Source organism: Amblyomma americanum, chromosome 6 (assembly GCF_052857255.1).
Source record: "Amblyomma americanum isolate KBUSLIRL-KWMA chromosome 6, ASM5285725v1, whole genome shotgun sequence".
NCBI lineage: Eukaryota > Metazoa > Arthropoda > Arachnida > Ixodida > Ixodidae > Amblyomma > Amblyomma americanum.
Genome location: NC_135502.1, coordinates 66,039,340 through 66,110,426, shown reverse-complemented (window position 1 = coordinate 66,110,426; position 71,087 = coordinate 66,039,340). Strand labels below are relative to the sequence as shown.

The window sequence follows — 71,087 nt, the reverse complement described above, 5'->3', positions numbered from 1 at the left end:
GCGAGACTGGCCCGGGCTCCCCTTCGGGACACGCCATGGTGTCGGCCGCCATATGGTACATCATCCTGGACTTCGCCCTGCGCCGCACGGGATTCGCCCAGCAGTTGGGCAAGGCGTGGACCTCCTCTTTCCACTGGTGCACCTACGCGACACTCCTGTGCGTCGTCAGCCTGTCCCGCGTCTACATCGCGGCGCACTTTCCGCACCAGTGCCTCATGGGAATGGTCATCGGTAAGTGCGCGCCACCTATCTACTTATATCCCGATTAATCCTAGACTTTTTTTTTTTACCATTGCTCTGGTCAGGGAGGGTTACGTAAACTGTGAAAACGCTGAGTCAACTTCTCTCGCTGCTGGCATGCTTCATGAGGCGCGTTAAGGACAGCACAGAAGGCAGTTTGGAGTAGTTTATTCTGGGGCTCTATTGTGTTACGATTTCTTTCCATATTAATTATTTTGTGCCTCAGCCATTTGTCAGTAGGACCTTCAATAGCGGAGCGGTCAGTGACATCGCACGGTAGTTATGTACCACAGTGTCGCGGATCTCAGGTGCCAAAGATAAAGGGGCAAAGAACCGGTCGCAGATTGGATCGTTACAAAATGCGGCCTCCCTGCTTTGTAATTTGCCTTGGTTACCACTGACAACGGCAACTGGCGAAATGCACCTTGCTATTAAGCGGTGTCAAAACATCCCGATAGCCTTTTGTTGAGAACGGCAATAACATCTGTTCTTTGAAATCTAGCACGCAGCTTTTGAAAGAGGAAAGTGCGAGTATGGCTGTCTGCTATATTACACCTTGAGCACACGTTTGTCCTTTCTGTGAGAATAACCGCAGATGGAATTCGGTAGAGTGCACCCTTGAAGCAAACGTTATGTTTGCAGAATGTACTGGCCCACCTTTTTTTTTAATTTGTTTAGCTTTAAAGACGCTTTAAATTTATTTCGTGATTGTTTCTCTGCTGTGTCCAGTAAAACTACGTTTTGTCATTGCTGTTTAGTGTTGCGAGTCCGCAAGAGATTTTTTTTTTTTGAAAGCAAAATTTATTGCCCCAGGGCATCAATGATGGGTGAAGGTGTGATGAATGATCTAAATGACTCGAAAAAGGTTAGCTGATTTGATGAAGTCCAGTAGAGAACGATGGTACGGTCCCTGCGTCCAGGCAATGTATGAAGAAGGATTGCTTGGTGAAAGACCTGCTAACATCAGGTGCCGGATCCTTGTAAGCTTGAGAGCTGGACAGTCCCACAGTAAGTGACGAATGTCGGCCTCAATGTTCTCGTGTTTACATACCGGACACCCTGGCCGAGGAAACAATTCTCGGTGCTGAGGCCACTTCAGAGATTTTCATTACTGTATGTAGGCTTTCGTTTAACAACATTGATAATTGCACCGAGAAACAAGCTTTTGAAAAAAATTACAACTGGGAACGCCGCAATGTAACCAAGTGAAGAACAAAAAAAAAGGAAATGTTATTTATTCATTCGTTTTCAATGTCGACTTTTGTTTATGCAATGCCACGAATGACAGGTGTAAGACGTAATTCGTGCACCGTTGAAGCATGCCTTAATGATCTTCGTTCTTCTCGCTTTCCAGGCTGTCTCCTGGCCAAGTTTATGTGCAAGATCGACACTGACCACGTGACCCGCCGCCAGTACGTGCTCATCAGCGTGGGCCTGTGTGCCAGCGCCCTCGCCACCTACGGCGTCCTCCGTCTCATGGGAGTCGACCCCCTGTGGTCCGTCGACCGGGCTGTCAAATGGTGCGTCAAACAGGAGTACATCCACGTCGACACCACGCCCTTCTTCAGCATGATGCGTTACTGCGCCTTCCCCCTGGGAATGGGCCTCGCCATGACGTCAGGCTTCTACCAGCGCGTCAAGACAACCGAGTTCACCTGGTCCATGCGTGTCGCGGCCGCCATCTTGGCCGTTTTCCTCGGCAAGGCTTCCGAGTGGGTCTCCCTACCCAAGACCAACGTGCCAGTCTTCTACGCCTCGGCGTTCATCTTCAATGCACTCCTGGCCGCGGCCATGTTTGGCTTCGTGCCCTACATCGTGGCGTCTTTAGCTGGAAGCCGTAGCCGTCCCTCGGGAAAGGCCAAGTCGTCGTAGTGCACGGGATCTGAGGATAGCGGCGGTCTTCGGCCTCCCGTTCCCACAGATCCACTCCCTATTTCCCTTAGGCATTTTTAACAAATTTTTACCAAAGCGTCCCTTCCTGGAGCTAAAAACTTAGTTCTAGGACTGGGACGGAGCGACGTCTGTGTGCAGAGCAAGTCACGATTGTCTGGAATAGCATCCCCCGTCGTGAAAGGAGGCTTTATTGATGTTTCAAAACACTGAATTTGTTTCTAGCACTCACAACCACCGCAACTGCTGCATGTTGCCGTTTATTTCATCGCTAATCAAAGAGAGTAGTTCCAACAAACGTGATCGACCCTGCATTCACGTCGCTTAAAGTTCCTCGTGCTTTCAGTGACACTGTACCAAAAGTTCATCGGACATAGTGTCGTAACGCGTAGACTTCATACCCATCATTATTCATTTTGTGGCATTGGTCTTGTTAAATGGAACAAAATGAATTGTTAGACACTGGTTCTGAGGTCATCAAAACTCGCATCAGCACTGAGCATCAATAGGCAGTGAAAATAGCTTTATTCATATTCGATGCACCTATTTCTGCTTTCGTAATGCGAAGGTTGAAGGAGCTTAAACAAAATTGTGCCTTTTTGTACCTAGGAAAAACGTTAGTGCCACTCTTCGTTTTCACTGTGACAATCATAACGCACCTTTTCTCGTTCGTTGCACAAGTCAGCCGGTAACAGGAATAGCCTGAATACCTGTATTTCTTTCTCTTGTTCCTGTCTTTCGCATGTCTCACACGTCATGCCACTGTAATATATTCACTTTGTAAATATTTGTACAGATCTGAAACGCTGTGTTTGTTGTGTTGGTGACGTACACGCGCCCTAAAAATAAATATTTTGGGGCACCTGCACGTTTCGAGGTTGTGCCGTACGTCTTTGTTGAGTCATCTGGTCGGAAGTCAACTGTAAATAGCAATGTGTTCACGAATACTTGTATCATGCCGTTTTGAACGACGGAATGCTTCCAGCACGTTGAATAAAGCATGTTTGCTTTACTATTTGGCATTATACGTCCTTGAGTCACATAATTTTGAAAAAAAATTTTAACGCTCGAGGAAGAGTATTCTCGAGTAACGCACTTTTTTGCAGAAATTGCATAGACGCAGATGGCGTCTGAAGCGCGGTTCACACGCAACCGTTCAAATAAGCGCTGGGGCGAATAGCTTGAGCGAGGTTGTGCGAACCAACATGTGCTATTCTCGGAGCCTCTCACCGTTTAGTTTTACACCGGGCTTACTCTTTTTTACCGGTGTGTCTGCAACACGACCTTATTCCACCTAGGCTGCAGTCTCAAATTTAAGTTTTAACTTTATAGGTACTCAACCTCTCGGCTACGATGAAACTTTTTGGAATGTCTAAATGGGTCAAGCGAGGTGGGAAACACGGGATATTTGGAACAACGCAAAATGCTTTTAAGTTGTAAGTTCTCCCCACAAGGCACGAGTAGGTGAACAAAACTCAGTGCACGCCTGTTCAAGAATTTCGAACACACCACCGTGCTTTCTCGTTTTCTGCTAGCCACATGCCTAAGGGAGTTCAATGGTGCTGATATCTGTACAAATATTTACCTATGCAAGCAGCTTTTCCATCATGCAGATATTAATGTACGTTAAAGCAATCAAAAGTAAAGCAAATAGAGTTTTTGACAATGATAAGTATTGTGATTTGCCACGACGCAGCTAATTAAAATAAAGGACATATTTAGAAACATCACGAACCACTAATGCTTTTCGTGCGTTGCATCGGGCAAGCTCAGGTCACTACGATAAGCCGTACAGCTCCCAATTAAAATTATATCCTGCAAGTTACTCGTCGCGAATGACGGACTCCAAATCTGTACGATCAGGCGTCAGCGGGCAACGTCCAGAATTTCTCGGTACGCATTGCAGAGCGAATAGCTCCGCATCCGCGTCTGTTTTACGTGTCTTGCGGACAGGATTCATCATGTCACGTTAGCAGAAGGTACGTGCTTAACAATGGGCAAAACGTCTCCAGCGAAAGCTCGAGACACCAGGAGAAGAAGAACGCAGGACAACGCTGGCCAGGAGAAGAACACAGGACAACGCTGGTCCAGGAGAAGAACACAGGACAACGCTGGTCCAGGAGAAGAACACAGGACAACACTGGTCCAGGAGAAGAACACAGGACAACGCTGGTCCAGGAGAAGAAGAACACAGGACAACGCTGGTCCAGGAGAAGAAGAACACAGGACAACGCTGGTCCAGGAGAAGAAGAACATAGGACAACGCTGGTCCAGGAGAAGAAGAACATAGGACAACGCTGGTCCAGGAGAAGAAGAACACAGGACAACGCTGGTCCAGGAGAAGAACACAGGACAACGCTGGTCCAGGAGAAGAACACAGGACAACGCTGGTCCAGGAGAAGAACACAGGACAACGCTGGTCCAGGAGAAGAACACAGGACAACACTGGTCCAGGAGAAGAACACAGGACAACGCTGGTCCAGGAGAAGAAGAACACAGGACAACGCTGGTCCAGGAGAAGAAGAACACAGGACAACGCTGGTCCAGGAGAAGAAGAACATAGGACAACGCTGGTCCACGAGAACACAGGACAACGCTGGTCCAGGAGAAGAACACAGGACAACGCTGGGCGTTGACCCTTGTGGCTCTTGTAGTTAGTTTTGTATTGTTTACAAGGAAGGTTACAATGAGCAGCCTACGCTATGTGTTCAGACTCGCATAAGATGAATCACTGCTGAAATTTCAGTTACCATGCTTAGTCAGCTGCGTGTGGGAATTTTCACGCTTGCGACCTGTCTGCCGGCAGCGAAAGAAACCGCTGTACAAAAATATAAAACAACAGATGCACGAGAAAGCAAGAGAAGGCACGAATGAAATTACTTCGGCATCCCCTGTGGTCTTTACACAAGCTTGTTTAAATTGAATTTGCAGCCGGCATTTCATCAAACTGAAAGGAAGTGCTTGTTAACTTGTAAAATGGTTTGAATAAAGGTGAGTTAACAGTGGTTTAAATACTTAAAAATAAACTCAAGTTGACAGTGCACGCCGTATTCAGATACTGGCACGGCCTATATTTGCTTTTGGTAAGAATGAAGATAGGGCTTCTCTCTTCCTCTTCAACTGCAGTTGAAAAAAGTATCGTAGACAGCTACGTCACATTGCCGTCTTTGGTGATAAAACATGCCTTGAAAGGTCATGTGTCAGAGGTACTGAACTGAAGTTTACTATAACAGAAATCTGTCATTACAGTCACCCACACTCTCACTCTTCCCAATGCACTGATCGGAGCACCCCCTCGTGAACGTGGGGCTGAAATCCCGCTGTCAGGAACGAAATTTAGTAACAATTAGGGAAGGGGCGCCAAAGAATGACAGTCCTCGAAGAATTAGACAGCGCGGCCACTGTCGCACTGTCCAGGATATTGCGATGCTCGCGAACATGGCCACCATGACGAACATCACACTGTGTCGCGGGTCACACGGCTCGTGTTGTTCACTGCGGTACCGGATCTTGACGTTGACGGTGGACGTCTACTTAACGGTCGCCGTCCCCTCATCGCCATCGCGGGTGTCCTGCGTGGGCCGCCCGGTAGGCGGCGCCACGGTTGCGGGCGGGTGGCGGTTGCGGCGGGGCGCGCACGCGGTCGCAGGCGGGGCTTGCTGCTGCTGTTGTAGCGGAGTACGTCCTCGATCCAGGACAGGTACGGCTGGACGTTCGTGTAGACGCCCGGCGAGTTGGGCACGGCGCAACTGCGACCCCACGACACGATGCCGATCTGCACGGCCGTGTCGTTGATGATCTGGAAAAGCGGGCCACCGGAGTCGCCCTGCGTCATCGAGCGAGAAGGATTAGTGGCGTGGGGACGAAGTCAACGAGAGGTTCACCGAGTGAGAATTGTGGGCGATACTGTTTATCAGAAACCTGTTTAAAATGAGAATATACATTTGTTTCCGGTTTCTTGCTTCCTGCGCTGATGCAACTGCTATCAGTCTCGCCGCTTCCAGCATCGGACTGTGTAGTGTTCGCACGTCGAATAATTACATTGAGAAAATTTTCGCTCTTTTCTTAAACAAATGGCTAAGGGATAGTTACTCTAAGTAAGAAGTACTTGCAACTGGGTTTGTTGGTGCATATTTGTGGAAGACATAAGAGCGCAAACTGGCAACACGGACGAGGAAGGGAACAGGACGAGCGCTACACTTTCAAGAGGGTTTATTCAGGGAAGAGCGTATATATAGCCTCTGACCTTATCCATGCTCTTAATCTCAATTTGACAAACATATACCTTTCAGTGGTGTACGAGTTCCCGCTTACATGCGGGAAGGTGTACGTTGGACAGACCGGCCGGTGTCTTAATGAGCGCCTGCTAGAACACAAGAATTCATTGAATAAGAAAGTAGCCCATCTTCCAGACCACTGCCAAGCATGCTCGAAAGAGAAACGTATAGTCTGCAAGCCCCGACTGCCTGAATGTAAAGTGCTACTGAAAAGCCGAGATAAGACCGAACGTGAGCTCGTGGAAGCCTTTTATATCAAGAAACGAGGTGACAATTGCATCAGTGATACCTCGGTTATTATCCGGCACAGTGAAATGATGTTTCTTGAGGCATATCTGTGAAAGGTAGATGTTTGTCAAATTGAGATTAAGAGCATGGATAAGGTCAGAGGCTATCTATACGCTCTTCCCTGAATAAGCCCTGTTGAAAGTGCAGCGCTCGTCCTGTTCCCTTCCTCCTCCGTGTTGCCAGCTTGCGCTCTTATGTCTATTACTCTAAGTAGCAAGTTTTTTGGCTCGATATGGCTATGCCTACTCTCTGGCAACTAGTTCCGTGCCCGGTTAGAAAGAAGGCGTATATATCAATTGTGCTCACGTTTGAATATCAAACAGCCCGTCAAAGCCATATGTTGGTTCTTGACATGAACAAAGCAATTCATTATAAACATACACAGTCATTATACAGAAGGCGAACTTCGCTTGTACTTAACCAAAAAAGAAATGGCCTTGCTCTATTAACGCGTATGCAAGAATCCACAGTATACACTTTCGTTTATAATCATTGCCATGCGCGGGAGATTCAGTTAATGATGTTTATTTTAAGACAAGCAAGAAAACAACACCAACAAAGCCAAATGGAAGCAAGAAACAAGTGAAACAGTGCTAACAATAAATGATCCCTAGATTTATATCTCGTGACTGGGGCGACGAATGGATAACATGCAACAAAGACTCGCTTCAGACGCTATACAGAAACTAAGCCACTCAAGTGGCTGTCACAAATGTTCCCTAGGTAAAACTTGTGCATGCTACACCACCCTTGTACATATATCACTCTATTTCTAGGGCGCCTAGGTGCTCTAGTCAAACAGGTGATAGCTGTCCTCGTGTCATAACACCCGACTTGGCGTTTCATTAAAGAGGCAGTATCGCTTTCTGCTACGTTCTGCACTAGGGTTTCATACTACACTTATAGATGGAGAAAGAATCCGTGCCACGTCCAGTTCTGCATAAACATTAACTCTCCTCGTCCCAACACCAACCGCTGATTCTAAAAATAAAAAAGACGCGTTCAAAAGAGCTTTAATATTTTTGAAACATTGCGTAGTTTTAAGGGAATAGTGGATGCTTATGCATATATGAGATGCATATAGAAGGGATATTTACAATGATCCACACTGACATCGATGTATGTAAATGGGATCTTAGTGGTTCTATTTCGTTCTGCAGCCGGTATCGCATGTAGGAGTGTGACGTACCGTGCAAGCGTCCTTTCCGCCTTCCAAGTATCCGGCGCAAAGATTGTTTTCTTGCACAAGGAATCTGTTGAGCTGCTTGCACAGAGTGAGGTTGATAAGCGGAAGCTCGACCACCTGGAGCACGTCAGATGTGGGCCCGTCTGCGAACGCAAGGCGCGAAGGTCACGGAACCACAGATTGCACAGACGGAAACAGAGGCACACTGTAGACGTCGAACAAGTTCAAGGGATTAACTGGATGCGCGTCGAAACACGACGCTCCATTTTCATGCTGATTTTGCAAGATATCACAATCGTGGTCACGTCGCCGCTCTAGAAGCCAGCTATAATAATATTTAGGTACTAACGTGACATGTTCATACGTTTGCTGTACTTCAAACAAACAAACAAACAAACAAACAAACAAACAAACAAACATAAATAAATAAATAAATAAATAAATAAATAAGTGAAGTGCCTGAAGTGACCGGCAGGTGGTTTGAATAGCAATCATCAATACAAACAAATTGTGTGCGGTGAGAAAGGTATGAGGAAATCCAACGAATTATGAAATTAGGAAGACCAATAAGTTCAAGTTTGTAAATTAGTTTGGCATGAGAAATAACATCAAAGGCTTTGCTGAAGTCTAAAAAAATAACATCCATTTGACCAGCGCTATTTAGTACACTTGCAAAAGTATGAATGACAGAAGTTAGCTGAGTGACAGTGGAAAAGCCTTTACGAAACCCGTGCTGATGGGGGGTAAGTACCTTGTTATCGTTTAGAAATGTAGTTATGTAGTTAGCTATGATATGCTCAGCAAGTTTGCAACATGTGGAAGTTATTGATATGGGACGATAATTAGCAATCAAGGCAGGATCACCCTTTTTCAGCACGGGCACAATCCGCGCTTTCCTCCAGTCAGAAGGAATGTTTCCTGTTTCAAATGATTTGCGGAAAATAACAACCAGGAACTCTGTGATGGCTTCTGCATAACGGCGCAAAAAAATATTTGGTATCCCGTCAGGTCCAGCGGACGCTTTAGTTTTGAGGTTGAGTAGCATGGAGAATACGCCAGATGAAGAAACAATGTCGGGGGTCGTGTTGGGAGACATGGTACTGGGTTGAACAAATAAACCATGATGGGAAAACACACTCTGAAAATACTTATTGAATGCCTCAGAGATTTGCGATTTATCAGCAAGCTGGACACCTTGACATGAAATGCGCGTAATTGTTTTTTTCTTTTTCGATAAAAATTTCCAGAACTTATGTGGTGAGTCACGAAGAAAATTTGGCAGGCTATACCGAAAGTAATTTTGTTTAGCCTGGCGCAAAGCGCTTGTGAAGTTAGCCTGACTGTATTTTAACTATTTTTCGACAGGCACCCCCACGCTTCAGACGTTTGATTTTTCTTTTCAAATGTATTATTTATCGCGTGATCCAAGGAGTTTTTTTACATGTTTTCTTTGTTCTATTAGGAATGTAGTTATCAATGCAGCACGTACAGATTTCTTTAAATTTATTCCAGAGTTCATTAACATTAGTTCCTCGAAACATGTCAAGGTGTAAGCTGAAGTAGTCTAACACACTTTCATCATTAGCTCTGGAGAAGTTTTTCACGGAAATAATTTTTGCAGGTTCACTGTCGACATTTTGTTGAATGGGACAAGTAAAAACCACCATGCAATGATGCCCGTACATGCTATGGTGCGGTTACGATAGAACGTACGAAGGAAAACAGCTCTTCCACGTGTTAGCCCCCTGACAGGAAAACTCTCAGCCCATGCACTGAAAAACTGTTCTGAAATCATTTTTTTTATATTCAAGGAATGGTGAAATTGGACCAAGGCATCGGCGCTTTTTTTTCAGCCTCCGTTCTACGCAAGAAACAGCTTCCCAAGGGACGCTTGCTGTTCATGCGAGACAAAAACCTTAGTTTCGCAACAGTGTATGTAAACACATATTCATCATCATGGCTGAGTGAATTTTCAGTCTCCCTAATGTTTCAGGATGTTTCAGGAACACGTGCTGCGAAAACCTGCAGTTACTTTCTTGAACAGACAGGTTATTCTTGTAACCAGGAATTAGCCCTGTGCAAGGAAGTTAAGTTGTTAAGCTATAAACAGCAGGTTCTCTGCTATCATACGAACGAAATGTTTCTGCTTTTGAGTTTATGTCAGAATACATGAGGTGTACGGCTGACAGCAACTCCGTTTAATTGTGCTATTCGTCCGTACAGAATTGCAGCATTCTTATTATCCGTAAAGGTTTAAGTGCAGTACTTAGGGTAAAAGTGATAGGAGCATGACAAAATATTCTTCCCTTCTTTTGTTGGGAAAAAGAGTTTGGTTCCTAGAAAGGCAACGACCGTGGGAGTATCTTCGTTTAAAGGGAACCCATCATTTCCACCAAATTATAGCCTTTACCCATGTTTTAATGTGATTAGGGCCGAGGAAAGCAACAATATTAACAACCGGAATCCTTGTTGAATAAAATCTTGCCTGAAAGTAAACGGCAGAAAAAAAAACAATCAGCGTTTGATGACTGCTTTGAATGAGGTAAAGTTATTGTTTTGTTGAAGTCAAGCACTGAAATTTGAATAAATAGATTATATAGCACCTGGTTAAGATCGCGAGAGCTGCCGATTACGTTGAGATAAGCTTCCGACTCTCGAAGGTTAGAGGCTGTGTTGTTCTGGTGAGAACTTTATGGTGCGGTTTCTCAGTGCATGAAAAAAAATGAAGATTTAGTTTTCAAATCCTAACACGCGTTATTTATTTAGTGCACTGTTGGCAACACTATACACAAAAATTTAGATCAACACTATCAACGCTCGCGAGGGAAAAGATTTTGAAGGTTTCCTCGCAAGTCACTGCCTCACTTGCCAAGATTGTTCACCTGCACTTGATGACACCTCCGTAATCAGAAAGAGCAAAGTACGCATCACTAGAGAAATCGCAGAATCTGAACAGATATGTAGTCTGGGAGAGGGCTGTGTCGGCACCGCCTCTATCGCCTTCACCCCCCCCCCCCCCCCCCAAAAAAAAAGAGCTTACTTATCTGCGCATGCGTGAACGTTAGCCACGGCTGTACACAATTTTATAAGAGTGAATTCTTCCACAATAAAATCTGTAAGTTCAGCGCCCGTCCTCGTCGTCTCGTCTGTGTGCACGTCTTTTTAGCGCTGCTTTTTCTGGAAAATATGCACCAACACGCCCAACTCGCCGCATTAGCTATCAGTACAACGAACGCCCAGAAAAACGCACCTAGGCACTCAGCTAGAGCTGGCACAACAAAAGACCAGATAAAGAAAAGACACACCGAGAAAAAAATTTCGATCCCGTACGACAGCCTTGCATTGTAGAAGATGCAAGTAAATCTTATTCTTTTTTTCATTTCTGAGCTTTTGGTTTATGCGGGTTTAACGCCCCAAAGCGACTCAGGCTATGAGGGACGCCGTAGTGAAGGGCTCCGGAAATTTCGACCACATGGGATTCTTTTACGTGCACTGACATCGCACAGCACACAGGCCTCTAGAATTTCGCCTCCATCGAAATTCGACTGCCGCGGCCGGGGTTGCACCCGCGTCTTTCGGACCGGCAGCCGAGCGCCATAACCACTCAGCCACCGCGGCGGCATCTTCCTGAGCTTTTGTTCTATCTTACTATGCATAACCAGCCTCCCTCACGATCTCCAAAAAAGAGCAAAACATTCAAGTCGGAAGCAAACTGCAATTCTTTTAAAGATATACAACGAATGCATGCAAACACGACCTCTTTTTTTTTTTTCGGGTATGAAAGTCCAGGCGTGGTTACAGGCCAGCTTTCTGCTGCCAAAGAGCAGCTCAACCGGTAACTTGGAAGGTAAAAATGTATAAACTGAAACAAGCTGTTGTTGCTTAGTACGCAGGCATAAGATTCGAGCACAAACAAGCGCGCTCGGAAAGCAAGCAGACTGCAGGAGATCTCAGCACTGGCCGTAACTGCAAAGCAGAACCCCCCTCATTTGAAATTGTGCCTTCAGTAGCGCATGCAGCACAGGTGCACACGCGCGCTGTTTGTCTTTGACCTATTTATTTCTTTGCAGGTGTACGCTCCGGCTAAACACGCCGGGCGCGATCCGAAGTTAAGTGCTCTGACGTATATGCGTGGCTGTGTGCGCTAAATCGTTTTATCTTTTATAGTTGGCGGGAAGCATGGAAAAACTTGCCCAACCCATCCCCAGCACCATCATGGCTTCATCCGGTTGAGGGCTGAATGCAATGCCACCGAACACAGGAAGCAGACGAGAAATTGTTCCGCACTTTTTTTCCTTCTTTTCTCCCTTTCTTCGCGGTCGAAATGCACTGGGTTTAATTTCTCGCGAAAGCAAAAACAAAATAACCATAAAAAATAAACAATATACAGAACAATAAAACAAAAACAATAAAACATAAAATGGGCCCGCATAAGGGCACAAATGCAGCTGTCTTATTGCGTTCGGCGGCTGCTTGACGTGGTTGACGTCATAAGTTACGTAAGTGTTTTTGTGCAGAGAGGAAGCATACGGATAAGGTTGCAATGCTCCGTTCAGCACCGAACAAAATACCTGTAGATCATTGCCGCGACAGAAAAAAAAAAACAGCAGTAATTGGCTGAAGAGGTTTTGACAGATTTTTTTCAGGGCATATCGATTCATTGGGAAGAAATAGTGATGCGTAAAATAGAGGCACGTGCTATCAGAACGTTGTGTTTAACAGCGCTACTATTGTGTTTTTTTTTTTTTTGCGAACACTGATGGTGAACAAATGTACATGCGGAGATCCTCTGCGCGGCGAACGCAACAGGAGCGCAAAATACCTGCAGCATGAGCAGTCATGAGCCGCTATCGTCCCTGCTTGCCAGAGGGAAAAAATACTTTACTGACGGCGAGGGCAAGAGCCAGGCAAGAGGCAGTTGGCTTTTGCCTGGCAGACTTTTCCTTTTGTGCTGAGTCACTTTTGCTTGGAGGCTGTCGCCGCTGAATGCCTTCTTTTATACTTAATTTCGCTTTAGAGCTTGCAGCATTATGAGTACCTATACTCCGTTTCAAACATCATGTGCAACGCTGTCAAAGTTATCGCTCTTGTTTGCGCTGCCTGCATCCGCGGCCAAAAAGTAGTGCGTTATTTGTGGTGAGCGAAACATTGTAAATGCTTTGCCCGCCGGTTTACTACATAATACATTTGTCATGAGCTTGATTAAATGCACTCTTATTGCTGACGACACGCTGTCGTTTTCTAGTGCCCTAGAGCATTCGGCCACAGAGCAAGCGCGGAGTAACACGCCTCCCTTTATTTTCTCATGGGGACTACTTTCGTACCTTTCACAGCGTTGCACCTGATGTATGAAACCGAGTATAGGTATTCCGAAGCGCAGTTTTTTTTATATTTACAAATTCTGGACAGAACTGAATACAAAATTATATTTAGGGGTTAGTGCAGGCAGCCCATGGAAATATCGTATGTTACCGCGGATGAAAATAGAAAACAAAGCATTCTTAGTGCCATACTATTCGTAAAATAATAAGCTGTGTTTTGACAAGGTCTTCTACAGAGCGCCGTGTCAAAATGTGCAATAGATTTTTGCGTGTAACAGTTAAAATGTAATTTTTTCTTTTGCCATGAAGACCACATTTCTAAGTTTTTGTACTGCCTCGTTAAATAAGAAAGAGCATAAGCAAGCCCACGAAAGGGTAGAGAGCATCATTAAGTAAAAGTTATGAGAATCAGGGAAAGGAAAATGGAGAGAAAGACAACAAGGCGGAACGCAAAAGGCGCCCGTGTATTGTGCGATGTTAGTGCACGTTAAATATCCCCGAGTGGTCGAAATTATTCCGGAGCTCTCCTCTACGGCACCTCTTTCTCTGTTCCTTCTTTCACTCCCGCCTTCCTCTCTTCTCTTACGGCAGGGTTCCCGGCGTCCTTACTTAATATACTTTCTGCACGTGAAACTGGTGCATAAAGTATATTTGTCCCTCACCTGATGCCTGTCAATCACGCAACTGGTCCTGAAGCCGACAGCAATCGGAAAATACTGAAAGCTGTCGTCGAAAAATATCTCATGTGATCTTCGATAACAGCGCAGTTCGTACGATGCTTGCTGAAAAACGCTTTCATCTCCCCCGAGAAACCATGGTGTTATGAAGAAGGGCAATACAGATGGGCTGCACGTGACGTCATGGGCGCCATGATGGAGCCCGCGGCAGAGCTTTCACAGCGCAGGTAAGAGGAGGTGGCGATTAGCGGATTAGAAAAACGCTCAGTTTTCCGCTGGACTTGTGGTCTCAAGCATGGTGGCCGCTAAGACGTCGGTGCAACCCATCTATGCTCAGCATACAGCGCTATTCTCCTCTCATTTAGCTGTACGCTAGGGAGAGCCGCCACGTACTTTCGGACGTGTAGCCCCATCCGCTGACCAGGGCGGAGCCCTGCGGCTCGAATCCCCTCGGTGGCAGGCAGATGGTGTTCACGTATCCGCCCAGCCTCCAGAGCGGCACGCGGTCCTGGAGCCGCAGCAGCGCGATGTCATTGGCCAGCGTGGCGTCGTCGAACTGCGGGTGGATGAAGAAGGCGCACGGCCGCGAGCGCCACTGGAAGAACGACGGGAACGACAGCCGGTGCAGCCCCAGCCACACGGTCACGTTGCGGATGGACTCTCTGCAAGGGGAACGCGCACGCGGAAGTTCTTCAGAAACGGAAATAAAATGAAAAAAAAAAACAGTGAGAACGATAGCTGGGCGAGAAACTACGGGGAAAACTGAAAAAAATGAGGGCATCGGCGTATCATGTTGCAAAAAAAAAAAATGGCTGTGGTTTAGCTCCGGTTAAACCTGGAGTGACGCGATAGCTACAGCTGGCCGAGTGGAACTCGCTCAGTCGAATTGTAAGGTCAGCTTTTCGCCGCTCCGTTTCGCATGGGCATTCTTTCTTCATCTTCATCCCTGGACGTGGATTCACTCTTTCCCCCTCTCCTCCTCACCACTCCTCCCCCCCCCCCCACCCCCGCTCGGTTTCGCCTGCGCGCTGCGCCGCCGGCAGCTGCTCCGCACCACGTGACCAGCCACGGCGCCGCCACACCGAAGGCTCTAAATGTCAGCGTAATGTAGCTATCGCTACAAAACCTTATACCCTGGCTAAAGAGCCAGTGTTCGATCGGGTCTGAGCCACAAGCGAGTCTGAGCCATAATAACAAGGAAACAGATTTCTAAAATTTTCATGTGGGCTGGGGGGCTAGGGAATGCGCCATGTCTATTCAAGTGATTGAGGGGCAGATTTTGAGAGAGGGGAACGAAGGCGTGGGGCCAGCGTACGGTACAGTCTTTGGAGGCACTTTTCCATCCCTCAACATGGCGATAAGTTCGAAAGTCCTTAGCCGAACATACCTGTATACATACCAACATCGTGGAGAAAGTGAAGTCGAAACTGATACGAATTTCAGTCTGAAAGGTGAATATACACACACACAAAAAAAATCCACAATGATCCTAGTTGGTTTCGAACAAACGACGGCGCGAGCCAAGTAGTTTGTTCGATTGAAGCCTTGGACTCTCGAGCGTCACATTTTTTTTTTCTTCAGACATAGAATGTATTATAATGGAATGTCATATGCGAAATAACTATCTCCAAAAGATACCAGAAAACTTGAGGAGACACTTAAGCTCCGTGTTAAGGTCAAGGCGCGATAGCGTTAATGGATCCATTTCTATGGCCTGTGGTCCTCAATGGCTATCACATGGCAGACATGAATGATGTTCTTTATTTCACCATCCCATAACGCTCAGCCTACAATGCCATAGCATTAGAGATCCCTCCAACGCAAGTACTCCCTCTCTGCCGCACAGGTTCTGCCTACATTCCTATATATACGGAATTCGTCATTCTCTAATTTGCATTCATATATCTCGGGGTGTTGTCATACCCTTCCTTGCGCACCACTGCCCTGTGAGGTGGCTGTTTCGAACACAGCCACCGGTGGGGCTTGTGTGTCTCAGCTTGCCCGAGCAACTTATCGGGACCAATCATTAGGTTAACTGCCACCTGCCACGATGGGCAGTTTGCTCACAATCCGGTATGTAGGTTTCCCCCTGCCATGGTGCTGGCAAGTTGTGATGACGTCACAAGGTCTCGTGGCCTAAGTGGCAGGTGGACCACCTGCTTTTTCGCTCACGACGACACCTTGGACAACCTGATTTTTCGACGACGGCACCGTCGACGAGAGTGGATTTTCTGCAGCTTTAACGCTGTCGTGTTATACGGGGGATACCTGTCCGGTTTCCAGTGAGTTTGGTCACACGCGCCTCTGAGTTAAGCAGTAACTTGGCAAGAGTGTTATTTAGACGAAACAAACTCACAATGGCAATCCATCGTCCAGCTTTTCCAAACGCTGTGGAGTCCATGAAGAAAGAAAATGCCTAGGGGTGCATCAGTAGAGTTTAATGGAAGTAAAATAACGCACCGTATGGTAAATTCAAATCAACGAGCATCTGCAGCCATTTTGCAGAGTATATTTCAGAAAAGTGTAGCGTATTTAGGACGAGAAATCAGCGTTCAGCTGAAAACATTGTTTCTAACAAATATTTCTATGCATAAACTGCACTTTCACCTTAAATTGTCTCGTATTTACCTATTTACCTGTTACTCAAATGTTGATTTTTCCAGCGCTGACCTTGTGCCAACTCAGCTGGCTGAAAATGTAAGCGCCTACCAGTATATCATGAGCGTTCAGCTTGCCGGACATCACATGCGTCGTATACCCTCCTCAAAAACACAGTAATTTATGTTCTCATTCCCAACATATTGACAACAGTCGCCAAGCATCCGCACTTTTGTACAATTGGCGTCAAATGAAATGGGAACAGTAGAGCGCGTGGCCAAAGGTTCATTTAACTTCGTCTGGCGGTCGTAATCAGAGATAGGAGTGCTCATCCAGGTTTGCGACAGTTCGTTACCTCAGTTTGGCACTGGAGCGCTACGTTCACTCTTTCCACCAATATCAGCGCGGTTTCTCTGGGGGCACCGGCCGTGGCCCGCGTGGGTCCAGCGAGCGTTTTTAGCTCCCTGGCCTGCAGCGCATTGATTTAGCTTCCGTCATCGTCGTCTTATCAGCGTCTGGCCGCGATTCGAGCCGCGAAAAAGGCTGATCGGATTGCGGTCTGTGGCGAACGCGACAGTTCGTGAATCGCTTGTTTCTGGCAGTGAGCACGACTTTATCGCCACCAGAAAAGCTCAAATACCCTAGAATCGAACATGCACGCGTCAGCGTGTGGCTCGAAAAGAGAGCGCGAGTCGTTTCTCTTCACCGCCACGGTCTGCAGCAACGCACCATAGCAAAGAAACAGGTCCACTGCTTACAATTACCAGAAGTTTCCAGGCATTCTGTGATGTAGGGTGGCTTGGAAACGTGCCCCGTGGGAACAGATAGCGGGTTACCGGCAAGGATGAAGGCCTAGTTATTGTGGCCGCTGCAGCAGGCATAGCCAACATTGCAGTTCGGCAGTTAGAAAATTTTGAATTGTGTGTCAGCGCGGCAGCCATTAGACGTCGTCTGCACGAAGCTGTTTTACGAAGCCATGTGGCGTCACAGAAGCCAGCGGTATCAGAAGCAAACAGAAAAGCAAGGCTCGTGTTTGCACAAGACCATGCATTACGGACTACAGAGGATTGGCGCTGCGTGATGTTCTCTAACGAGTCAACCTTTTTCAACTCCTTGGGACCAGAGACAGCGAATTTGGAGAGCCGACAACACGAGGCGTGCCTTTCCTGCCAAATGTGCATGCTGACCTGCCATATATGAGGTAAGATAGCTCTAATGCAATGACCACCATATTGAGTATCGCGAAACGAAAAGAGCCTTTCGTTTTTTTTCTTAATTGACGCAACCGGTCGACCTTTCCTTGTTCATAGCGCAACCAGATGCTGATAACGCGCAGATGATGGAAGCAAAGTGAAAGCGCTGCAGGCCAGGGAGCTAAGAGTGCTCGATTCACCTACGCAGTCCACAGCCGCGGCCGCCAGCGATGCCACGTTGCGCAAGTCGAGATCGGTGGAAAGTACGAATGTGGCGCTCCAGTGGCAAAGCGAGAAAATCAACATCAAAGAAAATATAAGCGGAACTATCGCAAACCGGATGAGCACGCCCATCTCTGATGGCGACAGGCAGATGGGGTAAAACGGCCGCACGCTCCGCTGTTCGCATTTTATTTGATGCTGATATAGTACATATAGTTACGTTACAGGAAGCGCCGCCGTTCTCCAGGACTTGCTCGAAATTGCATTTTATGGCCTGTGTGTTGCTTCGGAACGTAACAAAAGTTAAAAACGGCTACTAAGAGTAACTTCGAGAAACGCGGGCTTAGGTGTTGGTGGGACTATTTGCCTTTTTAGTATTCCGCCCAGAATCGCACGTGCGCTACAGTGCCGTAGTATTTCAAGTAATGGGGAACCTGCGCTGCCAAGGTGGCACTGCAATTGTTGCATTCGGTGACTCAAAACTGCTTTTGTCAGCCGCTTGGGCCTCTGCAAACGCGAGAACACATTCTGCGCGATTAGATACCCGCGTTTGGCTGAGAGCATTCATTGTCTACCTTCTCTCGCCGTAGCCCAGGTAGCTGACGCACGGCACGCGCGCCTTCGACAGAGCGCGGAGGCTCACGCCAATAAGCGCCTGAAGGCGGCGCGGGAAAGTACTAACAGTACTACCCAAAACTGCTTGCTCTTCTCGCTAAGCAGTGTGTTATGGCGCTGCAATCGGCACCGCAAACTTCAGCGCAAGTTCCCCATTGCCTATAGCTGGTGACAAACGCAGTCAACGCTGCTGACAGCCCTCGGATGAAGTTTCGTTCCAGCGTTCCAAGCCGTCGCTCTTGCTCGGCTTGTGTTTCTGGGATTTGGAGCGTGCGGAGAAGCCTCATTTCCGTGTTGACAGGTTGACGGCGCGAAGCCGCAGCGTCGCTGAGAGGCGCTTACCTTGACAGGCAGTGGCCGCAGGTGAGCACAAACTTGTCCGTGATGAGGCTTCCGCCACCGAAGAACACGTTTCTCCCGTTCATTCTCCGAATTAGGGCCGCCTGCGTGCAAGGAGAGTGACGGCCGTGGTTAGCAGCGGCGGGACGTTTGAAGTCGAAACAGCGAGCGGTAACAACTCGGCTGTATGTTAAGAGCCTTTAGGATCCGTAGCCGTGACTGCGTGCCTTGCGCAGCACAAGCGGAAAATTGTGCATGTGAGGTTGTCAGCAGTCTTCAGAGCTTTTCGCCCTTCGAATGAGCAAGGTCTGCCTCCATGATGAAGCTAGGAGTCGGAAATAAAGAAACCGAAATAAAAAGCAAGCAAAGTAGCGAGGCCAATGAAGAAAGACAATAGAATACGCGCGGTAAAGATAGGTTCAGCACGTGTATTAGTGTCTTCTATAAATAACGGCCTCAGAGCGTCCGTTCTTGTGAGCAGTCGAAAGAGCCGGGACTACGTCCGATTTTTGCTGCGGTCAAGAATTACTCCAGTGATGAGAGCACAAGGACAAGAAGGAGTATTCTGTTGAGTTAGCATACCATCGTTTGCAACACTGTAGGTTTCTTTTTTCCAGCTTCTGTTTGTGAGTGAGGTCTTTGAGCTGCCATTATGGAGCCCTGTAATATTCGTCCCGCTTTGAACCTGCAGCTCCGGTTAACTGCGCGTATGTAGTGAAATTTGTTGGGCTCCTACAATCGCTTTTGCGCGTGTTCGGTGTGTTGTACCGATACACCGGGAGTCCGTAATCGAACTGGTAGCAATTGTTTGCTGCCCATTTTCTCAAAGCAAGTGCACTGCGATGCAATGGATTGACAATGCACAAATTCAGTTTAGTCCCTTCTAGAGTCTGCACGTTGCTTTCTTCATATGTTTTATACCTAAGCGTTTACCGGTCAAGGTGATGATTGATGTGACGGTTTTGCTGCATACTTCCAGTCTAACGTTCTCACTTCTCCTGCATCGGCCTTGTAGGCCTGCAAGGTCCCGAGACAAATAAATTCTCATGCAAATTTTAGCTCCGGCCGAGGCTTCCTTTTATTCAGTTTTGACGGACACCATAACGAGTGTGGCGCTCTTGTGTAGATTACGTAACACGTATAGCACAAAAGCACGTGCAAGACGTGAGGGCGAGAGCCGTCCAATCAGTCGAAGGGTGTGTCCCTTTGTCGCCAAGGTTACCCTCAGCTATGAAGGCAAGTGAAGGTACTTTAGCCCAATGCTGTTGTCGTTTTCCAGGTTTTCTTTTTTTCTTTTTTTTGCTATTTTTCGTACTCATTTTGTATCTTTAAGGTTCATCTCTGATGTACCAACTTTGTTTAATTTTTAAACTCCTGTACTGAGTCCTGGGGTGCGTCGTTTATAAAAAAAAAATGGAATGTCAAAGCTTGGAATAACAATGCGACATTTCTTATTTCTGATCGTGGAAGTGTGTTATGGATGCTCTGAGGCAGTTCACAAGCGACCCATTAGATTGCGAGGGCAAGGTGTGCGACATGTGTCAATTGAAAGGGCGTCCGCCGCAGTAAGGAGCAGGTGTCACAGGGTCATCGACACGGAGCCACAGAGAACTGCAGACACCATTAGCATCTACGTGGCGGGGGCGTGAAGGGTGTAGTATGACACTCTCCTCTTGCATCACCATTTCGGTCGATTGTTCCACTTGCACTACTGCGTCGTTGTGGGATAGTGTCGGTGATGCTTCTTATAATAATTTATGCTGTCAGGGCCAAGGGGAGTTGCAGAGGACAATGAAGCAGGCAGAAAGAAAACCCGCAGCCATAACAACGATTGAGAGTACGAATCGTGTAAAGTTCCACGAAGAGAATTAATGATCTAACCAGTTTATTAGGGGTGTGCGAATATTCGAAACTTTTGAATATCGAATCGACTATCCTCCTATACTGCCCGCTGAACGAATCGAATAATACATGTTCAAAGTTATTCGAAACAAATCGAGTACTATATGAGGTTTTCGAATACTGGACACAAAGATCGAATAGGGCACGCCTTATTTTTCTTCTACGGCTGTTTCAAAACAAGGCCCACTCCAACGTCGCACTGTACGCTGCCGCGGTTAATCTACGCGATCAGCGCCGTGACACGTTTCATTCGTACGGCAGCGTTCATGATGTGCAGACATGCGCCCTCCAAAACTGGGCCACGCGGCAGGGTTCAACCAGGTTCGATAAACCCTGCCTCCACACCTGATATCGGAGCCCATGGCTTTAAACTACATCGTCTCTCTCATCAGCTGATATGTGGCGCTAGTTTGTTCTTCGACATCGTCAGAAGAAAGGGGTAATGTTCTGAGGACTTGTAAAGAGGTCATAGACTTAATATACCCACATCTTGCCACGTGTCTCATAGTGGATATCACTGTAGTGTCTTTTGGCAGCCACAGCTTTAATTACATGTGTTTTAGCTCTGCCGCAAGCTTTTCGCTGTCTCGCATGAATATTCGTTTTGTGCGAATAGAGTAACAAATAGCGAATAATCCTGCAGATATTCGATTCGTATTTCGTTCGATTATGAAAAAGTACTATTCGCACACCCGTACAATTTATCATTCCGAATGGCAACTGTACATCGTCCCTTGTCAGATTGCTCAGGATGACTTCCCTTGTTGCCTCACTCTAACTGCAAGGCTCTTAATTATACGATATTGGTTAATGCGAATATGAAATGGTGATCGTTGTTACTTTTGTACATCAGCCCGGGAAAAACGCGTTTTCAGTCGTGCAGTGTGTGCATGCGTGTGCGTTTGTGTTTAAAACTGTCAGAGCAGATTGTGAAAAAAAGGGCAAGATTTAATTCCGCATTTGCAAGAGTAATTCGCACTGGCTCAAAGGTAATAGCAGTTAAGAACTAGGTCATTGCGTAAATAAGACGTTGCGAAAATTCTTATGACATATATGAAGAGGCGGGAAGCATTTCGACGAGGTATACAAGCAAGTTTAGGCTTAAGCTGTTTTTAGAGAGAAAAGAGTGCACCAGGTCGCGCTTGTCAAATTGTTCTGGTGCCAGTCAGGTACTCCAGGTAGAACAAAGGGGCAGAGGGGAAGGAGGGAGTTTGGAAGGCTGCTGAACACTAAAGGAGACTACGCTAAGCGCTAACTGGAAAGCTGTGTTCTGTGCCATCATGCAAACAGCAACACGGATTTTCCCATATGCTGAATGCGAAATATGTGCGCTAGTAGGTCGCGTTTCATTTCGCTTTCGGGTCGAGACTATAGGGCTTCGAGGTCAGGCTTCAGGCAAAGATCAGCGAAATAGGTGATTGGAGATCTTATTGGTAGAACACTATAAAAATTTAAAATCGCTTAACGCACCTTAAGAGGGCACTGCGGTAGCTGTGTGTTCTGGATCCATTGCGCACGGATGGAATCTGTTGAAGACGATGACATGCAATGCGCAGCGCGATGGAGTAGCAGATAAACATTGAGGGGTGATTGGTTGTTCGGTTTCGGGCATTTCCTAAAAGCTTTGTAAATAGTTCCTATAAATAGAACAAGTTTTCAGTGTAGTAAATATCATGTTTAAAGAAATGCAGGCATAGCATAGTGCTCTCGTGCAGTGGCCAGCGAAGCTGATTTGTTCGCGCTGCCACGGGCTAGAAACCCAGGCGTGGCGCAGTCACGGTCATATTTACTTTATTTCCGCAGGTGTAGCTGGCTTCAGACACTCAGACAACGGTCTTTTTTTTTGTTTCGAGATTGGAAGCCTGCATTAGTGCTAGCGCACTAACATAGATCTGCCTACCCTAAAATGGTAACCGATCGGTTTAAAGAACAGAACCTCATAGGACGTCTTTTGATTCAAAATCAAGCTGTTCCCCCGGTTTCCATTCGGGAAAACGACAGAGAAGCCTAATTTGCCGATGCTCGTCGGTGAGCACATTGCCTGATGACGATCGAAGTGGACTTGACAGATGGTAGCAAGAACACTGTGGTCACTGCGCTCTTCACTTAGTATCGAATGACATTCTTTTTTATCGGAGCGGGCAGACTTTACACTCATCCTGCTTCGTGCAGTGGGAAGAGGATTTTCTTTTGAAAATTCCTTTGCCTTCTGGCATAACAAGTGACGTATATAAATGATTTTGGCCAACTGGCTTAGCTCATTATATAACGTCGCATAAAAACAAAGCTGTGATCAAGTGATAGGGCAAACGTTCTTTTTTTGGAGAGACTAACAACAGACGTCACTGCTAAAAGGCTAAGCTTACGGACAGTGAAATGAAAATATGATTAACTTTGGTACCGTCAAAATATCAATAATGTAGTTTTAGCGCCTGCAAAATTTCATTTAATAGAGGGCTTTTTGAAAGTGAGTGCTGTTGTCATGGCCATCAGTTCAGGTGCGAGCTCTGCATGTTTCTGCAACGACATAATCCACTTCGCCCATTTTATCGTTTGCGTTGTTAAGCTCCATTTCACTGTTATGTCCGTGCTTCATCGTTCGAACTTTCTCTGTGCCCGGCATATATGATTAAATCAAATACGCCTTAATATCAATGCCGACTGAATATTTCAGGTTCAGCAGTTCAACCGAGGGTACTATAACAGGCTCGTTTCCATCGACTGACGCGACGACAGTGGGTGAAACTAAAAACAATAAATAGGGCCGCAGTGCGCACCACCACGGCCTTTCCAAAATTTACAGTCATGCTGATTCTGTTGTCATAGGCACAACTGAACACACTGAATGAGCTTATTTAACAGAGAGAGGCAACAAGATATCCCAAGGCAAAGCATCTTACGCCCTTCGCAGCTTTATACAGTGTGGTGACAGTGCAGTCACCGAAAATGATTGACAAACCTCCGTGGGCATACACGACAATAAACCCTAACGAGACCACTAAGCTTCATCGAAAAGCAAAGCCCGCAAATCGAACAGTGTTTGCTATAAGCTCAGGAACGTGTAAATCTTATACGGACGCATGGGTCATAGAAAAGGGTGGAAGATTTGCTACTAATAGCCCTGCACATTCTGACTTAATCACACATCGGGAATACGTCTCCGACTGCCCGAACCCGCTTGTGATGGAGGTTTACGCTATCCGTGATGCAATGAAGACCTTAAGAGACATACCGCCTATAAGAGAGGCCCATATCTACACGGGCTTCTTAGCGGCTATTAAACAACTTAGAAGAGTTACAAAGGCGCTAGATATCACTCAGGAGATACATGCTCTTAATACGAAAATAGATCAACGCATCCAGATACATTGGACTCAAGACGATACTGAGAATGCTCACCAGAGAACGCAGACATCCTTGCACACCAAACTCTAAACACCAATGTCTAGCCCAGGAACGCAGGACTCAAGAAGACGATTACTGGAAGTTGGGCTTACAGCTGCAACAAGGGTCCTTATGGCTAACGGACGACGCTGAGGGTAGGAGCCTGCAAATGTTTCTTAAAGAGAATGGGCTCCACGATCTACTCTAGCTTACTGTCAGCCTCTTATTATGCCAAATTTTATAATAAAAAAAGAACATTAACGATTTCAATATTTGCAGGTCAAGTTTCCTTTTTAACGAGAATAGGCAGGTATTAAAAGATGGAAACAAAATGAAATATGCTTCTAGGTTCTTTTCCCAACGCACATGAGCTTTAGCTGTCACGTGTGACACCTCGCGAACAGGTCGCTAATCCTGAGTTTCTCTTTAATTCCTACCCAGTTAATGCGCCTGAATAGGCAGAATTGAATTGAAAGAGTTGGAATTGAATTATGGTTCGCCTGCTCGAGCTTCATCGCTGATAAGCGCTAGGCGGCAGAGGTGAAGGGAAAGTTCATGCATAATTAGATGACCTTTATTAGATTACTGCCCAGCTGCTCCTCTTCTTTTTTTGTTTAATTCTCTGACAGCGCTCCGGCTGCGAAGCTGCTTAACCTTGCCACCTTGCATTTCCATAGTTTTTGATACCTTCACGTGGGGCGTAAAATGGGAACCCATTTATTCATTCTATTGCAAGGCATGTCCAGTCTAGTCTGTGAAATGCACAAAAATGAAGTAAAAATAAAAAGCGCGGCATGAGAAATGAGAGACCGCGAGATAACACCGGTGCCCACACACAGAGATACAAGCGATTCAAGTGCGTCTGCCTTGGTTGGTTACAAGAAAAAAATAAATACAAAAACAACTGACAGAACACTCTTTCTCTGTTTGTTCGGCGATTCTCAACATGGCGCAATCCTGCGGAAGCTCAGGCGGAGAGAATGGAGCACAGGTGCTTCCGGGAACTTTTCTACATCGCCAGCACACGCGCGAGAAGCAATAAATGAACTACAGTGAAAGCCAGTGAACACAGTTTTCACAATAAAGGATAGCGTCGTCTATACTGAGGAGAAGATTGGGGTGAATGTCTGAGCCCCGCCGCGGTGGCTCAGTGGTTAGGGCGCTCGACTACTGATCCGGAGTTCCCGGGTTCGAACCCGACCGCGGCGGCTGCGTTTTTATGGAGGAAAAACGCTAAGCCGCCCGTGTGCTGTGCGATGTCAGTGCACGTTAAAGATCCCCAGGTGGTCGAAATTATTCCGGAGCCCTCCACTACGGCACCTCTCTCTTCCTTTCTTTTTTCACGCCCTCCCTTATCCCTTCCCTAACCGCGCGGTTCAGGTGTCCAACGATATATGAGACAGATACTGCGCCATTTCCTTTCCCCCCAAAAAACCAATTATTATTATGAATGTCTGATTCGAATTTAGTGGTTATGAAAAGCCACGTGAAGTTCATCTTACGGAGTTAAAAAAAAGAAGCCAGATAGGACTCAGTACCTCAGTAACATTAATTTTTCTCAAGATTTCGAAGACCTCACCGCTCAAAAGGTATGGCGAAAGGCTTCCTGAAATTAAGTTTTGCATTCAAGATGGGCTTCGTGGCTCCGGGACGTTGAGACCAAGCTTACTTTTTGCGTGCGGTCTGAGGGCATAACCGTTATGGCTGTACGAGCAGTTCATATTGCACCGCCCTAATTATGTCCCGTGTATTGAAATCCAGTTTATTATGATGAATATTATTACGCACAAAATTTGGGCGTCCAACTTTAAAGCAAAAAGGCAACTAGTTGGAACCGCCGTGTTGGCTGAGTGGTTGCTGGCCCGAAAGACGTGGGTTCGATCACAGCCGCGGCGGTCGAATTTCGATGGAGGCGAACTTCTAGAGGCCCGTGTGCTGTGCGATGTCAGTGCACGTTAAAGAACCCCAGGTGGTCGAAATTTCCGGAGCCCTTCACAACGGCGTCTCTCATAGCCTGAATCGCTTTGGGACGTTAAGCCCCCATAAACCAGCAACTAGTTGGATCTCAGTGACAGAAACGAGAGTCTATGCGTAAACCTGATTGTAGAATTTTTAACAATATTAACTCCCTATGACTTCAAAAAAAATTCTAGCGAGTCTTATTTCAAACGAGCTGTGTAGTGAGGACTTTTTTACTACTATTACCTATCGGAAGAATATGCTGCATAGAAAAAGGAAATGAACCTGTTCCGTCCGCTGAAAATTATGAGGTTTCTTCAACTGCGCTTGGTATTCAAGCATACAGCTTGACGCAGGTAAATACACATCAACCACTAGACATCGAGGAACCTTGTGATCGCTTATCTCAGGGTAAGAACTTGAAAATCTATGCAAAGGTGAGGCTAATTTTTTGTTTTGTAGTTTTTCCGGGGGATTGAAAAGTTAGAACATGCATTAAATAGATATTGTAATGAAAAAGGTAGCCAAGACAATCCCTTAATGCTTGCCGGTTCTTTCCGGATGATGTTTTATGTTTGTTTTATTCGTGCTTAACGTCCCAAAGCGACTCAAGCTATGAGGGGACACCGTAGTGAAGGTCTCCGGAAATTTCGACCACCTGGGGTTCTTTAACGTGCACTGACATTGCACAGTACACGGGCCTCTAGAATTAATTCGACCGCCGCGGCCGGGCCGAACCCGCGTCTTGCGGGTCGGCAGCCGAGCGCCATAACTACTCAGTCATTGTAAAATATGCATGTGGGGATACAGCATGTAAAAGGCACTGGACGCCGACGACCAGATAAAGTGGCGCTCATGCGCCTCCAAGGCCGGACCTGTGATCGCAGCGTCTTCTATCGGTCGAGTGGTGCAACTTTGCCGGCAGAAACACAAACATGCACCAAGTATCTCGTTGCCATAGGAACTGCACAATGTTGCCCGGCTGCACCGTTCAGCGCATTCACGCCATTCACGTGCGGTAAGCCTTTTTTTATTTTTTGGGACACGGGCACTCGACCGGGGTTGCAGCGACGGAAGCAAAGACCAGCGACGAAAAAATGAGCCAACCATCGCGTGCACAAAAGAAACAAGAAAAGAACGGCAGGCGAGTAGTTACTCCTTTGGCATCAAGGCACCGGTTATTACACGTGTAACGGTTTAAGTAACGAGCCAAAATTAGTCTCTGAGCGAAGTCATCTTGAGTCGCCTTGAGAAACTAGGGGACTTTATCTGCCGACGGCGCAGTCTTTGTTTCACCGCCAAAGATGAACGCTTTAGCCATACGAAGGCGAGTCCTCTTGTCGAAAAGCTAGCAAGAACCCTGAAGCTTTCCCCTCCCTTGTTCACTTTGTGAGTGTCAAGAAACATCTACCCGCCCTCTCTTTATCTTCGTCTAAGCGTCAGTTGTGAGCTGTTTCTGTCTATTCAGAGCGTCACGTGTAGGCGCAGATAAAACCAAAAGAAAGGTAGTTTGCCATAAACGGACGGGTGTCTTGACCACCTATCGCAAAAAAAAAGGGATGCTTTCAAGAGGTCCATTCCTATTGAAAATTATGGATTGCATATGTTTTAGCGTGGTTACTGGGCGGCATACTTGAATACGGTATTTCTGATAGTCTTCTCTCGTTGAGATAACTTTCGTTGCCTAGTCTGCAAGCATATATGATAAAAACTTCGTCTCTAAAAGGGAAGAGAGGACAAATTTAAATAGTTCAAAATCGATAGATTACAGCGCTCTAATAACAAAAACGACGCTTTAAATGAAAACGACACTTTCATAATCTAGAAACGGTAAAGAGAATTACATAAAGGTGTCACCACTGCTGGCTGATTTCGCAAGAAAACTGCGGTGCACCCAAGGCTGTTGTGCGATGCGGATCCCTGAGGCTAGACTACACTTATTCACGATCACGGGGTCCTTTTCGGTCTTGACTTCACTAGTTAGAATCGAGTGGGATAAAATTTTTTAACCCCCCTTCCTCGGTAGCAAAGGCGTCTTTTTCCGTCGGACAATTATCGACACAGTCAGAAGGAGCCATAGAATTGGTTATTATTAACAAAAAAAAATGGTAGAGTTCTAAGGTAGTTAAACCAGGTAGACATGCGAAAGCAACGGGTGCCAAATAGCCCTTGCTTGGAAAGTGCGAAAGCAAGAAACCTTGATGGTGCCAAGGACACTCTCAAGGTCTCCCTCCCATTGGCTGCAGCTGGCGCGACACTCCTCCGAACTAATCCGAGCTTACCCGATTTTCTACGAGGCTCCACACACGAATTTTCTTTGGAGCCGTGTTAAGTAGCGCCTTCGCACAAAAAGATCGATGGGGTGGTCTTCAGCTTCTTTTTAGAACACCTTCTACATTTTGTGCGAAAAGATGTATTGTAAGCTTGTGACATTGCGTAACTCGCCTGGAAAGGAAACTCCGCGAGAGCGGCATCTCGTCCGCCGACGATCCTGGTGCTGGTTTCGACCGGGTTCCGTACCAGGCGCCGGCCGCACTGGTACAGCGGCTTCGGGAACGGAAACCCTGCGGGTACGGACACATCGGTGGGTTGTATGGTGGTGTCGGTAAAGTCACCTGGGAATAATCAACACGCGAATTCGGACTGGTTATTTCGTTCTTCCGGGAAAAAAGAAAAAGTACAAAGGAATAAGAAATCTGAGAATACTATATACTATATACGTACACCCACGCACGCAGGTTCCAAGTTTTACTGTGCGCCGCGGTTTTCGTTGCCTAAACCAGCAGTCAAGTAATTTTTCAGCCACTATAAATTTACAACAGGTTTTATGCCTTACGGACTGAACTTCACTCCTGACACTGTTGAAACTTATGCTAGACAAAATTAAATGTAACACGATTGTTGCGCCGTGTGCTTTTATAAATGACGACTAGAATAATATAAATTGAAAAGTGGGTCCAGGAAGACAAAACCTGCGACATAGAACGCAAAACTTAAATGTGCGAAAACGAGTATTTACGCTAGAGAGTAATATCTGCCATGTACCTTAACATGCTAACATGCTATGTTCACATGGCGGCCGGAATTTCACTCAACCGCTTCGCCTTCCACATACATTGTTACACGTTTTTACGGTTTTAAGAGAATGATTATCTCTCATTATACGCGTAAGATGTCTCCACGTTTAGGTGCGTCTAGCTCATTTCACCTTGTAAGCTTGACCAAGTGCACCGACTTACACTTATGTCACGGTGCTTAGGTACTCCAGGAATTGTCGCTGAGCTGAGTTGGACGGAGGGATGAGGGGGGCGCTAATTGCTACACATGTCCTAAATGTGTTTTTTTTTGCAACCAAAGCACAGTTAATCACTCGAACAGGAAGAAACGAGAAATAAAGACATATTAAGCGCGTGCTGCTGTTGAAAACGCGGCTGGAAAGCCAAGTGGTGCTGACATTGGCGTCGTCGCCACTTCGAGCTCCAAGAAAGCGAAGAAGCGCACCGACGGAGATGCGACGGAAATCTCGCTTGGCGCTTTGCCACCCTTCACGTTCACGTCCCCGCAGCGGCTGCTTCCACGTGCAAAACACCCTATCGCGCCGCAACCATCGATATTTTCGTCGCCGATATCGAACGCCTTTAGAACGCGTGCCGCTCCCGAAATGGCCTCCGATCCATCTATGTTCGTGCCTAAGCATGCGCGCGCAGTCAAGTGGCTCCGGTCACGGGCATGGCCGTAGCCCAACGCTGTCGGATGTGTGCGCCCATTTTAGGTTGTTCTGATGGCTTGAGCAAACGCGTTTCCCTTTTGCAGGATATGTTTCATGAAAACAGCGTTTTGCGGGGCTAGTTGGTGAGACATATTTGAATGGCCGTCGTATGCGGAGGAGCGCGCACATTATGGCCATCTTATGGAATAACTAACTCAAGTGGCTCAACAATAGACTGTTTATTAGGACCCTTAGCTCACCATAGGCAGCAGAGACGCGCTATAAACTTTTTATTTGATTATTTAGATGACATGGGTGTTCTATACAAACTATAATCTCTCCGTGCAGCACTCTCACTGCGCGTTGTCTATGCAGTGAACTTCGCCATCCTACACCTCTCTCATTTCATCTTTCTCTCCCCGAACGCTTTCCCCACGCAGAGGAGCAAGTTAACGGATTTGGTTTGGTTTGGTTTATAGGGGTTTAACGTCCCAAAGAAACTCAGGCTATGAGAGACGCCGCAGTGAAGGGCTCCGGAAATTTCGACCACCTGGGGTTCTTTTACGTGCACTGACATCGCACAGCACACGGGCCTCTAGAATTTCGCCTCCACCGAAATTCGACACCGCGGCCGGGATCGAACCCGCGTCTTTCGGGCCGGCAGCCGAGCGCCATAACCACTCAGCCACCGCGGCGGCTGTTAACGGATTTAAACATCGGCTAAATTCTTTTAAATTGAATAGCTTCTCTGTTTCTCTTTTGAATTTCAAACTTGCTGCGTTGAAAAGATACCTTGCCGCGGGACAAGAAGTAGAATAGAGAAACACAAACACAAATACTGGCGCAGACTAGCTTGTAAAGGGCTGTCTGAGGTAGGAGGAAATATGGTCACGTGAGAGGATCAATCATCTTGGGGGCAGGTGCACGTAAACTTCACGCGATATCTTCTCTAATCATATCGGGTTCTTTCATTCGCCGATGGACACCACGGGCGTGCCTACACACGGCAGGGAGCCCACGGCGCATGCGTCAGAGTGCCTTCGGTGGCCCTGAGCGGAAAAGGAGTCGATATGATTAGAGAAGATATCGCGTCAACCTTTTGGTGAACCTGCCTCTAAGATGACTGGTCCTCTCAAGTGACCACGTTTTCTCCTCCATGAGACGTCGCTTTTCAAAATAAACCAGTTGCTAGCCTGCGTCAGTCCTGTGTTTGTTTCCGTAACCGCCTACTTCTTGTACCGTCTCATGGTACCTTTTCAACGCAGGACTTCCAAAATACGGTTCATTTCCTTTGCCTGAATGAATTTTAGACGGGTTTTATTTACATAGACACCTGGTATTTTAAACAGCTCCTCATTTCTATTATTTTTCTTACCCCTATTACTTTCCAGTGCAGAAAATCTCAGTTCGCATCCGCACAAGAACGCGAATAGAATGTGGTTGCTCTGGTTGCTGTGTTTGTTACAATTTCTCGCGCAGAAAATCGCAGCTCGCATCCGTACAAGAACGCGAATGGAACATGGTTGAGCCGCCGCGGTGGAGGAGTGGTTATGGCGCTCGGCTGCTGTCCCGAAGTACTCGGGTTCGATCCCGGCCGCGGCGGTCGAATTTCGATGGAGGCGAAATACTAGAGGCCCGTGAACTGTGTGATGTCAGTGCACGTTAAAGAACCACAGGGGGTAGAAATTTCCGGAGCCCTTCACTGCAGCGTCCCTCATAGCCTGAGTCGCTTTGGGACGTTAAACCCCCATAAACCAAACCATAAACCATTATCGCAGTCTGTTATCAGATGGTCAAGTGTGACACAGACATATAAAAGTGGGAAGATAGGGAGCTCTTTAATGCACAAAACTGAAGTTTTTCATCAGTGCGAGAAAGTGCCGATATGTTGCTCTGCGTAAATGAGAGAATTGGTGGGTTGATGAACAATGGGAGAAGGGTGCATAAAATACAAAAAAATTACTTTGAAAAAAAAATTGTGGTTAGTAGAGTTAATGTGTGGCCTGGGTTCAAATCCTTATCTTCATCATTATTATTTCCATATCATCAGCCTAAATGCGTCTATTGCAGGTCAAAGGCAACTCCTACTGATCTCCATACAACCCTATCCTGCACAAGCTTCCGCCACCCTATCGACCCTGTCTCCTCTAGCATCCTAACCACCTCCGCCGCCTGAAGCGCTGTAGGCCCTTCCTACGCTTGCCATTCCTTGGAATTCATTCCGTTACCTTAAGCGACCATCGGGTATCTGATCTGGGCACGACATGCCGCGCGCAAGCCCATTTCCTCTTCTTCATTGCAAAAATCTGTAATTATGAAGTGGAAAGAACCAGAGCGAACCTTTGTTTGCAAGTGTGTGCATACGCGTAGAACATAGAAAGAATTTTTTTCTGTGCACGCGGTCCTAAGCAATTGATAATGCTAATAAAGGAGTAATTATTGATTGGCATCCACCCAAGCGCAGCCTTACGGCTACAAAGGAAAGCTACACAGCTTCTCCAAGGTTTGACCAATTGATAATGATGCCAGTAGCCCTCGGAATTTATTTGAGCAGTGAGCCAGTGATAACAAAGCACACCTTTTTGTAGTTGTTTAAGTTCGTGTTCTGAAACATGTGTTTTTTCCGAGACTAAGAAGTAAGAATGTCAAGATAACAAAACAGCGATGGGAGGAGGGAGTTTGAGAGAGCTTGCAGCATTGAGTAGAGCTCCTTCATTTCGCGTTTTTGTTTGTTTCCTTACGGTGAATATTTTTTTATTAACAGCGTTCTTTTATTTCTCGGTCATTCTGGGGCCGAATCCGGGCCTGAGAATCGCCTTGGTAACTAACGTCTTCAGAGAACACTTCAAAGACGCAGATATCATAAAAGCGACGAAACAGAGAACTTATTGGGAACCCTGCAGATCCCGTTGCTACTGTGCTGCAAACTCAACCCTACAACCCCGCGAATAGTCGATCCGCAGTCGGTCTCAATTTTTTTTTGCATTAGAAGAAAATTAATTGTACCTTCAATCTCCTTTCGATTTTTTGGCACATTTGCTTGCATGTTCACTGCGTTTTGCGGAAACTGAAGACCACACGCTTTTTGTAAACCTAGTCTAACGTTCGACGGAATACCGTCTGGTCAGGATGAAGCATAATAACAGGGTGAAGTTTGGGTCAGTGACCCAAACTTCACCCTGTTATTTTGTAAACCTCTTTTTCTTTTCTGTTCTTTTTTTATCTAGGCTCTTGAGGACACATGTTTTCTGGTTGCTTTTCTGCATCTTCCAATAGCTGCCCACCTTACAGTGGATCGCGCAGAGGTCACGGCTTTTTGTGCTTAACCGGCTGTTTCACAAGATCCTTTTCACATCAGCCTGTGTCGACCTTTATCATAAAACCTGCACCTTGTCTAAGCATGTAAAACGCGTCAGAAAAACAAAAGCAAATGAAAGCTGTCAAGAGAATGAAGAACATCGAAAGGGGAACTACCGTGCAGCAGCTATTAGCACTGCGTTCGCTCAGTTCGCTTATCTTTGCATAGTTAAGCGCGAGTTACTTTTCCTTATAGTCAGCATGGTATATTTCTAAGTGTCTTACAAGATGGGAAAGTGGCCCATCGCGGGCAGTCAGTGGGTGGTATAAACGACTGCACTGACATTTTCGACCCCAAAGCTCATCCCAGGTATGCTCACCTTGCCATATATGGCAAGAGAGCAGCGGCCTCATCTTTTGTCGTAACATCACTCCCTTTTTTTCTTTTTTCTTTTTCACTGCGAACAAAGAGGCAGTTGGTGGAAGTGCAGCAAAGCCACTTCTCCAGGGGTTTCCGGTGTTGGCATTACAAATGCATATGACCTGACGGTTTCCTCTGCGGCAGCCAAAGAAACGTCTTTTTGCTTCATCGCATACTTTTGTCGAGCCTTCCAAATTGCAGCGAGCGACGGCGTGCTTTGCAACGCAAAAGAGGTGTCTCTGTCTCCTATTCTCTCGTTCATCGTCACGTAGGTGCTCGTGTATATGCTTCGCCACAAATCATGTCTGAAATCGCAACGCGTATACTTTCATGCACTCCGCGCATACCGCTGACGTAATGGCACGACACGGGAGACACGTCGAAAGTACCAATGGAATAAATGCCAGAACGCGTCGCTAAAGAGAAAAGAAAACGGAAACAAGAAGTAGATAAAAAGAGCAGAAATGCGCGGCTTCTTCAATGCATTGTAACGTGAGCAGACTGAAAGGGGTGCAGGGGAGGGAAGGTTCAGTGGCGCGGTTGATTCAGTCAGTGCCGGGATCAGAAGTGACTCCCCGCGCGCAGCAACAGCAGAACCGATTTCCGCCAACCCGGCACATATTTCCATCTACTACTCCACTCTCTCTTCCGCATAGCACCTCCTCCTTTCTCTTTATCCAGTGCCCCTTTCCGCCGTCAGCAGCGCAGGCCTTCCGTACAAGCGCGATAGGAAAGGGGAAAGCCAACCGTGCCCGCGCGCGCACCACACTCGCATCACGCGGAGAGGAACGACCTTTTGCGGGATCTCGACAGCGGCGAAGCGTCGCTGCGACTCGCCCACGTCCCCTCGACATCCGAAGAAGGCACTGGAAGTCGGTTCGGGAGGAGTTTCGGAAGCAAGCTACGCTCCGGGCGGATCTCCTCTGGTTGCTAACGCTTCGAGTGCATGATTTTATTTTCGAACCATGGCGATGTGTATGTTCTGTTTGCCTAGAATCGTTCACGCCCCCGCGTCCTGAATTTGTATCCCCGTGATTTTTTTTTTTTCAGGGTGCCAGGAAGAAAATAAGAAATGTGGGCTGAAAGCAGGAAGAGCTGCTCGTGATATGTGTGTACAAGCGTCGGAACCTGCCAAAGCCTTATTCGGAGACGAAGGAAAGGAAGACGAAATAGAAAATTTATCGGAAGTGATGCAAACACTTCCTGGCACTCAGAGCGCTTGGGGTCCGGAAGGCAATGTCGGGACGGCTGCCGTTACGATAGCGACTGCCTGATCGCAACATTGGGCCCGTGCTACGTTTGTGCGTGGTGTAGTGTTTTATGTTCATGATTATTTGCGCATATGCTTCGACCTGAAAACCCTGGGTAACACTGCTTGCAAACTGCCGGAACCTAATTTTCTTGTTCTTCATTACCACACAAAGTAAAAAACCAAACCAAAATTGAACCGTTTCGTTTCCTTCACGCTCCGAGCTTTACGTTAAGTACGAAATGCTGAACTGTTTATGGCGACACTGACATTTAGCAGGCTCAAGATGGAACAGTTTCTGTTTTCTCTGAAGGTATCATAAAACGCCCCGTGCTCAGCGTTTTCTTGCTGCTTACTCGTCGGCGACGTTACTACGTGTCTGAAATCCTCATTATTCCCGCCATATTTTTCACTGCCATCGAATCCGGGGACAAGTTCGCAGTCTGTGCGTACTACGTACTAAAATTAGGTTGGCTACCGTGATGAAGTTCTGCATTAAAAAAAAAAAACGAAGTCACTTCTAATGCTCGTTGTTGTTCTTATTTTCCGGTGGCACTGCTTAACTGAGGGTTCATTTAATGCCGTTTCTTTTTTCTCCTCTATGCTTGCCTTTTACAGGCCTTCACAAACCTGTCATTAGCGCTTTCCGTTCAGCGGATCATTTTCATCCGATCCAGCACAGTGCGCACGTAGAACTGATTCCGGTGCCACAACCATCGCATACAGCATGTAAATTCTCGCCCTCGGGGCACTTACTCTTCGGCCCCGTCAGTTCCCTCCTCGTTCAAGACGTTGATGCTGGCGTCAATCAATGCATCCGCTGCATCGCGGGATTCGCCTTCCAGGTGGAAGCGTTAGATTCTTCTTTTTATTTCTTGACTTTTACAATAAGATAGCTGTAATGTCGGAATTTGCGATTCGTATTTATTTAGGCGCCGCTGATATTATCATCACAATGCTTGCCATCAACGCCGTAAGCATCAGACACGGGGCACCGAGTCTATACGCGGCACTGGTTGTCTGGCACTCTGTCACATGCGTAGCTGTTTCAAGCCAGCGATGTGTCACAACTCTGAGCCTATCCGTGTGAAGTTCACAGAGACATCATTTTCTTAGGTGTAATGAATGCCATGTATGAAGCGAAGCTGCTCAGATCAGATGGACCAAGAAGTGGTCTGGGGGTGTTAGAGGTTAAAATACAGCTTGGAACATTTTTTTTTTCAGCTTAAGTGTCCGAAAAGTGAGAGTGCTTTGGTTATCTTTGTTGGACACCAGCAAAATAATGACCACCCTTGCTGTGTCGCTCGAAGCCAGGCGCATTAGTGTGCTTATCCTTGGAATCATTCGACGTTGCTTGGGCCAGCACTCCAGAAAATAGAACTAAGTGGATTCATGATTAAGCACGGGAGAGAATAACTAGCCGGTGCTTGCTTCAATTGCTACTTGCTGAACTGTGAAGGCTTATCAGATCTGTAGTTTAACGCACCAAAACCAGGCTTCGAAGGCAATCGCTGAGCACGGTGTGACAAAAAAAAAAAGAAGCAGCACTAACTAGTGCCTCCTGATAATCAACACCGTCTAGGTAAATTGCCGGGAATTTAAGGCTTAAAAGCCTAATCGTTTAACGATTAGTCATAACCAACGCGTGAAAAAAAAATTGTGTCTGCTCAATAATCATTTGATGGGGTAATTTGATGGGGCTTGAATCAATAGTTACGTCACCTTGTTATAATCCGTGTACAACTGCTTGCCCGAGTCGCTTTATCTTGCATTCGATTTGATTTATCAAATATGTGTTTCACAGAAAAGAATTACGCGGACGGCATGTGTGCAGCTTGTAACAAATGAGGGGGGGGGGGGGTCTGAACTGCAGGCGATTAACGTATTATCGACGCGAATCCTCGAACCAGCTACGTACTGACTAGCGTAGTTTACGTTGCGTGACAATTTTCTACGGCTACACCACGTGTCCAGACTTTTCAGGATACATGTTCATGTCTCATGGGGTGATATGAGGATCATCCCGAAATCCAGTGTTAACGATTCATTTTTGCGGGAAGAAAAGGCGCGGCATCATTTTGCCTACGCCCTAGTAGAGATTAGATAAGCTGTAATTTGAGGTAGCCCTGCTATATATAGTCATCGCGAAAAATCTAAAATTACAAATTGTGAGGCTTAACGCACCGAAACAACGCGTCGGCTTTGAGCAACGCTGTTGTGGAGGGCTCCGGATTAATAAGACACTTAGGGTTCATTGACGCACGCTGACGTGAGACAGCACGCGGGTGCTTTTGGCGCTCCGTCTCCATCGATATACGGCCTCCGTGGCATGGATCGAACCCCTGACCTTGGGATCAGCAGCCGAACGTCAAAGCCACGGAGCCACCGCGGCGAGTTCTACAATAAAAACCTTCTAACGTTTCTGAAGCTATATACAAGCCCTAAAGTCTGAACTATAAATGTAAAAACGTCACTCGCGCTGAGTACAAAACGGGACAGATAAAAAAAAATTCAATAACTCACAGGCTGAAGCGGCAACGAGCAAAAATCCAAACGCCAGCGATACCCTTATCCACATATTCGCCAAAGCTCTACTCCCCGCAGGCTGACGGTGTCTGCGCCGCCCAGAAATGCAGTCGTCGTGCTTTGTCCTGGTCTGAGGAAATCCATTGGTGCAAGGTCTCGGTGATCATCGTTTCATTGACGCCAGACTGACAACGAGGAGGGTCGTGTTGTGGCGGGTGCCGAAAATCCGAGGTTAATTCCCGCCTTCGCGTCGAGAGAGAGAGAAAGAAAAAAAAAAGGTACAAATGGCGCAAGGATTTTGCCCTCTTCCGTCGCCCTCCCGTCAGCGTCAATTATGAGGTCGGGCCGTTTTGCTTTTTCTTGTCCTTTCCTTTAGGACGATATGGAAAGAGCGGGAGAGGACCACACCTGCGGGTGCTTCCGAAGTACGCTTCGCTGGGACCCCTGCGGTATTGTCCAATCAGAAAACTAGTTTGGGAGGAAGCATACAGGAAGCATAGGTCGCCATTTCCACTGCGGCTGCATTTTAGGCTGCCTCCGGGTAGAAGCCAACGGAGCGAACGGCTGCCGTTTGCCTGCAGCCGCAGCGTTGGTCTGAGCTGCGGAGATTTAGCTTGCGGTGTTTATTTCAACGACAAAACTTTTTGAGTCATCAAAAACTATTTCAAGTGAGAATTGTCGGCAGGAAACAAAGTGCGAAAAGTAATTACTGATCGACTGTTTTCATCTCTTAAACTTTCCATTTACGGGCCTTTGACCTTTCCCGAAGGCTCTCTTAAACGGCAGTTTTGCAAGGACCGATTATGATTTTAGCTGCTCCTCGGGCAAAACACTGGCGTCAAAACTTTATTTTCACTTCGCCGTTCCTCCTTTCATTCATGCCTTGTTCTGAAGATGCGGGAAATTTCTTAAGGGCGGCTTTTTTTTTTTCATCCCCCAGGAGTACCAAGAACGAGTCCTGCCACGTAAGTGAAATTGCTTCGAGAGGTGAATTCGATTGCCGAGCAGAGCGCCTGGCATTGCAGACAAGCCTCCAGCTCATGGTATGCAGTACATATGAAAGAAGCCAACAGTCAGTGATACCAACGAAAAAGCACAGGGAAAAAAAAAGGCTGTTATCGTAACTGTAAAGTATAACACATACACCATAACAAGCCTCTAATTTTCCTGCGTTTTGTGATGATGATGATGATGATGGATTTTTATGGCGCAAGGGCATCTATGGCCAAAGAGCGCCATGGCACAAGGTGTTTTTCAAATTCTCAAGGTGGGGTCGAAGACCCATTTCCCAATCATTTCACCCTAAATAAGCCGAGCACCAGACCAGGGGAAAGCTTGTACCCATTGTATCACCGGTGGGTACCCGGCGGCACTGGGGATCGAACCCCGCACCTCCCGCATGCGAGGCGGATGCTCAACCACTTGGCCACCGCTGCGGTTCCTGCGTTTTGTGCTCACTATATACGTTATGGAGTAGTTGTTACAGCTACAATAGCACGCAATAAAAGTCTTAAGCAAATGCCTCTGGGAAAGAACCTTCATTTGGTAACTGTGAGTTTTGTGTGATATTAAATGTAACACTCAAAACTACCTTGCTTTCTACGCGCGACATTTCGGCAGCGAATATTCTACGCCTTGGTTGGCGCTTTCTAGTCTCGCAGAAGTGGCAGAACTTGCCCTCATTGCATGATCTTGTACATTGCTTTTTTTTTCTAAGAATGTAATTTGCTTGGAATGTATCTGAAAAATCAGTGAACAGGAACGCCATGCTTTAAATAAAACTCAACGTTTCGGATAAAAACGTGAGTGTCTAACATGCGTGGGATATCCTACCTTCATCTCTGGGATAAAGTCGGATTAGTTTTTCGCACTAGACAATAACGCGCTTCACGTTTTACGACCTGCAGCGGCGCAGAGCAGTTGATAAAAGCAATAATAATGAATAAATGTTTAAATGTTAAAACATTACATGCCAAAGAGATAATCCCAGGATCCTACAGCGCGTGAATTTGCGTCGCCACCGTGGACGCTGCCGTTTTGACGCAACACATGCTGTGTTGACGCCGTTTCCTCGAAAAAATAGTAACAGCGACGTCCAGAAGACACCTTGGCAGACATACTTCAGTTGTCTCAGCTACATAAAGCAGCTGCGCAGGTCTTTAAACAATAATGCTACTGTCTGCGTCGACATGAAGGCGTCTGAAATGACGAACTGGAAAAACTTTTTTAAACTTAGTTTTTATGCTATTGTGCGTGTTGCCTGTGTGATAATGTTTGCGACCTTCCTGTTTAGTTCTTTTTAAATTTTCAACATAATATCTCCACTTACGAACCAATGAGAAGAAAACGAGATTTCTGAACTTTATCCTCGAAAAATTCTACTTGTACTTGTTTGTGAACCTCAAAAAACTATCATCTTATCTTCGCACACGAAGCAGAAAATGGTTTTTGGTTTATATGGGGCTTAACGTCCCAGAGCGACTAAGGCTATGAGGGACGCCAGCAAACGGTAGACCATTCAAAACACTGTGACGTAAATTCAGATTACGCGAGTTCTGAACTGGTGATAAAGGGTCTTAATGGTCTGGATTATATTCAATTCCTCAATGTCTGCACTTGAAACTTAGGTTACCAATTTTGCTGTTCTTATATTTAAACGTTTACCAAACTAATAGACATGCCGACCTGCTTTTCGTCGTGAAACTGCCATGTAGTGCACACAGCGATTTAAGAAAATCGAAGTTTTCCAATTTTCGCCGTAGTCGCAATTTTGGTGGCCGAGGTAGAAAGCCTACTTCCATTTCTTCCATTTTTACTTATTTTGCATTCAGTAAGCATACCAACACGATCGACACAATGGCGACAGAACACGAAGAGCCTATAACAGCAGCGAATCTTAAAAGAAGGAGCACGGTGCTTGCGACAGGTGGTGTTGCCCTTGCAGAGTGCTGGCAATACCTCCGCCCTAGCGTCGCCTGTAAAAACCCGTCGCGTATTTATATTTGTCAGAGGTAAGGATGACGAGTTTCCCTATAATATGGCCAGTTTACTCGTTCTTTCACAACAGGAGCCAGCAAGCATCCACTGTGAATGTATACGAGGAAAGAACAAAGTGATGCTCAACACAACGCCCGACTTGCAACTATTCATTACAGTATTGGGAGTTCCCGGGTTCTAACCCGACCGCGGCAGCTGCGTTTTTAAGGAGAAAAAACGCTAAGGCGCCCGTGTGCTGTGCGATGTCAGTGCACGTTAAAGATCCCCAGGTGGTCGAAATTATTCCGGAGCCCTCCACTACGGCACCTCTTTCTTCCTTTCTTCTTTCACTCCCTCCTTTATCCCTTGGCTTACGGCGCGGTTCAGGTGTCCAACGATATATGAGACATATACTGCGCCATTTCCTTTCCCCAAGAAACCAATTATTATTATTATTATTATTATTATTATTATTATTATTATTATTATTATTATTATTATTATTATTATTATTATTATTATTATTATTATTATTATTAATATTATTATTATTATTATTATTATTATTATTATTATTATTATTATTATTATTATTATTATTATTGCAGTATTGTTGACTGGATTTGCACGCACTCAAGTTACTTATCGTGATTCCAAAGTAAAACGTTATACCTGCAAGCTTACAAGTGTTGCCTCGCACTTGTCCTCACCGCGCATTCACTATCATCTGAATCGACTATCTCAATCTCTCTTGAGCGAGGGTGAGAGTAATTAAATGGCCCCAGAGTTATCTTTATCAGACATCCATCGATTAAGCAAAGTGCAGAATATTTAGAAGATGAGTGAGAACCATCACTGCGACTCCGCATTGCCCGCAGGGTCGAAAGCCGCGTGAGCTGTGAATATAGCTACAGCTTCACAATTACCGTGCTGCCTCGACTCCAGTGGGGCTCGCTCATGCCTCTCATTACTCTTACGCGGGTCGAAGTGTCGGGCGACAAGGTTGCTATTCATTAGGCATGCAGGAAGTACGACGGCGATCCAACATCTCCTCCTCTTATCCCCCTCTCTCCTATCACTCGCTCCTCTTCGCAAATGCCAGTGGAATATGGATGACGCCGGTGCGAAACCGAATGCCGTCCTGAGCCTCCAGTTGTTGCCGCCGCCTGAGCGTATATCCTGCTGTTCTATAGTTCTATAAGTGCAGGGTATCCGATGAAAGCTGGGACAATAAGAGGCCCACTATAATTAGGTTAGTGTTATTAACGGCAAGTGGTCTTTCCGCAGCATTTGTAATTAAATAAGATATTTGGCGTCTCGTTGCGAGCCGCACAGAGAGGCTTTTCGTTAACACCGTGCGTTAGAGAAGCCCTGCGTTCATTTGGAAAGGCGGCCGCTGATGTGGCTTGGCAGCCCGCATCGAACTTCTCCGACACACCGCATGAATATTGCCTACCGTTCGAAACGCTTCAAAGAGTGCGGACGTCCCTGTTTGAGTCGCTACGCGTAGAAGTTTGACGAGGCAGCACACAAAGATTGCCTTTCATGTTCAATATACACTGCTTCCAAATGCGATACGGTAGAAAGACAACGCAGGCGATGACTGGCATGTACTGTTTTAAAGTCTCGCATGGTGGGCGGATTCTTGTATTGTACGCAGATAGAATTTGATAAATGAAATGCGAACGAATCGGAGAAAGCACGCGCTCTGTCTACTGTTTTGCGGTAAAGAAAAAATTGTAGGGGTTGAAAAAGAGTGCTTGCTGATGGTCGACGACAAATGAAGCTGTGTACGCGTCCTGCTTGTTGTTCCGTCAAGATCAGACGATAGTCATCGAATGACGACTCGTCGAATTTGAAAACACATTGTTTACTTGTGCAAGGAGAGGTTTTAGCAGGGCAACAAGAATGAACATAAGAAAGGTAGGAAAACATGAACATAAGAAATGAACATAAGAAAGGTAGGAAAAAAGCAAAAGCAACAATTTCAAAAAAACAATGTATACCAGCTAGCGTTTGTCAACCAAAATGCCACGGGTGCAATCATCATCGCTTTATGTTCATTAAGAAAGGTAGGAAAAAAGCGATTGTGATTGCACCCGTGGCATTTTGGTTGACAAACGCTAGCTGGTATACATTGTTTTTTTTGAAATTGTTGCTTTTGCTCTGAGTACTGCTGCCGCAAACGAGTGTGTGGCGATTGGGTTTCTCTTTCGGGAGAGTTAAAACCAGGGAATTATGGTGTGATAATTGTGTGTGCGTTGGCTTGAGTGTCTCGTTGTGCTGCTCGTTTGTGGGAAGCGTCCCGAGAGCGCTCCCCCAACTGCTGCACCCGCCGCATGTTTGTGTGGCTTTGCCCTCCCGCATACGTGAGGCGATCAGAGCACGATGCTCCATCTCGGCTGCACCGTGGCCCTGCCATATTGCCGCTGGAGGATTTGTCACAGCTGTGGCGGCTGCTATCGCAGGCCACCCAGTTTGGCAGCATCTTTCTTTTTTTAGGGGGGGGGGGGGCAGCGCCCCAGGTGATGAATTTAGCGCGAGGTGCGGGCTATGCGCACAGGATGGTCCCCGCCTCATCACGGAGGTGGGGAAACTTCGCTTTGACAGCTAGTGATGTGAATCAAGAGTGGTCAGCGAGAGCTGAGTCAAATGACCGGGCTTTCGGCCGCCCGTTCCTGAAGCGTGCCGCTCTACATTCTTTCAAATTCAGCTCGTACAACGAATTATTTGGTATTTAGAGACAGTGAGGCGAGAATCACGGTGGATGAATGAATGAATCAGTGACATGATATGAGGTGCTTTGCTAGCAATTAACGAGAATGACGTCATGTGCGTGTTGTGGAGACATAAGGCTACCACCCCTATTCGCGAGGGAAAAACTTTCTTTTGGAAAACCGCATTGACTTCAGTTATCGGACAAGGAAACAGCGTCGATATTATACTATCTTCCTTGCGCTTCTGTGACCTTCTGTGGGCAATCTGAAGGGCTGGGTTCTGACAGCATTTGCCACCAGTGTGTCGCGGGTGTGTCTTAAACATTTTAGCAACCTAATAGAATCCGGTATTGTTTTCCTTCATTCGTACGGACGAGATCCCCGATACGCAGAACGCTCGGTCTTAACCTGAGGAGAGGACTGCAGCTAGTGTTGGAAACTTGTGTACCTGCCATATTATCCAGCTGGATTGAGTCGATTCTTCTTCAAGCCGCCGAAGACCAACTGGGCGTCGATCACGGGGTCATGGCAGCTATGCGTTAGATGTGTTGCGCGAGGGTGGCTTCATTGCTGTGGAGGTGAAGGTGGTAGTGCAGTAGTGTTCAGGAAGGGGAACGCAATTCGTACCGCAATCACTTCGTCATTTTCATGCTGCCGTGCTCTTGAGGACCATGAAACATATAGGTGTTCCGGCGGAGTAAATTCTTTTTTCAGCAAAGGAAAAGTTATTTGAACCGTGCATTAACCACAAGCACTCCTGTTATCTTATTGGTATAGCCCGCAATTTAAGGAGAGTCGCAATTTTATTTAATTTCATAAACAAAATAAGTGCTTGCTTCGATCGCGAGATACACGTTGGCCCCATAACAAGTGAGGACACCATTAAAGCCTGCAATTAGTGTTGCTCGCTACATTTCCTGCAGGATCTGTGAATATAGAATAGGGTTGGAAGCACCGCAAGAAAGCTTGCTTTGGCAGATATGCTTGCTCGTCGCTAAACAAGCCCGTAAAGATCCCACTCCCTACCAACACCCCGTGGAAGACGGTGCTCAGGAAAACAGTGTCCTTCGTGATATTAAAGCAGGATACTTCACGCGAACCGACAGCTCCGTCCTCGTATCGTTTTGCACGGTTCTCACCTCGACAGACGTCGCGAGGATCCTTTATGAGTAAGCAGTGCGAGCTACTGTGTATACGAAACTACAACTTGAAAACGGCATCAAGTTGACCGCTATGGCCTTCGCCACCCCCCTGTGTCGTTCTTCTGTTGTGCCGTATATTTCATTAGAGAACATCTTTCTTGGTAGATTAAACTTAATGATAATGATACATCCAGATGATATAAATGCAGTTTATCTGATGTATAAAGTTGCTATACTAAATAAAAAATGCAGAAAAACAATTTCTCTTAAAAACAATGCTTTTATTTCCAGCATCAGTGGTTGGTTGGCTGGTTGCCCCAAAGTATAAATGGGCAAGCGCCATGTCAAGGGATGCGGATCTTGCCTTGTTTTCAACTATGGAAGCAAGGTTTCATTGATAGCAAAATCACCGAGCGAACTGAAAAACACTGCACAGCTTCATGGCATTACTTGTTGCAGCCAGCAGAGCGCTCGCGGGCGCGCTTGCTCTTCGTGGTAAAATTAAAGAAAAAAGAAAGATCGTTGGAAAGGGAAGAATTTATTGATCAATGACGATGATGTTACGGCTATAAAACATTCGGATTGTTTTAGCGAAGCGCTGTTTGGGGTCGAGGTGGGAAAGGAATGCTGAATGACCGCGATTTATGCCTTTCTAGTCCTCAGAATTAATCAGGCTGCCAGGTGCCACTTAAGTTGCGGGGTCAGAAACTAGCTGAGATTTGTTAGGGGAGCTACATCTAAGATAGTTTCGTCTTCACAGGTTAATCACGTGGCTGGGTGATCGATAAGTACCTGGATAATTATGAAGAGCTCAACATTTGACAAATGCGGCACAAGGCGATTAATATACTTACTTCTTTGCCTATCATAGTTTTTTTATGGAGCTGATGAGATATACTCTCTTTGCGTTAGGAGTGTTGCTGCCGTCTCTGGGTCTACACACTGCCCCTCGCATTCCCTCCGTCATGAGCAACGTACCCCTGCTGTCACCGTCGACCGAGCCGCAGAAACTGGTAAAGTATAGGGCCGTGAAAAGCGCCGTGTACTTCCTCAGTTTCTTTCAATGGTGATTGCATTGAACGTTGAGCTGGCTCTGGTAGCTTTAGATTTTGTGGACTTTTCAAAATTGAAATTTTTCGTTTTAAAGGATCAAGCAGCGCCGACAAAGCAGCACAGTCTTGATTTTACCCCTCGTTAACGCAAAAGCAAAAAGTAAAAAAAAAAACTTTCGCCAGTGCTACAAGTTTTCTATTCTAGAGTGTGCCAACTTTGTTACATCTAGGAGGCCTAGTGTTGGCGTCTTGCAAAGAGACCGGCGCTGCGGTACCAAAGGGGAGATAGTTAAACTAATAAACGCCTAAATTCTGGAGCAGGGAGGGGCCTTGAAAGACGAAACCTAATTATCCTTTATGCCGCGAAACCTAGCTAGAAAAAGAGAACGTTGAAGTATAGAAAATGCAACTGAACCGCAGAACGACTAAATGTAGAAATGCCGAGGTCGTCGTTTGCGGCCGCCGCATACTCAGTGAGCATATATCCGGTCCATTAAGCTTGCCAAGGGCACAACGAGGACGTCTACCTCCTAATTTTCTGTTTCACTTTTTGAAGAGCTAAGGCGTGTTGCAAGCTAGACGGTTTTGTTGTCTTCAGTAGAGCTTCCCGGCTCTTTTGAGCATGCAGTTTCGCGCATCAAATATTACCAGCATACCAGCTAAAGAGAGCGACTTTTGTAGAGTTTGCCGATGTAGAAGCTGTGGTGAGTTAGTGGTAGAACATTTTCAAAACAGCGCAAACAAGACAGGGACGCAATAAGATAGACAAGACGGTCCGAAAGCCCACGTGACCTTATGACGTCACCGGCAGTGCCTGCATCACAAAGAAAAAATAAAAATTATTAAATAAATTACTGTAATAAATACAGGCTTGATAATTATAGGTAAATTACAGCAAACATACCCAGATATTCTGTAAAAAAAAAGATTTTTGAACGGGAAACCGTTTATGAACGCAATTTTTTCATATAATGTAAGATTTCACTGCAAAAATCAATATATCCCCAGATCACCCGATGGCAGTCCTGTATTTTTTTTTCTATTCACGTTTTTTCTATCGTCCAATGCATTCTCCATTGGTTTTCTAAGGCAGTCTCAACTCTTCGATACGATCACTGGAAATACTTTAAAAGAAAGATTTTGCTGCATATCAGAATAATGTACCACTAGCTTCAATATTTCCATAACAGTGCCTTACAATTTTCCAATTGTGGAAATTTTTGCCCGAGAAAGCTGGAATCGAAGTACAATGAGTACAGGCTGAATCATTATGTGTACAGGATCTTTGTGACTCAGGCTTGCAATGACGCTCTTGCTTTCTTATATCACGAGGACAGTTTTTTTTTGTCTGAATCCTTTAGATCGTCTTATTAAGTGACAGAGATAGAAACCTTTACTATGGCGTCCCAGTTCACGGTCACTGGTCCAAGTGGATGGATTGAGGATGCAGCTTGGCGCGGTGTGGGATTACCCAACGCATGGGTAATGTGAGGGATCTTAGGACATCAGCCCTTGTGCCTCTTTTCTTGTTTTTCAGAAAAAAAACTGAAGTGAGCGAAGAGCCTGAGACATTGTGACATCGAAAAACGAAACGGATTTGAAAACTGAGTGAGGTCGCTTCTGGCCGTTTCTGTGGTACACAATCCTAAGGTAACGATAGTGAATTCTTATCTGTAACCTCACAACAAAAAGTTTTATCCTTCTTAAAAATGAACAGGAAGGTGCGAGCTCTACTCCTACAGCGCCGAAAGGCAGTCTCTCTGCCGTGCACTGGAGCGTCTAGATCCTCGCCGACTGACGGAAGTGAAGATTCTCGGCCACTTGCCGCGGCGATCGTCGGCGGTGAAGGCCTCCAAGGCACTGCTCCGCTTCTTGAGGACTTCTGGCCTGCACGATAGGCAGTGACTGTACCGAACGCTGTGACCTCGCATAGTGACTTCAAATTCCTGCTACTCTCTTATCTCCTTCATCTTTTTATCCCCTCACCCCTTTCTCCCTGTGCAGGGTAGGAAACCTGTTATTCTTCCGGCTAACCTCCATGCCTTTCCTCCTCCTTTCAAATTTTGGCAATCTGAGCGATTGCCGCCTTAATTGAGGCAAGTCACGCTTCAAGAGTTTGGGTCAGAACCATGAACTAAATTAGCACGCGTTCATGTTCCTTTATCGGAAACCGAAGTAACTAAAATTTTGGTCAAGCAATGAAAAATAGATAAATGTTTTGCTTAGAAGCAGGAAGAAAATTGACACGTACATCGACATATCCATAATTCGGGCTAAAAAAAAACTAGATTACGTAGTGTTTTAAAGTTGCAGCAACATTTATGCGACGTGTACTGCGTTGTTTTCATTCCACGACTGCACATCTTCCCCCGGTGAACTCGGGCTCACGTTGTGGTAACGCATAAGCAAACGTCCTTCCCTGATGTGCCGCAGCGGCGCTACTGAAACGACTCCATTGTGCTGCATCGCACAGTTTTTCTTTTTCATGACGCATCAGATTAAGGCTTTTTTTTCTAAACACAAGCTTGATTACGGATAACTAAAGATTCGGGAGACATGAGGCAGGGACCACTACTGTTTGCTACGACTTGTGTTCGGTGCATGATGGCCTTAGTCTCCTCTGTGCTACTAGATAACTCCTACCTCTAGAGAAAGCAGAAGGAAATGCTTTTATTTTTGTTTATTTGCGGTGTTGATAAGTGAGAAATTAGTACAGTATTCGTTTTATACGTGCAAGATATTATATCAGAAAACAGAAAAAAAAAACAACCACGTGCCGCAGTGAGATCCGAACCCATTACCTCCGCCGTTCTGGACGAGGGTGGCGCTTTTCAGAACTCTCAAGGTTAGGCTACACGCAGCATAAATGCGCTCTAAACTGAAAGTTCGCGGGCCGCCACCGTCACTAACTTGGTAAGGGTCCGTGCGCGACAAGCAGATGTCCTGGGTTCGAATTCAACCGGCGGCATGCAGTTGAAGTTGAAAAAAAAAAGGGTACGAGCGGAAACAATAAGACAGAGGTGTTAGACACGGACTGGCGCCTTTTTTCCTCAATTACTTTCTCACCAGTTATTGTTTAGATAAAAATGATTATGCTACTAATTTTTCGTTGATCAACTCCGCAGATATAATAATAATAATAATAATAATAATAATAATAATAATAATAATAATAATAATAATAATAATAATAATAATAATAATAATAATAATAATAATAATAATAATAATAATAATAATAATAATAATAATAATAATAATAATAATAATAATAATAATAATAATAATAATAATACATTCCTTTTAAGTTTTCCTGGTTTGAATGCTAGTGGCTTACTTTATGTGTACTACTACAAGAGTCCTTCAGAACACTTACTGTTCATTAAGCTTAGCCGTAACTCTACGGGAGGGCTTTTTTGTACGTTGTCAAAGGTGATCGTGCCGCGCCGTGTCCCTATAGGCTTCGTCTAGGGGCACCGAACAGACGGCGTGGTAGGTGGGGCCGCCTTTGTGATTGAGTAACATCGTGACGTACTGGCACGTAGTTTCCACCGTTCATTCTGCGTGTCGCGACTGGTATGCTGTGCGGCCCGTTGTGCCATGGGCGATGAGGACCGGGCAATGTTTATTTTTATTTTTGATTGAGCTGTATAGCTGGCTGCCGTGTTGGCAGGAGAGGAAAGCAGGAAAACGGGTTGTTCTCCTTGCCTAGCGATACTCGACGGTGAAAAATATGGAAGCGGGACATATCACGGCGGCAAGCTGAGGATTTTTTGTTTGACTCTCCTCATTTCCGCGTCCATGAAAAACACCTCGGCGTAAGTGACATCGTTCGCGTCTATGGATGAGTTGTCCAGGGTGCCGTTGTCGCGTCGCAGCACGACGCGCCGAAGGTCAAGCTTAACCCCGTACACCAAACTTATTCGACGGCCTAGCGGCGCATTTGTGGAACCCGAAAGAAAACCCGAACCCGAACCCGAAATGAAACGCGGATCACGTCGTCGAGAGCCATGAGCTGACCTTGAGATAGCGAATACTGTACCGACGTTATGCAAAAGATGCTGTAAATGAAGGGATGCGCGCAATACCGCGTATGAAGGGGAAGCATGAAGAAAAAGATTAATGGTCACAATGATGGTGATGATGAAAACAAATCTGTGCTAGTGTGTACGACTGCCTTTCGTAAACCCAACAAACACATTGCTCCACATGTGAGTCGCACAAGCAGCTCACAACGCCGCTTCAATGACACTAACAATTAACTGAATAAAGTTAATAGCACAGTGTTGGGCTGTTGATATAAAAGCGGCAGAAAACATTTAATTTTCTCTTTGACATAGAGGTTCGGTGATGACGTAAAAAATTAAAAATCCGCGAACGAGATCGCGAGGTTCAGAAACGCAGTGGTGCGTCACAAGAAATTCACCTTCAAGGAACGTGAGTACGGCACGATACATCTATCATCATATCATTGCCTAAGAAAGGGGCTGACAGGCTGTTTCCAAAATTTTGTTTCATAACTTGCATGTGTTCGATTAGATATTTATATGGATTGAGAACAATTATGACTTATTTTTACATCATGCGACCTCGATTTGTAGCTTGTATATAGGCTGCGGAGACCCGCATGAGGCTAAAATAAATTGCTTGCCGCAATTAGTTAATTACAGTCGTATTATTGACTATCTACATGGTAAAGCTATACAGCGCAAGCGACACATGTAGTTCGGTATTGGATAAGTTCTCAGCGGCCCGTCCGTGGTCGGAAAGGACAGAAAGACAGCGGTCTTTCTGTCCTTTGGCAGTGAAATATTCCGGTTGTTCAGAGCTCCAGTAGAAGGCGTGCGACTGTTGCCATCTCACTGCGCCTGGAAACTGTCAGCATAATGAGTGTAGCTAGCTGTTTTTGACGAGATTAACTGTCTGCACGCGTGATCTAAAGGCACACGTACGGCACAGCTCCATCTAACTGCAAAAGAAAACGTAGCCTTCATCGCTTAAGCACCTCCCCATAACATTTTCCTTTTTATATTTTTTCTTCATGCCCGACTCTGCACACAAGGGACGGGTGGATCTTTCACGGAAACCCCCGCCATGCCGGCCCTGGCACTGTGTGCTCAGTTGCCCACCAGCGGGATGCGTATCCATCATCGCCGGGGAAAAGTGTGTCCGTAGATAGGTGAGCACTTTCAATGTCACTGGTGCCTCGACGCAGTCTTCGTTCTACGTCTTCTCTTGAGACTCCGAGGAAGTTTCTGCTCTAGTGGAAGCGACAAAGGATCCTCGAGGTACGTATGCGTTTGAAGACGATGCATGCTGAGGCGTTCAAAACTGGTTGAAATTTAACGCGCAGTTGGCTGCGTTGCGCACTATCCTAATTTTAATCGTCTACCTCCTCAACTGCTTTCTCTCCAATAGGCTCTGAATTGTGGTTTCCTCCTGCCGCACCGAATAGCTTTCGCATCGTAAGCGTAAGAGACATCGCGGAATCGGAGTATACGGCAGGTAAGTAGGGAAGTTACATAGACGTGCTATTATGAACAAGCGAAGAAACATTTGAAATTCTAGAAACGAATTTAAGGAATGCATTTTCATTGCGATGCGTCCTAAAATAACATGTCTCTTGGATCTGAAAAATTCTTCGAGGCCACCGTGCCTAATGAGAAATGCAGATAAACACTACGCACCAATCGAGAAATACAGGCACAAAAAAAAACTGCACGCCAGATGACGTAAATGCTGTTTGAGGCTCCAATTGTTGACAAACACACCCTTTGTTGACACATTTCACGGCTCAAATTATAACAAGAAAGGAAACGCCCGGAACCAAGGTACCTGAACTGCGCAGTGAGGGAAGGGATGAAGGGAGAAGAAAGAGTCGCAGAAGAAAGAAGTGTAACTGCACACTACATTTTGCCAAGATGGTGCAAGGGGGGTTCACCCATTTGAGAGCTCGGAACCATGGTGTTACAACTCACCATATATGTTTGCACCCAGACGACCTTTGGATAACCGTACTAATGAGCAACCGTAATAAACCAGAATAACCACGGTATCGTTGACGGAATAAACAACTCCGAAGCTACAGAGTGGCTTCTGGCATCCCAAAGTAAATCTGCGTTAAGAAATGTGGCCGCCGTAGCTGCTAAAAGGGGCTGTGTTTTTCAGGCGGTGTTGTTACCTCAAAATGCAGGCGTAGACCACATATATACATAAATTTCGCTGGGGAAAACCGCACAACAAAAGTGGTCTGGGCGTCCGCTTCGGCTGCGGGAGGTGGTTGGTTCGAAACCCACCGCCGGACACCCACCGGTAAATTGGGTACAAGCCACCCCCGGGCCGGCGCCCGGCTTCTTCAGGGGTGTGTGCTTGGAGGAGGCTCCGCAAACCCCGCTGCGCCCCTTCGGGGGCAAACCCAGTTTCTTACAACTCAACCTGCAAAGGTGGTCCGTGTTTCACTCCCCAGTGAAGAGTTCGACTCAAGACTCGTACGCTCTAACCAGCGTCAGGTTCAAACACTATGGTCCTTCGTCAGAAGCGATTCAGAGTATCACTACGGTCATGGGCTAGTCCGGCTTTTCGGCTGTCCGACTTTGTGAGACTTTGTGATGTTGTGCACAGACGTAGCTACAAGGCTATTGCTAATTACGCCAACCCTCTTATAGCCTATTGTTTTTCACATCGCGACGATGTTTTTGCTCCTATTACCATGGCGAAGGATCCGGCTGCAGCTTAACGCAGGCCACAAGGTTTAGAGTTTAAGTTGAGCTCATGATTTTGGGATAGCAAAGATGAGCTGCAAGCTGCCATTTTTTAAGTGATCGAAGGTCCATGTGTCCAAACTGAGTACAGTGGGTGCTCCGCTTTAAGGTGGTAACTTTGCATGCTCTTCTCAGCTTGCAGTGGATGAATACAAAACAACGCTAAACTTTTGGATAATGTGTGATAAAACATCAAAGGCAGAGTTTTAGAAAAAGAAGGTAGAATTTGGGGAAAACTCAGACAAAATCTCCGGTGGTTTTGTGAGCTGCCGACGGGAAGAATACCATGACAACGCCACATTGCTCTAATATAGAATGCATTCGTGTCACCGAAAAGATAACTAAAAAAATAAAACGAGTAAGTGACGTAATTGGACCGGACTTCGGGATAACAACGTATGTGCGGGGTCTGTAAGCTATACACTGTTGTGCGTCTCTTGAATGATGTAGATGTTTTCCTCTTTTGTTAGTCTAGTGCATGCCTGCTGTCCGTGCCTGCTGGTCCTATCTGTTTCTTTTAAACATTTGCCTTTTTTTTTCGCCTGCGCTAATTAAGAAAGAGCATGGCATCTGCGTGGCTATAAATGCGACGACAAACATAATGCTTAGGCTACGGGAAGAAATGGGAATATTTATACATTGGCGTGACTAAGTTATATCGAAATTCCCGCCGCAAAGTGGCTCAGTGGTTATGGCGCTTGGCTGCTGACCAGAAAGACGCAAGTTCGATCTCGGCCGAGCCGGTTGAATTTTGATCGAGGCGAAATTCTAGAGGCCGTGTACTGTGCGATGTCAGTGCACGTTAAAGAACCCCAGGCGGTCGAAATTTCTGGAGCCCTTCACTACGGCGTCCCTCACAGCCTGAGTCGCTTTGGGACGTTAAACCCCTATAAACCAAACCAATCGACTATCGCGTTCAGTTACGTCACGCAGCTACGAGATACGGATTTACAGAGTGAGCAGTGGCGTTAAGGAGTTAGTTGCTAGGTTAATACGAAACGCCTCTCTATGTTTCCAGTTATAGAGCATAATTTAGAAATACCTCATGCTTGGGTGACATAGAAATAGCGTGTGCTATTGAAATGCCATCACATTTGTGAAAACCGGTGACAGCTAGACCTAAAAAAAGAAGGGCGCGATTTCAAGAGCGTCAGCATTCTGGAAATGCACTAAGTGCTTGAATTTCTGACTCGTAAGGGAGGTTGGTTTACGAGGGCAATGTTTTTACGAACACCGCCATGCAACCAGCTTTACTAAAGACCCCCGTCAACACTCAAGCGTTGACAGCGTTGCAGCTGTTTAACACACCGGCTATATGTTAGCCGAGGTAGCTTTTCTTGCGGTCGTTAAGCTATTTCACTGTGGTCCTTGCGTCCTCTGAACTCAGTAAAAAAAGAAAAAAGAGAGAGAGAGAGACTGAAAGAACGAGCGTTTCTTTATTTACGATTATTTCAGCTTTTCCACGCAGTAACACTTCATGGGTGCCCGTTAACGTGTGAATGTCTACGTTTCCAGCTGTTGGCTCCAGCTACACTGCCGGTGTACATGTTCTTTGAGTGATGACGCATGAAGGCGGAACGGCTATGCGAACAATACGCCCCGCTTATTTACGAAGATTTATGGAAGCGAGGAGGTGGGGGACAAGGTGCCAACTAAGAAAGCCCCACTGAAAAACTCGAGTCCGAAGCCTGTCCCAGTCGGCAGTTTTACTTACGCAAGCTAGACTAGGAAAGTTGGTTTAGGTCTGCAGACGACACCAGCCAGTGGTCTTCAGGTGAGTAGTAAGAGAACGTCGTGTCGTGTCCGGATAAGTGTGGGTGGTTAGCTCAAGGCGGTAAGAACATCCATCTGGAAAGTTGACTAGAAATAATAAGGGGTACTGCCTAGAATAAATAGCTTTGGAGCTAAGTTTATTGCGATTCGATGACCAACTAGACAGCTAAGCCTTCTTCGGAGATTCGCGCAATTACACTTTAAGGGATATATAACCATGAAGCTGGAAATTAAAAAGCCGTCACTAAAGTCACAGCGAAAAATGTTACTTATTAAACATTAATTTGGTGCATTCGTTTAAGCGTAGCATGCCTTGAGGAAAAACAAAATAGGATGACGACAGCATACATAGGGGTCACATACCTATAGTTGGTTGGTTGGCTGGTTGGTTTATGAGGTTTAATGTTCTAAAGGAACGCCGTAGTGTCGGGCTCCAGATAATTTCGACCGCCTGAGGTTCTTTAATGTGCACTGATATTGCTCAGGCCCCTAGTATTTATCCTCCATCAAAATGCGACCGCCGCGGCCGGGATCGAACCAACGTCTTCCGGGTCAGCAGCCGAGCACCATAACCAATAAGCCGCCGCGGCTCATATTGGGCTAATCTTTGTTTGCTCATGCCGATAAACACTTCTCACTGCCAACTAGACCGAACTCGATGCAACTAAGCCTGCATCTCCAAGTCAGACTTGCTGGAGATTACGCTTCATTTGTGCATACATTATCTCGAGACATAGCAGTAAATTTATGCGCCGTTAGCTGGGTACACAAAAAATCATTATTATGGATAACTGTGACGGCTCTGCTGTGCTCCATAGCCCAGGCTATTGCGTGGCTTTGGCGTCCGTTAGTTACAACTCCGCACAGAAGAAGGAGGCCGTGAGCTTTATGAATAATTCTTGATCTCAGCGTAAATATGGACGTATTATGCGTACTTACACATCTGCATGTATAATCTAAGCACTTCATCCCTGCTCGGCTTTGGATCGCTACCTCAGGTAGTATACACTGTTGTCTTCGTCACCGCTACTGTTATTGTCCCCACTAAATAGTGAAGCTATATAGCTTCATCTGAGAAAAAGCTGGCGACGGGGGATGGGAAAGACTGGAAATTGGTGCTAGAAAAGTGATAAATTGTAGACTTCTTCTTCAGAGGCCGTAATGATTGTTAAGATTGCATAGTTTAATTAGAGGCTTTATGTCGACCTGAAATAGAGAAATGGCCTTCTGCCTTCCACGGCAGCCTCACTGCTGGCGACACCTTTTCATTGAGAAGCGGTGGAATGAAGTGTCTGAAGGAAAGTATTTCAAATGCGCCTCTTCGCAGGTGACACGAGAGAGAAAAGCCAGACATGCGGGGCTCCATGCTGGTATTGGTCGTCGTCGTGCTGCTGATGACCCAGTTGTTAACTAAGGTAAGACATCTTTTCGAGAAAGACGGAGAAGTGATCAGCAAAAGTAACGCCAATGAGGAGCAATGTCTTATTTTATGTCCCGTGTCTCACATGACAGGTGCTGGCCGAGGATGTTGAGCGAGAAGAAGAGTACGAACAACGTATGTAGTATGGGCTGTATTTCTCTTGGCCACGTGAAGGAAAAGTAGACAACAAATGAATTTTTACCCGTGAAATTTTGTCAGGTTTAGAATGTGTTTAAATGGTTTTAGAATGGTTTATAATTGTTGTACTGCGTTTATTTTGATATCACAACTGCAGCTTCGTTTTACTTTTGTTCCCAGGGTAAAATTCTAATATTTTTCCCGTGAATTTAATACGATAAGAAGAGAACAAGGAAATAATAAGAATAATAAAATAGAGACAAACGGAGAAAAGTAGCGGTGTGTGTTTAAGATGCACACGAAGTTATTCACACGTAAGTGTGCGTCGAAGGCAAAGCAGAATTCTTTTCTTGCAGATTTATCACATATTTAATATTATTCTTGGCGCATGATGACCTTAGATGCTCATATGCCATAAAAAGCAACACAACAGAGCACAAATTTCGTGCGAATGGAGAAAGAAACACATGAAAAAGAAAAGAAGCGGAGACATGCTGAGTGCTTTTTTTTTCTGACGCATGTTGTGACCTAGTATGGTTCTCCCCGTGTAGTAATGCGCAATATAAACAACCCGCAACCGTCACTGCACTGACATTGGGGCTCACATGTGCTTTCAATCCACACCGACCTCTTCTAGGTTACACCATTTCCATTATGGACTGAGCCTGTGTGCGAGAGCCTAGAAGCTTCAAAGATCCGCATACATCGTATTACGCTTTCTAACTTTCCTAGCAATAAATAAGCGATGAAGGTAAATCTTGCGAAGCGACCGCATTCTCTGCTTCGATAGAACCACGAAGTGCAGCGTCACAGACACCTGGTATTCTCGTAAATGTGACTCTTCAAACAGTGGAACATTTCTCGGGCAGTTTTCGACGTACTCATTCCTGACGAAATAACAGGATTGTACTAAGACGGACGGCAATTTACTGGCTGACATCATTACTTGCAGGGGAGCGTTATGAAACGAATATAATAAGATTAACAAAATATTCCTCGCGAGTTGAGGTTGAGTTGAGGTGTTAAATGCTACAGGTGGGGTTAGCCTTGCTTTATCTGCCGGCAATTGCTCCACCGTAGCGTCCCTTCTATATTCCTAAAACCTGTCGCATCTACACCGCTATGCGCACAGTCTCTTAAAATAGCACACATTTTCTCCCGCAGTCACCATCTAAGCACACAATCAATCCACACAGTCCATATCACAGTCCACTCCAGAAGTCACCATCTATGCACATATTCAGTCACAGTAGAACATAGGCCATTGTAGTGGCACAATCCATACACACATTCACTCACAGTATAACGTAGTCCACTCCGGAAGAAACCATCTACGCACACATTCAATCACAGTAGGCCATAGTCCGTTGCTGCTGTCACCATTTAGAAACAAGATCCGTGACCTGCAGAAATGTCCTGCGCTCTGTACTATGGGTGGCTGGTCGCTGCTTTTACTACCGTCTCATTGATAGCGCGGCTCCATACCGGCGCAAAGATGAATGACAGTGCTCGTCTGTGCTTTGTTAACCATTGTCTCATGCGAAGCCGAACAAAGACTTGATTCTTGATAAAAGATTAATGTAAAGATTCGCATAGAGGTTGTAGCGTGAGGTTGTTCACAAAAGTTTATGAGCGTACAGTTTGTCTCCGCCGATACCAATATCGTTGATACCGTGACCAGGACACCACTAACATTTGTCTGGGCATGCACCAGTGGAGAAATGTTGCCTTTTGTGACGCGAATACTGTTTCCGCTCAGCCCGCAACCTGAAACACGCGAAATTATACAAGACAATTCTGGGCAAAAGCAGTTTTTAACGGGGAAGAGTATATGAGCGCAATTTTTTCATATATCGCAAGATTTCACTATAAAATTTAATATGTCCGCACATCTTCCGTCGGAAGGCTTGAATGTTTTTGCTATCGTCAAAAGCGTTGGCTATTGCTCTTCTACTGCAGTCTTAATTGCTCAATGCGAGCGGTGGAAACACTAAAAAAAGAAAGATTTTGCTACATATCAAAAGAATGGACTATTACCTTCGATGTTTCTATACGAGTACATTACAGTGTTCCAATATTCAAAAAGTTTTCCCAACAATGTTGTACATGAACAGTTTACAGGCGTTACAATTTTCCTTGTTTGAAAAGGAAGTGATGACTACTGCTATACTCCTCCTTTTCAGTCGGGTTCAAAGAGGATCAAGAGGAAGCCGGTCTCTTTGGGAAGATTAAATCGATACCCAAGAAACTCGGTAAGGGAGCAGCGATGATGTACTACAGAAGACAAGAAAAACAGCGACAGAGCAAAAATTTTACAGGGACACCATTTGCATGGCGTGTTGGCAATGTGATAGCATCAGAAACTGTGGATTTTACCAGAAGTGACGTCACGTCTGGTGACGTCACTTCTCTCCAGCCAATGGGCGAATTTCATGACTGACGCCACATTTTTTTCCGATGAGTGTTTTAGTGCTATCGCATTAAACGAAGAACAAAGATGCAATTTTTTTTAGTATTTGAACCGGAATGTGACGTACACAAATTGGCGCTAATGAACGTAACGTGTTTCAGACGATTGGAGCGTATACTATTAGATAATGGCGCTCTGCACCGTCTAAACTAGAAAAAAAAAATGAAAATGGAATGAGCGTGTTGACTGCTTAAGCCTCTGCAATTTGTGCGCAGTATTTCAGCAATTGCTGTAACTTAATGAGCAGAGCCTTCTCTCTCACCGCATAATCGTTGTCGCCTTGTATCAGCTTTTAGCGACGTGCTGCCCTAATAGCGGTGAATATTGCTCTGAGCACTTGTTCATTCCGAAGTTTTGCACTTTTGCGTTGTAGACATCTTTAGCCCCTTTGAAGGAGTCTTCTAAGCAAGTAAGTTGCGTTTCTTCCGCTGACTTTTCACTACTTCTTGTGGCTTCTACATCATACCTGTGGTGGTGGTAGTGGTTTTATTAAAAATAATAGTAAAAAAGGAAGGAAAAGATTTTTGCTAGCCCCGGCATCTGCCATCGATACTGAAGCACCTGAGCTGGGGCAGCGGAAATAAAGGACAGCAGGCAGAATGGAGAAATGAAATGAAAGAGGTGAGGGGACAGGAATAGAGGACAGGGGGAGAAGTAATATGTACAAACTATTTACAGAATAAGTAATGTGTCCAGGTTGTGCGCGTGATTAGTTCATTTTAGAGGAATTAAATCACACACGCGCACAGCACTGTGTAGGTTGCAACTGGAGTGGGGCGTCCAGTTATTAATCGTTCAAGGTAGAACTCGCGGAGCGTTCGGTCACTGCGTGTAACTACCTGACGGAGAACAGACGGGACGTCAAGCCCGTGTGTTCGAGGATCATACCTGTACCAATACCTGTACCAATTATTCGTTTTGACAATATGAAAAATATCGTCGAGGAGGCACGGTTTGTTATCGACAATGTACCGCTTGACTTGCTTGCGCACGTTGGTCAGGGTGTTGTTTTCAATGTTATGGATGAGTTATTTGAACGCTGACAAAGAATATTTCACGAGAACATTATTCCCGTGCTTTTCGCGGGCTATCATTTTCATTTGCATCAGAAAACAAGTTTCGCTTGAACGCTGTGTAGCATTAAAAGAAACTGTTCGCTTCCGATGCGAACAATTTTGTTAACATCCAAGGAGGTGAGTTTGATAGAACTACGTCGTATTATTAAGAAAAAAGCAGCCTTGTAATTCACCATGTGCTTGTAACTTTTTTTCCCCACACTTTCGTTAACTGTGCATAGGTCTGCGTTTCTGAGCGCGAAGTGTGCTTAAAGAGCGTAAGGTAATTGCCGATAATTTTTTGCTATCGACAGCCTGGATTTTTCTTTAATTTGTTTGCCTAAGAAATGACTATGCAAATACTGGGTTCTGACATCGATCTTAATAACAATTTAATATAACTGAGGTAAGAAATTTAGTGGTAGTAGGAAGAGAAAATATTGGAAGGTGAATCGCAAAACAAGAACTTTTGATCTCTGAGTCACTAGGATATGCAAGTTACCACGTTGTACCCTTGTCTCAATTTGCTGCCTAATTTAAACACGAATATGCCTCGAGTTCAGCAGATTGTATCAATATGCGAATGTGTTGAATATATTAGCATTTCTACACGGAATCAAACACATAAAGAAGTCCGGCGTACTTACGGATTTTCTAAAATTAGAAACGGGAGCTTCGAGCAAGCGATGTATTGTCAAGCAAAAAAGAAAAAGAAATCAACAATGATTAAATGCCAGCCTCAAGAACGTATAAGTTAGTTTAAACGTTCACACTTCAGGCAGTGACGTGCCATCCAAAAAATAGTTTGGAGGAAATGAAAGCAGCAGTAACTGTCTCACATCTTGATGGACGCCTCAACCGCACCTTGAGGGAAGGGATAAAGGTGGAAGTGAAAGAGGGAAAGAGAGGGAGTTGTGCTGTAGTGGAGGGCTCCGGAATAATCTCGACCACCTGGGGATCTTCAACCTGCATTGACAACGCACAGCACAGGGGTGCCCACTGCTTTTGCTGCCATTGACACGGGCTCGCCGCGGCCGAGTTCGAAACCGGGTTTTCTCGCTCAGTACCCGAGCATGCTAACCACTGAGCTACCGCGGCGGGTACCTAGTGGCTAACAAGGTACCATTCGTACTGCTGGCGTCAGGCGCGTATACAGGGAACCAACCGCGGCGGAGAAGAGGCACTGGGAGAAAGAGGAGGCGGAGCCGGGCACAGGTGGTCGGGAGGACGGGTGCGCACAGTGCCGGAGTGAAGGACGGATCTGTCGCAGCTTAACCACCGTTACTGCCCTTGCGCGGGCCGCGCACATCGTCGCAGCGACTGAGCGCACACACACGATGGGGTAAATTGACTGATAGACTTTATTGACTGAAATGGGGGTTAGGGGTAGTGGCTTAGGAAGGGTTTGGTGTGGAAGTAGTGGTCGGCATTCCGTGGTCCAGGAGTACGTCCACGAGCAGCGTCCAGCGAGCTGAAGCTGCGGGTCCGAGTCGGCTAGAGGGTCTTACCACTGCTCAAGACTAGGGCTATCTATTTTAGGCATTATGGGGCAAGCCCTGCATCTCCATGTTGTGTGGTATAACGTAGAGGTATTGTTGAGTTGGGGTGTTTAATGCTACAGGTGGGATTAGCCTTGCTTATTCTGCCGGCAATTGCTCCACTGTAGCGTCCCTTCTATGTTAATAATGTCCTAAAACCTGTCGCATCTACACCGCTATGCGCACAGTCTCTTATAATAGCACACATTCCTCTCCCGCAGTCACCATCTATGCACAGAATCACTCCACACAGTCCACATCACAGTCCACTCCAGAAGTCCCCATCTATGCACATATTCAGTCACAGTAGAAAATAGTCCACTGTAGTGCCACAATCTATACACGCATTCACTCACAGTATAACGTAGTCCACTCCAGAAGACACCATCTCCGCACCAGACACATTCGCTGTTGTATCTTGTGGGCCATATCTTGGGGTATAGTTCTCTGCTTGGATACGTGTTGGCTGTAGGCACCTAAGTGTTGTGGCTTCCTCTCGGCTTAGGCTGCCATGTGGGTGTGTGTACTTACTACTCCTCTCCCTGCACGCCCAGGTTGTTTTCCCGTAGGTTTCTGGTGTTGTGAAGGGCTCTGTCGGTGTCCCCGCTCCTCAGCTAGTGAAATCTCGGACGAAGGCATCTACCCTAGTGTTGCCCTCTACCTCAGTGGAAGGGACCAAAACAAACGTGTGTTGCCTGTCTGGGTCTGTTCCTCCCGGCCAGCCGCCAATGAATTTGTTTGTTATGAGGGTAACCTATTATTTTGGAAGGCTGGCCAGGGGGCTTGTGAGTCAGAGAATAGTAATTGCGTTGTGTTCTGTTGGCATCCGAGATTGCTAGGGCTATCGTACCTCCTCCGCCGTACAGATGGATTTGATTGGTATAGTTGTTCTGTAGATGGGTTTGCCTTGTGAATCGGTGATCACGGCTGCGGTCCTATGCCCTTGTACCTCGATGCGTCGGCGTACATAACACACTGTTTTCTTTTGAGGTGCTTGTCCATGGCCTTGGCTCTGCCATTACTTCCTCCTGCCCTCGAGGTTGGCCGTGTCCATATTCCTCGTAGAAAGCTCAGTGCAGGACAGGTAGCGTGTTGCGCCGGTCTGCGCGCTCTGTCAGAGATCTATCGGCGTGAATTGGAAACGGGAAAGAAGCCGCCGCCTGCGTTTCCCGCCTAAATACGAACAAGCATAAGGAGAACGTATCGAGGCCTTCTACGACTCCAGACCTCTCGGCCGTTAAGGAATAAGCTTTGCTGATTAAGGGTTTATAAGTCTTTAAGTTTAGCTTTCCTATTTCTTCCGTTCCCCATTCCTTCCTTCCTTCCTTCCTTCCTTCCTTCCTTCCTTCCTTCCTTCCTTTCTTCCTTCCTTCCTTCCTTCCTTCCTTCCTTCCTTCCTTCCTTCCTTCCTTCCTTCCTTCCTTCCTTCCTTCCTTCCTTCCTTCCTTCCTTCCTTCCTTCCTTCCTTCCTTCCTTCCTTCCTTCCTTCCTTCCTTCCTTCCTTCCTTCCTTCCTTCCTTCCGTCACGGTGTGGTTGAGTTGTCCACTGAGAAATGAGAGAATTACTTCGGCCTCCCTTTTCTCAAAGTTAACTTTTTTGGGGAAGCTCGACGCATAATTAGCCAATGTGCACAGAAAATTATAGAGAGAGGAACGAACCGATAGATGTGACACCAGTTGCTTTGTCCTGGGGGCCGCGTGAACTGCGGGCGCCCTTAACTTTTGGAACTGATGATATCGCCTTTAGGAGTTGCGACGCGGACATTGGCTAGAGCAGCGATTGAAACTGGAGGGTGCAGATGGGCCTAGCCAGGTACTCTCTGGCGAATGACTCTACTCGCCTTGTTTTTTAAATACGGTCTGTGTAGGCAGGCGTTTGCCTAAGCGGCCTCGCTTCTTGAGGAGTTATTGAAGTGCGGTTTAGATTTTCTGTTAATACTTAAAACTGTTGCGCTGTTTCACAATGAAATGAAGTTTTGTTTTGTTATTTAAGAATTGCAAACATTCGCACAATGATCTGTTCTGCTGCTCTCTTACTGCGGCAGTTGGCAGAGTAAGAAACTACACGTGTAGTGTGCGAAAGACTGCACAGCTGTGGTCAGTAAAAAACCATTTTTTCCAGTATCCGAGGTATTTCCCGTATTTCGTAACCATACTCATTCACTTAAATTTATCTAAGAGAATATCATATTATTTTCCCAAAGCAATAGCATAACAATTGCTGCCTTCTATTCGTTTGCAGCAACTCTGTAGACTAGAGCACAGATCATACGAGAGCTGTCGTCATGGTCCTTTGTAAGCTTTGATGCTGAGTTACTGGAGTACCGATGACCCTTATTATAATCAATTCCTTTCTTGTTTTCTGCAAAAAACAGGTAGCATGGTGGGCGACAAAATCAAGTCGCTCCGGGAGAAGCTGCCAGGATAAAGAATCGACCTCCTGCACCACATCAATGTGTTGTTCTTACCACAAGCTCTACACCGACAGATATGACAAATTAAGTCGTTTCTAACCGATGAAGAGCACGTGCTCAATAAACAAATAATTAGACGGGTGTCCATGGAAGTACGCATTTATTTTTTATTGTTGTATACGCCCCAACCTTTTTTTTTCTTCTTCAGTGGAGGTACCGAAACTTTTGTTTACTTCCAAAAAATAGTCTTCGGTGAGAAAAGGAACAAGCTCCTTTTGTTGCCTCTTCATGGCAGGTTTGTTATTCTTGTGCGTTCACAGCGGCCGCTTTTTTATTTTATACGTTTGTGACACTTGCCACCAACATGCAACGTGGCGGTAACTGCGTCGCGGTTACGTCCGCGAGTCTCTTCTGCTAGACGTCGCCACCTTGTGCTCTCGCAAAGAAGAATCCCGCTTCTTGCGTAAAGACGTTGGCTGCCCCTGACCCTCTCCCCCGAATGCCACACTCCTGCCCGCAGGAGCACTTGGCGACGTATCTTCCTCTCTTTTGCCTCCCCAGGGCTTGAAACCATCACTTTGGCGCTTGCCTCCCCAGGGCCTGAACACGTTGTCCTCTTTCTTTCCGCCCCAGGGCCTGAAAACGTTGTCTTCTTTTTTACCGCCCCAAGGCCTGAAGACGACGTCTTCTCTCTTTCCACCCCAAGGATTAAAGGAGTCCTGTCTCTTGCCTCCCCATGGGCTGAACGCATCATCGGCTCCGCGCTTGCCTCCCCAGGGGTTGAAAGAATCGTCAGCGCCTCGTTTGCCTCCCCACGGGTTGAAGAAGCCCTCCTTGTTCGAACCCTCTCTCTTGCCTCCCCAAGGATTGAAAGGTCCTTCTCTTTTTCCACCCCACGGGTTGAACCGGTCCTCACGCTTTCCTCCCCAAGGCGCAAACGTCTGCCTGCCGTCGCCATCGCCACCCCGCTTTCCACCCCAAGGCGAGAAGGCTCTGTCGTCTGCCGCCCTCTTCCCGCCCCACGGCGCGAAGACCTGCTCCTCGTCTTCCTCGTCATCCACCTGCTTGGACTTTCCGGCCCTCTTGCCACCCCACGGGCTGAACGAGTTCCTGTTGTCCTGCTGCCGCTTTCCACCCCAGGCATTGAAGGTGGCGCCTCTCTTGCCGCCCCAGGGAGCGAAGCGGTCTCCCGCCCTCTTGCCTCCCCAGGGGTTGAAGGTCTGGTCCTTCTCCTTCTTGTCGTCGCCGTGGGCCCTCTTGCCGCCCCAGGGACTGAACGAGTCCGCGTTCCTCAGGCTCGGCGTGTGATGGACTCGGCGCACCTTGTAAGAGGAGGCCTCATCCGCCACCTGATGGTCACCGCCGGGCGCGTCCAGCAGGTAGTCGAACGCGGCGTTCCTCTTGCCGCCCCACGGGCTGAACTGGCGCTTGAAGCTTTCGGAGCGCATATGCTGCAGCGTGGCTGGCGGGATGTTCCAGCGGATGAGCGTGTCGCCGCCCCTGGAGAGCAGCGAACGCGCTTCGTCACTGCCCACCATGTGCTGGGCCGAGGCGTCTAGCGAGACCACGGAGGCCGCCAGGAACACCCGCAGTAGAAGAGTCTCCTGTAGGAACAAGCATGTTGACATTTTATGGTGGGACTTCAGACATGCGCGATTTGTACGAGTGTACACAGTATTCATTAGAATTTGCTGCGTCGCCTCAGCGCTCCTTTTCGGCCAGTGTTAAGGGTCTCTTCATTAGAATTTACTGCGTCGTTATAGCGTTCTCTTTCGGCTAGTGTTAGGGAGGATAGTGCCTTGCCTATTCCAGCTCTGAAAATGTTACTATAAATTTCAACTTTTGGATAGAGCTTCCCGTGCTAAAATTCGACCACTAATTACTCACATGCCCGAAATAGTTCTTGACCACAACACTAGTCACGTACAGTCAGGCCGGAAATAACGCCTGCGAACAAAAGAAAATATTTTACCTGTGTACTTTGAGCTGCAGTGTACGAGTAGACTGAGCCATGTTTCTGAGTAAAGGGCTTAGGAAATACATATTCACCGATTGTTTTTAAATGAATGTCTCACTGAAAAGTATAAAAGTACGCCCTATGCCAGCTCGCATTTCATTCCGGCCTTACTGTACTCAACGCTCTTAATCTGTGGTACTGATCTTGGCACTACCTGAAAGGCCCTGACTAAGCCTGACTCTTTGCCGACAAAATATTACTGTGACTGCTGGAGCCAACCGAAGAGGCCAATCAAAATGTAATTTTACTTACATGCTTAAGCAATACTACTTGATTAAGTTTTTGCAGATATCAGCTGCAGTCAATACACAAGCCCTACGAAAATACTGAGGCAGCTTATTTTAAGGGAAAAAAAATTAATGATTCAGTTGGTGGTCAATTCTTACATATCAACTTGCTTTCCGATAAGCGCACACACAGCGTAGAAACGAGACTGTTGGTGTGTGTAATACTGAGATCCTCATGGTGACATTTTTTTTTTTGGAAAGTGACAACTTCTATCTGTTGTTTCACTTTCGCATCAATAGACAGTTTCTTCTACTTTTATCTTTGTTGCAGGCGAAATATTCGCGATGCGACGTGAGTTTTGCATCCTAATATTATGCAAACAAATTGTTACAGCTTTCGAAACATGGCAGATATCGGTAATGTTGTAAGCACGTTTTTGAAGAACTTAACATTTTGCACACCTAAGCGAAAAATCGAACTAGTGTCTACAGGTCTGTTGCAAGAATTTAGTTTTAACGATTTCGGAACGTTAACTTTACCGATGCCCGTGCAGGCGATGGTTGGAGTATAAAGTGGAAATTGACAGCGTCATGAAAATAAATTACTTGCTGATGTTAGAAAAACCAAAAACTTGAGAGGACGCTTAGTACTGTGCGACGCGAGATTCAGCGACAGATGCTAAATGTATTTTTTACAGCGATAGTTGTTAGGCGTCCGTCCCTGGCCCCTGGCTTTTTCGTCGCCGTCGGCGTAACCGGTGGGCGCGTTAATTTGACGGTCATTATGACACGTGACCTTATGTCACCGTCAACCTGGGTCGCATAAGCCTACGGGTGCCTCTGTTTGGAACAGGCGCCTGCCAGTGCAGGGGTGCATCATTTGACCACTACACCACTGCGCCAGGAATATACCCCCAAAACTAAACGCCTAAACAGCAATCGCTGAACATCGCGTTACACAGTCGTAACCGTCCTGTGAGTTATTTAGCGCTATTCCGAGATAAAGAATTTGAGAACAACATGCATACACGTATACTTATAGAGCGCTCTTTTAGTTTTTTACACATACTCGTTCTACTAGCACTCCTATCCAGTCCGTCGCACCAGCGCGTGGTGCCCCCCCCCCCCCCCCCCCCCGCACATACGCACACACTGGACTTGTCCTTGGGCGGCACGTTAACAGCAGCCGCGGCAGGCGGAGCGTGCCACGTCCCCCCCTCCCCCCTCGCATTCCTCTCCTCTTTTTCTACCTGCCTTTTTCTACGGTAACCCTCCTCTCCCTTTCCCCCGTTAACGACCCTGCAGGTGATTCCTCTGCTCCCGCAATACCTTCCTTCGTCTCCCCCCTCCTCATTCTACCACAGTAACCACCTCCCTTCAGCCCATTCGACCGCTCTCACTACACACTCCTCCTTCCAAGGTAATAAATAACCTTTGGGGAGTCCCCGTGGCAGCCACACTCCGGGCGCATTCCTCAGTTTTCCGTGTACCCTCCTTTTTCTCCGCTAACCGTTCTGCTTGTCCTCCTTCCCTGTGGTTGCCACCTTCAGGTTACGCCGACTGCTACTACGACGCTACACCCACGGAACGGGTTTATAACAGCTGTCGCTGTAAAAAAAAAAAACGAAATCGAAGATATGCCCGAAGCGTCTTCTATTTCAAAACGGCGAAGCCGCGCACATGACATTCCTTACAACAATGACGATTACCGTCGTCGGCGTGGAAAGCGTCGATGACGGCAATTACAAGCGTAGCTGAACAGGACGTAGGTTGCTGTCCACGTCAGGAAGAGCAGTCCTCAGTTGTAGGGTTCAGCTTGGTATAAGGAGCGAATATGGCCATCTAATGTGAAATTCCTCCGTGTTTCCATACGTTCAGCAGCCTATTCAAGAGGACCGAAACGATTTTGACACAAAAAGTTTGAGGTGCCTAAGAATGTGCGATACTGGGCCGTACAAAAGAAAGCGCCAAAGTAATTAGCCTATTGTAGGCACGTTATATTTGTTAAAAAGAAAGAAAAATTACTCCAGTATTCATGTAACGAAGTGTGAAAAATGTGCAAGTTTGCTTCTCCGCAAAATTCAGAGTACAAAGAAGACCACTGAGCGGCATGACCTGTTGGTGAAGAACCATATGTGACGGTTCTGTCCATGGGTGTCTGGTCGTTCCTCAAAATGCACTACAGTACGACTGGGGATTTCTAGTATACCGATTCTTTCGACGAGTGCACCACCTCAAAATAAGTGTTTTTTTTTGTTTGAACCGAGGGGACTAGCCCGACACAGGCCACAGACCATTTTATCCAGTAACAAAGAAACGACATTTGTGAACAACTCTGTTTCAGTTTTATCCCAATCAAATCCTTTTCGTGCCCTGACTGATGGGTGAAGCGTCGCCTTTCCGACGTCATCTCCGAGGTCAGCATGAAGAAGCGGCGAATACCAGAGTAAATGATGCTACTGCGAAAGCGATAATATTGAGTCTAGGTCTCTGAAACGAAACAGGCGCAGAAATTTTATCTTTGAATGCAAGTGAAACTTCCTGGAAATTAAGCTGAGGTCCCTATAATATTAACTTTAAAGAATTGGTGGGGAGAGAGGGGGATGAGAGAGGTATTTTACTAACCACCATTAACGATGTTTTAATTATTTTGTTCCTATTTCTTTCGTTTATCTTCTCAAACATCCATGCTTTGGCCTGTACAAGGTTCCCAGTATTGAATAAAAAATAACAGTGAATGGTTAACCGCGATTAAGTGCGAATACCACTTAATAAAGAGGCCCCAGAAATTGGGGCGTAGCCCTGTAAGAAGGAAACTGCCATTAACAGGCCTTGACTATTCCAAATGATTATTGTCAACAAAATATCGCTCTTACTTGTTAAGAATGGCACTAGGTCATAATCATTCCACAGTCTGTTCACAAGAGTTGAAAAAAAAAAACACGGTCCAACGCTTGCCTTGTGCACATTAAGTCCTTTTAGTAAGCTCAGTTTGTTTCATACAAATGACAATTATACATCTGTTAGGCAGCAACGGCGAAAAAGGAAGGCGCGCAAAGTGTCAAAATGAGTGGCGTTGTTGAAAATAAAATAAGAATTAAAATTACACAAATATCGGCTTATCGATCAACTCATTTTGTGTGCACATCTATCTGCACAGACCGTGCGAAGGCGCGGTGTTATATTTCCCAAGCAGCGCGAAGCCCAGTGACTCGTTCTTATGCGAGGCGTAGGTGTCAACAGATGCGCGACCGTTCTAATCCATACGCACCGAGCCTTGCGTACTCATTCACCCGCTTGGATTTTGAGACGAGCATTCGGCAAGCGCCCAAAGAGTCGAATGATGGCTGCAGCAGCGGACCCGTCGAAAAAAAAGGGAGCTTGCGTCGATCATCCGCATTATCAGCACCCGCTGCCAACGCATTCAGCAAATCCTCGCATTCTCGATGTGCTTCTCAAAAAGGGCTACCCTCTGCACTACCGTCTAGGCACATATCCATGGGGACACTACCACTCACCCCTGCAGCTGCCCTACGGCGAAGTCCCATGGCTGCTGCTGGTGTTGATGCCGCGTGCGCTGCCGTCGATGAGACGAGTAGCGCCTGTTGCTCCGGTCTGTGGCGAGCGTCGTTATATAGCCTACCAGGAGTGGACCGGCCGAGTCCCCAGAGGCCCGAAAGGCAAGTAATCCGATTGCCATTCTTCTAAGGCCACCGCGCGCGCCAACTCGGGGGAAGCTTTTAGCTTCTGCGGACGCCGCCAAGAGAGCCCGGTTTGTCTACTTTGTCTTTACCCCTCCCTCACTCCCTTTTCCTTTCCCCCTTTTTGCCGGTACATTTCTCAGATCACGCGAATTCTCTCTGCGCTCTCAAGCTGCTATCTTCTCGAGAGTATCAGCAATGGCCCCGGAGGGAGAGGAGGTTGGGGGAAAGATGGGGAGTGATGCGGGGAGAAGGCTGCTGCTCCTCGCGGACCTTTGTTTGTTGAGGATGTGCGTGGTTGTCGCAGTCATTGCCGCCGGCTCGTGTAAGTTGGCGGTAATGTGTGCCTCCGCACTCTTCTCGGGGAGCTCTCTGCTTTCTGCTCTTGTTCGTTGGTGGGGACTAAAGGCCACACGCGCGCCCCGAGCTCCACGCCACGTGGGGATGGAGAAGACGGGATTGTCGCTGCGGTCTCGGGCTTAAAATTAAAGCACTTTTCGTTTTTCGTAAGAGACGAAATTGGGCTGCTTCTTAAGGGGAGCTCGCTGGCGGAAAACATGGCTTTTGATCTTTCTTCTCCGCTCTTATTGTTTTGTTTTCTCTCGTGCTGGCCTGCGTGTTCGCGCAGTGAAGCGCACGTTTACAGGCTGAGTGGTCGTAGATGCGGTAACCTTGTTGAGAAAACGAGAAAACGTGCTTATTTCTGCCCTTTATTAACAACAATGCAGGGAAAAAAAAGCGTAGGCCGAAACGAGACGTCTAGCAGGGGCTCATATTTTTGCTACATAGCACTGTTAATGTACTGACGACTGTTTTTTTTTTTTTTGCGGACTGTACGTCAGCTTCTTGACCCAACTTCCCACGCGATGGCAGGAGATGGGAGGAGAGGAAGTGAATACACTCAACTCCTAAAGTAGCTGCGGCCGAGATGGCAACAACTTTGCATGATGAGTCTAGATTACCAGCAGCCCTGTTACGTCAGCTGGTGAGCCATTTGTCACAAGGGTTGCTCACTACGTGTACAACTACGTGTTGCATCATTTGCGAAGAGACTTCAGATTTGTCATGAAGAGGGAACGAGACAAAGGCTGTCGAGTAAGACGAACCCCCTATTCTCTGCGAAAGCTCAAATTATGAAAATAAAAAAAAAAGATGTTTGCTTAGGTTAGTTTTACATGGAAAAGTGGCGAAAGCGAAATATTGCCTCGAAAAAAGAATGACACTATATGTACATCTTAGGAACGTGTAGTTGTAGGCCACTTGATGGTTCATAATAGTGAAGAACAACCGCAAAAGTCACGTGAAGGAGGAAAAAACAATGCAAGTCTCTGCTTCCATCCCGTATCTTTTGCGGTTATTCGTAACTATTCTAAGCTGTGTGTTCTTGAATTTTATGAAATAGTTTAGGCGTATTTTATCATTGCGCGAGTGGATTAAAACGCTGCAATGTAACTTGATATCCGCCGAATGTCTGCCTTAACAAGAAAAGAAATGAAAAAATACCCCGTGAAATCAGTTAACTAGTCGATAGGGCGTATTGCTAGCGTGTAAACGCACCACACCTGCTGTTCGCGTCAGCGGTCACGAACTGCGAATCCTTAATGGCACGGCTACAAACGGAAACGTCTGAAAATTCGTCCTCCGCCGAGTATTTCACGTTGTAAAGGTCGGAGTCGCAAAAACCCCTTGTGTCTACGAGCTTCATGACAGCCAAATTTCCAACTTGGACAGATGTTTGGTTTGTTTGCTGCTGAAAGCGCGATTGGACTCTCAACCGAGCATTATTTGAAGGATTTCCCTTGAGCTGGCAGTTTTCTGGCTGGTTGTGATATTAGTTATTACGATTATGCCCCGCGTCTCAAGGCCTAAAACTTACGTCACTTTTTTTCCAGGCTATAGTTTCGAAGCTAACTGCTGCAACGCCATTCGCTGCGAGGATAATAAAAAAAAGGAAAACTATTTTCGTTCTGTTAGAGAATCTCTATGCGAGTATTAAAAAGATAGGAGCTGAAAGAAATATTTGGAATCAACATTTCACGTCCTCATGCATCCCGTTCTAGGCCGTCGCCTCTTTGTTTTATAGGAATACCGACACTAAATTTTCGATTGCTTACCTTGAACTTTGGAATGACGCATAAGGCATTCGTACACCTCGTACACCACACGGAATTCACCTGCCCGCGCTAAATAATAAATTATTGGTATGTTCCCTTCATTGTGTTTCGGTTTTGTTTTCAACAGCCGAACGGTGATAACGATGTCAAAGTTAAGTTTATGTCTCGTTTGACTTAAAGAAAACGCGCTATAATTTCTGCTTCTTTGTTTAAATTCCATACAACCTTTACGCAAACCTGACACAAATTTGTAATCGCTACGAATAAAGAAGTAGGTAA

At 46.3% G+C, this 71,087-nt stretch overlaps 3 protein-coding genes and 1 long non-coding RNA gene across 7 annotated transcripts in view; 2 read left to right on the top strand and 2 right to left on the bottom strand.

The window, feature by feature from the left end:
* Positions 1-3,152, top strand: part of LOC144093619 (glucose-6-phosphatase 2-like) — a 6,832-nt gene extending 3,680 nt beyond the window's left edge. Inside the window, exons 4-5 of the mRNA XM_077627192.1 lie at positions 1-231; positions 1,595-3,152. The exon at positions 1-231 is cut by the window's left edge and continues 101 nt beyond it. Of these exons, the coding sequence (XP_077483318.1) occupies positions 1-231; positions 1,595-2,112 (749 nt within the window). The 3' untranslated portion in view covers positions 2,113-3,152. The remainder of the gene's footprint in view (positions 232-1,594) is intronic.
* Positions 3,153-3,185: 33 nt separating this feature from the next.
* LOC144093620 (anionic trypsin-2-like) lies at positions 3,186-18,947 on the bottom strand. The gene is made up of 4 exons (XM_077627193.1): positions 18,850-18,947; positions 14,273-14,541; positions 7,885-8,024; positions 3,186-5,956 (listed from the first exon to the last, which is right to left on the bottom strand). The coding sequence occupies exons 1-4, from the start codon at positions 18,930-18,932 to the stop codon at positions 5,588-5,590; spliced, it is 861 nt and encodes a 286-aa protein (XP_077483319.1). The 5' UTR covers positions 18,933-18,947; the 3' UTR covers positions 3,186-5,587.
* Positions 18,948-50,342: 31,395 nt separating this feature from the next.
* On the top strand, positions 50,343-62,910 carry LOC144094758 (uncharacterized). Of its 4 annotated transcripts, XR_013306561.1 has the most exons (7): positions 50,343-50,468; positions 50,599-50,685; positions 55,042-55,129; positions 55,227-55,269; positions 57,456-57,524; positions 58,116-58,151; positions 62,711-62,789. It is a non-coding gene; the product is annotated as an uncharacterized LOC144094758 (long non-coding RNA). The 4 variants fall into 4 exon arrangements; XR_013306558.1 differs by lacking the exon at positions 58,116-58,151 and having other exon boundaries at positions 50,344-50,468; positions 62,711-62,908; XR_013306559.1 differs by lacking the exons at positions 50,343-50,468; positions 50,599-50,685; positions 58,116-58,151 and adding an exon at positions 53,631-53,715 and having other exon boundaries at positions 62,711-62,908.
* A 228-nt stretch (positions 62,911-63,138) lies between these two features.
* On the bottom strand, positions 63,139-68,599 carry LOC144094756 (uncharacterized). Its single transcript, XM_077628666.1, has 2 exons — positions 68,512-68,599; positions 63,139-64,353 (listed from the first exon to the last, which is right to left on the bottom strand). The coding sequence occupies exons 1-2, from the start codon at positions 68,539-68,541 to the stop codon at positions 63,142-63,144; spliced, it is 1,242 nt and encodes a 413-aa protein (XP_077484792.1). The 5' UTR covers positions 68,542-68,599; the 3' UTR covers positions 63,139-63,141.
* Between the last annotated feature and the right edge of the window lie 2,488 nt (positions 68,600-71,087).

Coding starts and splice junctions, on each gene's coding strand:
- LOC144093620 (XM_077627193.1), bottom strand. CDS start 18,932: ATGAACGGGAGAAACGTGTTCTTCGGTGGCGGAAGCCTCATCACGGAC. Junction 14,542..18,849: donor TGCGGCCACTGCCTGTCAAG/GTAAGCGCCTCT, acceptor TTCCCCTTGCAG/AGAGTCCATCCGCAACGTGA. Junction 5,957..7,884: donor GCGGAAAGGACGCTTGCACG/GTACGTCACACT, acceptor TCGATGACGCAG/GGCGACTCCGGTGGCCCGCT.
- LOC144094756 (XM_077628666.1), bottom strand. CDS start 68,541: ATGGGACTTCGCCGTAGGGCAGCTGCAGGG. Junction 64,354..68,511: donor GCCGTAGGGCAGCTGCAGGG/GTGAGTGGTAGT, acceptor TTGTTCCTACAG/GAGACTCTTCTACTGCGGGT.